Source organism: Coregonus clupeaformis, chromosome 4 (assembly GCF_020615455.1).
Source record: "Coregonus clupeaformis isolate EN_2021a chromosome 4, ASM2061545v1, whole genome shotgun sequence".
NCBI classification, from domain to species: Eukaryota; Metazoa; Chordata; class Actinopteri; order Salmoniformes; family Salmonidae; genus Coregonus; species Coregonus clupeaformis.
This window is the reverse complement of record NC_059195.1, coordinates 13,237,951-13,298,898: the sequence shown is the minus strand read 5'-3', so window position 1 is coordinate 13,298,898 and position 60,948 is coordinate 13,237,951. Positions and strand designations below refer to the sequence as shown.

The 60,948-nt window shown below is 43.4% G+C and overlaps 1 protein-coding gene across 1 annotated transcript; it reads right to left on the bottom strand.

Moving 5' to 3' along the window:
• Nucleotides 1–3,949: 3,949 nt before the first annotated feature.
• Nucleotides 3,950–57,197, bottom strand: LOC121553124 (rho GTPase-activating protein 6-like). The gene is given in 13 exon segments (XM_041866103.1): nucleotides 3,950–5,722; nucleotides 7,453–7,562; nucleotides 7,565–7,635; nucleotides 13,405–13,502; nucleotides 16,443–16,622; nucleotides 17,642–17,790; nucleotides 19,987–20,137; nucleotides 20,253–20,308; nucleotides 22,136–22,331; nucleotides 28,368–28,636; nucleotides 29,927–29,998; nucleotides 32,407–32,566; nucleotides 56,519–57,197. Coding segments are annotated over 13 exon segments (2,112 nt in total). The 5' UTR covers nucleotides 56,975–57,197; the 3' UTR covers nucleotides 3,950–5,578.
• Nucleotides 57,198–60,948: the final 3,751 nt, after the last annotated feature.

Sequence of the window (60,948 nt, the reverse complement as noted above, 5' to 3'; positions counted from 1 at the left end):
CATGTGATATGTGTCCTACTAATCTCAAGGATGACTTCAAATTAGTAATGTATGTTTTTTTGGAGGGGGGAGTGCATTTGTTTTAGGGCATTTCCTGTCCATGCTATTTAAATAAGTTTACTTATCTCAGTGCTAATACCTGAATAAAATATAAAGTAAACCAGTTTCCTAGAATATATGTTTCCTTGTGCCTTTCAAATAAAAAGGTATTGCTCAGAATCGAAAGATTGACAACAAAGTGCACCCAATTACTTTAGCATGTCTTATCTTTAAAAGCTTTGGTAATAATCTGAAGTCAAGTTTTAAAAAATGTCGGTCCTCTAAGAAGATTTTGAATTGGTCTAGGCTAAGAGGCTTAATGCAATCAGTGTTAATCCATTAATCGGAAACAAAGTTTTTCTCTAACATAAAGTTCATAACCCTAACCAAGGGTGTTTACTTCCTCAAATGGGTGTTTCTTGTGACTGTTTAATGCTAATGAGTGTTTTAGTAGAATACTAGTAGAGATAGCTAGTGTCAGAAGTTATTCTAGTAGGGATAGCAGCTAATAATAGCAGTACTAAAGTAAAGCAGCATGTAACATTATCTTAGGGTTGTTCAATGTTTCCATTGGAAGTGGTCACTCATGTTCAATAATATACTTTGAAACAGCTCAGTAGTTGATCACATTGTTAACAAAACATGTGACAGATCTACAGGAACTGGTTGTGGAGAGCAGACATCATCTCCAGCTCTGGAATAAGTTCTAATGGATGTTCTGTTGTTCCTGGATGTCCACCCACAGTCTCAGCTACGACCTTCCTTTGTCCTCTCTGCAGCTGCTGCTGCCAATAAACAGGTAGGATGGACCCTGTGAACGAATCAGACTCCTCTCATCCCAGCCAGCGGATCAGCTTGCATTTGTCAGTACAACCCTGATAAGAGGTGAAATCAAATATTTTAGATTTGTCAATTGGCTCTACAGTCCATTGCACCCATCTCCTCAGAGCAGTGTTGTTTTCCTATGATGCTTTTCTATCCCAGACCTGGTCTGTTACTTCTTAGAGAGAGGATGGATTTGCATGTGTGGTGGTGGTGGTGGTGGTGGTGGTGGTGGAGGAAGGCCTGTTTCACTCTCTGGTGCAGATGGATAGTGGAAGTGGAAGTAAACAGCAGTGTGGTTGGTTGGATTGGTTGGATTCCCTATAAAATGCATACAGACATCCTGCTCTGTCACTCTGGCCTGGTCAGAGAGTGTGACGAGCTCTTTGGTGGCCAGAGTGGAACAGCAAAGCCTTAACACAGCTGTGGAGGCAGATATGGCCCACAAAGTTTAACCACATTTCTCAGTGTTGAGTAAATCCCCTGGCTTTGCCTAACAAGGAGTAGACTGCTTTATTATGACAACAGAAGCCAGATGTCCTATTTTGGCAGTTGTTCCAATGAAGAGCAGGGTGACGACTGGACATTATACTAAGCAGCACATCTTTAACACACCCACTTGGAGATTTTGTTGAATAATGAACAAAGGCCTAGTGATCTTTTACTTATACCAAGCTTTAAAAATGTATTACTCGCTACACTGTCTGCATTGAGAGACTGAGCAGAGACTAGGGTTGCAAAGGGAGGGTATATTACTAGAAACTATCTAAGCTTACCAGTAAACTACCAGAATGTTGGTATCTTTCAAGGATTTTATGTAATCTATCACAAGACATCTAGTGGCTCCTTTGGGTACTTCAGACTATCACAGGTTTCTGTAATAGTCTCTGGCCCTCTGTGTGGCCTTATGACATGTAAAATATATGAAATAACTGAATAAGATGATTTTAAAATAAAAGATAGAATGACAAAGCTTGTAAACCATTATCCTAAATATAAATCATCAACTTAGTGAATACCTTTGGTGTTTAAACCCCCTAAGGTCAATGTCCGTGCCCCCATGGAAATCGAATTAGCATAATAAAGACTTGTCTGAAGGTTCCTCGGTACCAGTTAAAAAATGAATGGAAGTACTGTATATATGGAGACTGTTTATTTAAAAAATATAGGGTAAAATCGATGTAAAAAACTAAAACTAAAATAAGTTTCCTGATCTTTCTTATATCTCTTAGATATAGGACAGACACTTCAGAACAAACTTCCAATAACAATCGGTTGTTCCATGTAGTGAATCTGTCATTCTATGCATTTGTATGGGCTAATAGCAGTAAGGCCAACATTTCTTTTCAAATCATTTTTGGGGATTCTTTTAAAAATACTTCAACAGGTCTTAAAATTTAAAATCAAATAGCTAAATGATCCTTGGTATGACCTTCTTAAAACAATTAGTAGAACCCCCCCTGCTTAGACAGGGCTTAGACTGTTTAGTGCCAAAAAATAAGTGGTTAAATATATGTAAAAGAAAAAATGTTTCCAGATCTTCTTATATCTCTCAGATATAGGAAAGACACTTCAGAACAAACTTCCTTTGATAATTTTTTGGGACTACGTTGTTCCATGTAGTGAATCTGTTATTCAATGCATTTATAATATGCCATTTAGCAGACGCTTTTATCCAAAGCAACTTACAGTCATGCGTGCATACATTTTTGTGTATGGGTGGTCCCGGGGATCGAACCCACTACCTTGGCGTTACAAGCACCGTGCTCTACCAGCTGAGCTACAGAGGACCATTTGTAAGGGCTAATAGCAGTAAGACCCAGATGTTTTTTTCATCAAATAATTTTTGTATATTTATATATTTGATACTTCAAGGGGTCTTAAAATTCAAAATCAAATAGCTAAATGATCCTTGGTACGACCTTCTTAAAACAATTCCATATAGCCTAGTAGAACCCCCTCCCCCGGCTTAGACAGGGCTTGGACTCTGATGGATTTCAGTATGAAATATCCTTTATATATGTTTTTGTACAAACTTTTATTTGTTTTACTATGTCAATATGTATTTGTTGTCAATGTGTTGGTGTCAAACGTGGCAGTTGTGGAAAAAAAGTCAATAGTTGGAAGATTTGCTGAGTTAATTGAAAATAATGCCATTTTTGATTAGATGCTTTTTTTTTCATTAACTAGGCTATTTTCTCGTGAACCATATGGTCTATCTACTAGAAACTCATGGACATTATGGACACAGATATAATAAATGAATACTATATATTAATATATTTTACATTTTTAAAGTAATTTTATGGTAAAGTTAGAATAATGTTATTATTGAGAAATAGTTTAAATACATAAAATGTTCCTAAACATCCCTATTGTAATAACAAATTCAATAGATATGCAATGCAGGAAAACACAATCATCGAGAACAGGACATTCCGCTTGGTCATGGTTCCCTCTTGTGGCCGTTCAATCAAATTATTTCAATCTAGGTCACAATAACATCAACAAATACTCAGAGTTAATGAAAAAAAGTTACTGTAGGTCTATTGGCAAAAGGACCATATAGGATTGGGCATGATAACTCACCCCACTTAAAGTCAGCCATAAAAAGATTAGCAAGTAATCAGGAAGCGAGTTTGCCTGTGGTCCAGTCTAGGGAGAGGAGAGGTGAACTCCCTTTGGCTATGTCTGGGACTCTCCGGTCCACTTCCTGGTTTGTGAGAGGGGTCTCTCAGAGGCCAGACAGATCCGGCTCCTGCACTTCATTACTGTGTTGAAATGTGCCAGAATTAAATCTTTATGGAGTCTGCGGCGAAGCTGCCAAAAGAGACACCTTCCGCTCCAGTTCATTAGAGTGTGAACCACTCACATTGTTCCTGACTTCCCTTTACACAGAATGGGCACATAAGAAGTAAGAGTGAGAATAAATCATTGTAGTAGTTGTAGTAGTTGGAGCATACTGACAGAACTCTGTGAAGTAGAAATTAAAAGGGATTTTAAAGACAGTAAGGGGTTATTTCCACATAACCTTCTGCGTCATTTTCAGTGTCTATGTATAGTTTTACAGAGGATGATAACAAGATGATAAGATTACTAATATCACATTTATTCCATCACGGAAGTCATAGGAAAATGCACATACAGTAATACAATCAGGCTGAAGAAGGGTTCGAGTTGGCAATAATACAGTATTAAAGCAGCTTGATTAGAATAAAAACATTTCAATACTGATGTTGCACAAGGTACAAAAGCATTATTATTAGCATTAGCATCGTAATGTTAAGTCAAGGTGAACATGAAAAAGTCTTATTAGCATGGCTAGCAATCTCAGAGACAATACTGTAGTTGTTACTAAGGCATAATGTTTGGTCAGGACAAACAAACAATATTTGCAGTAAATGTTCAAACACCAACGAAAAACTCAGTGAAAGTCATTACCATATTTATATCTTAGTACAGTACCTTAATTTACCCTCAAAAAGCTACAAAAATAATAGGGGAGCAGAATAAAACTAACTAACTTGGTACATTTCATGACAGTGGCATTCAAGAACAAACTGAGTGATGCATTTCTCCTTTTCTATACTCCATATTGTGGAATTACATTCATAATGTTCTGTATCTTCCAGTTTCATTTTTCCCATCAAATAATGTAAACAGGTGGATGGCAGTTACTGTTGTATTTGGATGCGTGAATGAATGAATGAATTACTATTAGAATCAGTTGCAGAAGGCCACAAACATTAAAATGAGTTTTACAAAGCTAGTAACCAAAACAGCAAAGTTAAGTTCAATATCAAAAACACAAACAATCAATGTTCATTTGTTTGGCAATAGCTCCACCAAGATACAAATAACACAAAGACACTTGTAGCATCGAACATCATTTGATGTCATGTTTCACTAAGAAAGTAGTATTTGATTTTGGTTATAACATATCTGCATTATATCTCACAGTGTGATGTTACAATATAAAAAATAAACATTGCATGTATGCTATTAGTACTAATACTTTTAGGATACATTCAGATTCATTCTCACACCATTGTTCAGAGTAATATATATATATTTTTTAAATCAGATGTCAGTGATGCTAATTTGTGTCCCTGTTATAGTGGCAAAAGGTTGGAGTCAGACTTCTGAAATATGAAAACTGTCAAGAGTGAAATAACAACATTAACAAACTGACATGCTGGTACTCACAGACAATTGGCACATCTCAGTAAGTTTAACTTACAACTTAGAAAAGGACGAAGTAGTGAGTGTGTGTATACATCACACCAGTGTCTCTGGTAGAATGTCTGTATTGTCTGCTGATAGGAGCTGCCCTATCTGCCACCTCTCCTTCTGCCACTCTGGGCTGCCTGACACTTTCCCTTCCAGAGGACCAGAGTAGGGGGTCGTAGGGGCCACAGTCTGGGGCCCTGGGCTGCTGCTGCGCTGGGGAGGCCGTTGTGGATTCTGGAGAGGCAGAGGGAAGGTGTGGAGTGAGTTCCTCTGAGAGGACCAGGGTAGGAAGGGGGAGGCCTTCCGTCCACCCTGCAGCCAGGCCTGCCTCTGAGGGAGGGACTGGCAGGCTGTCCCATTCCGCCCCTTAGTGCAATGTCCTCTGAGTTGCAGCACCCCGGTTGGCCCGGTGGTTGGAAATGTAATAACAGGTCTGTACCCTCCAATCTCTGCCCTCTCTTCGTCAGAGGGCTGCTGCTGCAGAGAGTCACTGGGGGGTGTGGCCTGCACTCAGGCACAACAATTGAGGTGTAAGTTTTTCTGACAGGCTGTTTGCTGTTGTTAACTTAGTGACCGTCGAATCCCTCCAATGAGCCACAAGAGCTGCATTCTGAAACGTCTCTATGGGAACCTGGGGGAAACCATTTACACATAATCAAAGTCTTATCTCCACATACAGTGCCTTGCAAAAGTATTCATCCCCCTTGGCGTTTTTCCAATTTTGTTGCATTACAACCTGTAATTTAAATGGATTTTTATTTGGATTTCATGTAATGGACATAAACAAAATAGTCCAAATTGGTGAAGTGAAATGAAAAAAATAACTTGTTAAAAAAAAATCAAAAAAATAAATAACGGAAAAGTGGTGCGTGCATATGTATTCACCCCCTTTGCTATGAAGCCCCTAAATAAGATATGGTGCAACCAATTACCTTCAGAAGACACATAATTAGTTAAATAAAGTCCACCTGTGTGCAATCTAAGTGTCACATGATCTGTCACATGATCTCAGTATATATACACCTGTTCTGAAAGGCCCCAGAGTCTGCAACACCACTAAGTAAGGGGCACCACCAAGCAAGCGCCACCTTGAAGACCAAGGAGCTCTCCAAACAGGTCAGGGACAAAGTTGTGGAGAAGTACAGATCAGGGTTGGGTTATAAAACAATATCCGAAACTTTGAACATCCCACGGAGCACCATTAAATCCATTATAAAAAAATTGAAAGAATATGGCATCACAACAAACCTGCCAAGAGAGGGCCGCCCACCAAAACCCACGGACCAGGCAAGGAGGGCATTAATCAGAGGCAACAAAGAGACCAAAGATAACCCTGAAGGAGCTGCAAAGCTCCATAGCGGAGATTGGAGTATCAGTCCATAGGACCACTTTAAGCCATATACTCCACAGAGCTGGGCTTTATGGAAGAGTGGCCAGAAAAAAAGCCATTACTTAAAGAAAAAAATAAGCAAACACGTTTGGTGTTCGCCAAAAGGTATGTGGGAGACCCCCCAAACATATCGAAGAAGGTACTCTGGTCAGATGAGACTAAAATTGAGCTTTTTGGCCATCAAGGAAAACGCTATGTCTGGCGCAAACCCAACACCTCTCATCACCCCGAGAACATCTTATTTCTTGTTTGTTTCACCCCAAAAATTACTTTGCATCTTCAAAGTGGTAGGCATGTTGTGTAAATCAAATTATACAAACCCCCAAAAAATCTATTTTAATTCCAGGTTAAGGCAACAAAACAGGAAAAATGCCAAGGGGGGTGAATACTTTCGCAAGCCACTGTAGTCTACATGTAATTTATTCTAGGTTGCAGGGTTTCAAAGAACAATACATTATGTTCAAAGACAATGAACGCACCAGTGATATTTTACATTTTAGTCATTTAGCAGACGCTCTTATCCAGAGCGACTTACAGTTAGTGAGTGCATACATTTTTCATACTGGCCCCCCGTGGGAAACGAACCCACAACCCTGGCGTTGCAAGCGCCATGCTCTACCAACTGAGCTACAGGACAGCCTGATATGATGATCCATAAACCCTTTCCTTAGAGAGGAATGCCAGGCAACCCAGAAATGTTCATCAGGTGTGTCTAATGTAGACATAATAAATACTTTTCATATTAAGCAGCAATATACAATACGGTGTATGAAATGGTCAACAAATCGACCATTGGGCAGCTCCGCACCTCTCTGATTCAGACGGGTTCGGTTAAATGCGGAAGACACATTTAAGTATAATTCATTCAGTTGTACATCTGACTAGGTATATCCCCCTTTCCCTTTCCTTTCCCCTTTGCCTGTGGATGGTGAGTGGTAGCTGTCGCTGGGACAACCTTTGACGTGGCCTACCAGTGTGTACTGCTCAGGGACTCTGAAGAGCCTTTCAGAGAGTTGGCCCTGGGAGAGCAGGCGCTCTGACAGCACTGGAAAGTTGTTGTCATAGGGGGACACATCCCCACCTTGTTGGAGTCACTGGAGCAGCGCCTCTCACTCAGAGAGAAGGGTTCCTCAATCATCAGCAGGCCTGGACCACTATTGGGAAGAGGAGAGAGACATTATGAAGAAGAAAACCTGATCAGGAAAAACTCTGCGCCCTAGTTACAAAGTATGCCATAATCTACAGATAAGGGGAATAAATTGGTAGCACCACATAATAAAGCATTTAAAATGGATGAGTAAATATTTTATTCATAATTTATTAATCATTACTCCCACATTTATAAATTTTAGTAACCTATTTATTAAGACAATTATAAACAACTTTTAAAGTATTTCATAATGATTCATGAGATCATTCATAAGATGTTTAATATAGGTCCTTATAAATAAAATATTTTTGTGTGGTCTCATCTAAAGTGTGGGCTATTTATACTTTATAAATACTTCATGAATGTTTGTTGTGACCAGTGTAATTTCTCACAAAAAGATGCACATGCCATTGGTAGACATTCCAGCACTACCTGATGCTCCTTAAGGTCTCAAAATGGCCCCTAGAACATACAGTATCAATGGTTAAACAATAAGCACACAATAAAGAGGATGTTTAAGAAAATATATTGAACATTTTATTAAAAACAGTCACACCGTTGTAATAGTTTGATGTATAACTTCAGACACACTCTATGCTGAGTAAAATAATGTTTTTAGTCTGAAATGCTAACATAAGCGTTTCTCTGCAGTGACTTTTCTACCAAAACCAAAGTGTGGATTGCATTCACTCCTTAGAGCGGTGTAATCTCTGTTAACCCAAAACTAAAATCTTACATCATTTGGTCAGCTGCGTGATTAGGTTCAGGGTCCATTCGTGTTAGAAATTGGGAGTTCTGGTTTGCAAAGTCTCCACCCTCGCAAAAGGAACAATACACATAAATCCAAAAAATAAGAATTATGAAATTAAGAAATATCAGAACAAGCAATGTCAGACTCTGGAATATAAATATATATATACATATATATGTATATAATGCTGTTTATAGACTATGGGAAGTATATTAATAGGAAATGTGTGTACAGCAGTAGTTATACAGTGGGGGAAAAAAGTATTTAGTCAGCCACCAATTGTGCAAGTTCTCCCACTTAAAAAGATGAGAGAGGCCTGTAATTTTCATCATAGGTACACGTCAACTATGACAGACAAATTGAGATTATTTTTTCCAGAAAATCACATTGTAGGATTTTTAATGAATTTATTTGCAAATTATGGTGGAAAATATGTATTTGGTCACCTACAAACAAGCAAGATATTTGGCTCTCACAGACCTGTAACTTCTTCTTTAAGAGGCTCCTCTGTCCTCCACTCGTTACCTGTATTAATGGCACCTGTTTGAACTTGTTATCAGTGTAAAAGACACCTGTCCACAACCTCAAACAGTCACACTCCAAACTCCACTATGGCCAAGACCAAAGAGCTGTCAAAGGACACCAGAAACAAAATTGTAGACCTGCACCAGGCTGGGAAGACTGAATCTGCAATAGGTAAGCAGCTTGGTTTGAAGAAATCAACTGTGGGCGCAATTATTAGGAAATGGAAGACATACAAGACCACTGATAATCTCCCTCGATCTGGGGCTCCACGCAAGATCTCACCCCGTGCGGTCAAAATGATCACAAGAACGGTGAGCAAAAATCCCAGAACCACACGGGGGACCTAGTGAATGACCTGCAGAGAGCTGGGACCAAAGTAACAAAGCCTACCATCAGTAACACACTACGCCGCCAGGGACTCAAATCCTGCAGTGCCAGACGTGTCCCCCTGCTTAAGCCAGTACATGTCCAGGCCCGTCTGAAGTTTGCTAGAGTGCATTTGGATGATCCAGAAGAGGATTGGGAGAATGTCATATGGTCAGATGAAACCAAAATATAACTTTTTGGTAAAAACTCATACGAGTGGGTCCAATTGGACAATTGGCCGGTGACAATTTCATTTATCGGCTTTTGTATTTTTTTTACGGCCAAAAGCCTCCTATTACTGGCTAACATAAACCCTGGTACGTATGTATGGTCACTGTGGGGACGACATCGTCGATGCACTTATTAATGAAGCTGGTGACTGATGTGGTAAACTCCTTAATGTTATCTGATGAATCCCGGAACATATTCCAGTCTGTGCTAGCGAAACAGTCCTGTAGCTTAGCATCCGCTTCATGGGACCACTTCTGTATTGAGCGTGTCACTGATACTTCCTGTTTTAGTTTTTGCTTGTAATCAGGTTGAGTAAGGTCTTAGTGCCAGCATCGGTTTGTGGTGGTAAATACGAAAAATATAGACAACTACGAAAAATATAGATAAAAACTATATTAGTAAATAGTATGTTATGCATCTTATAATGCGTTAGTCTAACTCAGGTAAGCAAAAACGTGAGACTTCATTAACATTAGAGATCACGTACCAGCTGTTGTTAACAAAGAGACACACCCCTCCCCCCTTCGTCTTAACCGAGTCTGCCGTCCGGTCTTGACGATGCATAGAAGAACCAGCAAGACTTATATCCATGTTCTCATTCAGTGACGACTCGGAAAAACATATAATATTATAGTTTTTCAGATCCCGTTGATAGGATAGTCTCAAACGGAGCTAATCCAGTTTGTTCTTGTACCTTCACCAACAGAACAGAGGGCAATGGCGGTCTATTTGCTCGCTGATGTAGTCTCCTCAGGATGCCAGCTCGCCTGCCTCTCTTTCGCAGCCACTTCTTCTTTCGAGTCTAGGGGATTAGGGCCTGATCCGGAGTAAGCAGAATGTCCAGAGCTGCAGACTTGTTGAAGTAGACATTTTCGTCCAAATCAAGGTTAATGATCGCTGTTCTGATGTCCAGAAGATATTTTCGGTCATGTTCAATCATTAAACGTTAACAGCTAGACCAGGATGTATACCAGCCTGAGGTTTCAAAAGTCATAGCTATTAGCTAACTATCACCATAAGGGTTAGGCTACATTGATTCTTGCTTACTATTTTTAGGAATCATATCACATATAAACAGACACCTAATGAGATATCTAGCTATGTAGCTAGTTATCTAGCTAGCTAGCTAATTATTATATGGGTATCATACATTTTACTAGTAAAATAGCAATCCTGCAGCAGCCCTCTCTTAGTTGTTTTAGCTACAAATCGAATCTGACACTAGCCAGTTCACTTGAGCTTTTAGCTAATACCAATGACAAATGCTCTTTAAGTATTTTATTTTGTACAGTTACTGTATCAAAGACAACATTAAAATCAAAAAGACAAGACAAGAGATGAGCTAAATCAAGTAGGCTAGCTAGCTAGCTACCTTGACTTGTTTTTGGCTGACTGTCTACTCGGCTTGTTATCAGAAGTTCATTTCACAGACTCCTCTCATCAATCGGAAAACATACACTAAAATTGACATATTATAATTACCAACATAAAAACAAATTGTATACAGTTTCTTACCTTAATATTGTTATCCTGATCTCAATTACAAAGTTGTGAGAAACCTTTCAGGACCAGTGGAGGCGAGGCACCTCTCGGTGGCAGCATTCATTCACTTTCAGTCCCGCACTAAAACTCACAATTTGCTCATGCCTGCCAATGACACACTGGCGTCAGTCGTTAATAGGGCAATTCAAGATGGCTCTACACATACCTCTAATAAACTCTTTTCAATATAAAACAAAAAAAAATAGAGATGTTTCTATGTTAAATGCACATGTTTAGTATTAGTGGATGAAATAAATGTCTTTGCTTAGCTTTACTTCCTAAAGTGTTTCCATTCCCCTTTAAGGGTTGCCCTATTGCCTGGGGCAAGTGAACTGAGCAGTCGGGAAATTAGCCTGCTCTAAAGCTGCCCCAGGTGTTTAAAAAAAACTGAAAACAACAAACCTGTAAGGAATTCCAATAGATGTAGCCTAAAACTGATCTTTATGGTCCATTCCCATTGTTTAAGTGAAATACGGACAATTTATGACAGTTGGACAAGTATCTCTGTGGTTGTCCTATTAGGCAGGGTATTTTCTAAACTGAAAACAACCTAACTGCAAATAATTCGAGATGGGGTGTCTCAAAATAAGTTTATGTTTTTACCTGCTACACTGGAAGTGTAACTTTTGGTCTGGGCGAGCTGAGCGCAAGCCACTTTATCCTATCACTCCGGCCGAGATACACTATATAGCAGTAACTTGCCTAGCCACGCTAGCTTCACCCTCATGTGGGTGCTAACAAGCTAGCAAGCATGCTAGGTAGTGCTACGTATCACCAGCCATTGTAAACCAAGCCAGTAGGGGTTAGAAGCTACAGTATGTTTGTCAACCAATCCAGTAGGGGTTGGAAGCTCCAGTATGTTGAGCTTCGATTGGTTACTCGCGCCACGATATTGCTGAAGATTTGCATAAAGTTAAGCTTTGCCCAACTTTAGTCCCACCCTGTTCAGCTCCCTTGCCCATGCTCGCATCGCCCAATGGTCCCTTCCACTCTGCTCTAACCTGCTTTCCTTCCATTGAAAATGAATAGGAAGCCATTGTTTCACCACGCGATGCCTTCTCTAGTGTATACGTGTGAGCTGCGTGTCGAAGTCTTGAAAATAGAACCAGAGCGTAATTTCACGCTCGAGCAACAGAAGCCCAGGTTTCGTGGAAATTAATCGGAGCGTCTCACGCTTGGCTAAAGTAACGCGTAACGATGTAGCAGGCCTTTTATTTCTGTTAAGAGAAAATGTGAACGTGATCAAATTTGGTTTATATTCAAACTCCGGTTGGCTAGGCTACCGAGGCCTTTTTTCATCCAAAAATATTGACTAGAACTATTCAAATCAACAAATAGGGATGACATATTGTAGGCTAGTAACTTTTTAATTACAGATGTATGCCTACACAAGGATGGAACATAAGGTGTAAAAATAAAATGGGAAAATAGTTGTTTACATGCTGTAACTTGTCGGTCTCTTAATTCAACAACAGGGAGGAAGCCGAAAAATCAGTTAGGCTATAAATACATAAAGTTACCACTTAGTTTTTGCTGGCCAGATGGGACAGGGCCATATACATTAAAACCAGTAGATAGTGATAGCGCTGACATCATCCACGTATTCCTATGAAAAACTCCCGATGGCGCATGAAGCCGGAAGTATTTGTATTTGAAGCTCGCCATATTGCTGAATGGATCTGAATGGCACCAAGGATCATGGTGAAATTCGTCATAACTAGCAATGGATCATGGTCGATGTAGTATTTTTCCTGCTGCCTAAGAGAGTCAACCGGGAACCTCCTTGTAGCCTGCCGGCCCGTGATTGGTCTGTGTCAGCACGTGGTCCTGTGTGATGACAAATGTCAGAATGGATCACTATTTAATTAAATATCTCAATTTGTTGCGAACTTTAAAACAATTCACCGTGGGGATCGAACTTGATCATAACGTCTAAATGTTTTTATGCCGATAGTAATTTACATAGGCTTTCTAGGGCAGACCGGGGCCTTTGGCACCGCTAGGTTACTACACAGTAGCCATCAAGCAGAGCTCATGACTTTGCACTGCTTTCTATAGACATGTGCCATTCCCGACCCACGATTTCCCTGAATCTGATTGGTCAACACACACACACACACATACACACACACACAGCACTCTGATGAGAAGGACATAGTGCGAGAGTTGATGAAGAGGCAAGGCAAGTCAGTCTAAAAAACTGTAGGTCTACTTTGTCTCTGTTTTCAACACTTTTCTTTAACATGTTTTATTAAACCAAATCAAAAGTGCTGGGAAAAATGCCTGCTCGCCATACGTTTGCCGGTAGCCCTGCAGCAGCACTTCCATGTCTAAGCACACAAAAGGTCAAACACTCACGAGTACTGAGAAGCCTTCCTCCGCAGCAGGTAATCCACCACATCAGGATCTGTCTCCAGCAGACTAATTAGAACCTCATTCTGCAGGTCAGGTGGCACCTGGGAGGGCCAGAAACACACAATCCTTAACTGGACATCTGAGCTGAACTGAGTTGGTACATTTATCTCATTCTGTGTTAGCTTAAACTGGATATGTAACTCCCTCAAGAAATAATCAGCTGCTCAGATGTAGGCAAACTGTTGAGCCAGATATTGACACAATAATGTACAGTGCATTCGGAAAGTATTCAGACCCCTTGACTTTTTCCACATTTTGTTATGTTACATCCTTATTCTAAAATTGATAAAAATAAATAAAAATACTCATCAATCAATACACAATATCCCATAATAACGAAGTGAATTTTTATTTTTTTATTTTGTGTGCAAATTTATAAAAAATACAAAACTGAAATACCTAATTCACATTAGTTTTCAGGCCCTTTGCTAAGAGACTTTAATAATATTCCTTAAGAGTCTATCCCCATGAGTCTATCTAAGAAACATAATAACAAAATCCCCATCAAATTCTGTCAGTTTAAACTAGAGATATCAGTTGTTGCATGGGCTGTGTCTCAATCCAACGCATCCACCTATGTCGGCCTTCCGCATCTGCGGTGGAAGGTGGCTGAGCTACAACGGTGTTTGTCAGACTATGAGACATCCCTAAAATTGGTCGTCTCACAAAAATGTCTGTAGCGTCCGAACGGTTTGGTCTACAAACTAATAACACCACTCTATGGAATGATGAGACTCTCACGAACATGATGATGTTTTGCTCTACAACCCCCACAAGTGTCATGGGACCCGACTTAAGGTAACCCATACAAATGAATGGATGTATGGAGGTAGTTTTGAGACAATAAACAAAAACATTTCCTGAGCTTTCTTATATCTTCTAGATATACACGTCAAAACCTTATTCCTTAAGATTTTTGGGGGGACTTTTTTTGCCATTTATGTACACTACCAGTCAAAAGTTTGGACATACCTACTCATTCAAGTGTTTTTCTTTATTTTTAAAATGTTCTAGGGGCGGCAGGTAGCTGAGTGGTTAAGAGCGTTGTGCCAGTAACCGAAAGGTCGCTGGTTCTAATCCCCGAGCCGACTAGGTGAAAAATCTGTCGATGTGCAAGGCACTTAACCCTAATTGCTCCTGTAAGTCGCGCTGGATAAGAGCGTCTGCTAAATGACTAATTTATTTATTATTCTACATTGTAGAATAATAGTGAAGACATCAAAAATATGAAATAACACATATGGAATCATGTAGTAGCCAAAAAAGTGTTAAACAAATTATAATATATTTTAGATTATAGATTCTTCAAAGTAGCCACCCTTTGCCTTGATGACAGCTTTGCACACTCTTGGCATTCTCTCAACCAGCTTCACCTGGAATGCTTTTCCAACAGTCTTGAAGGAGTTCCCACATATGCTGAGCACATGTTGGCTGCTTTTCCTTCACTCTGCGGTCCAACTCATCCCAAACCATCTCAATTGGGTTGAGGTTGGGTGATTGTGGAGGCCAGGTCATCTGATGCAGCACTCCATCACTCTCATTCTTGGTCAAATAGCCCTTACACAGCCTGGAGGTGTGTTGGGTCATTGTCCTGTTGAAAAACAAATGATAGTCCCACTAAGCGCAAACCAGATGGGATGGCGTATCGATGCAGAATGCTGTGGTAGCCATGCTGGTTAAGTGTGCCTTGAATTCTAAATAAATTGCTGACAGTGTAACCAGAAAAGCACCCCCACACCATCACACCTCCTCCTCCATGTTTCACGGTGGGAACTACACATAAGGAGATCATCCGTTCACCTACTCTGCGTCTCACAAAGACACGGCTGTTGGAACCAAAAATCTAAAATTTGGACTCATCAGACCAAAGGACAGATTTCCACCGGTCTAATGTCCATTGCTCGTGTTTCTTGGCCCAAGCAAGTTACTTCTTCTTATTGGTGTCCTTTAGTAGTGGTTTCTTTGCAGCAATTCACCATGAAGGCCTGATTCACACAGTCTCCTCTGAACAGTTGATGTTGAGATGTGTCTGTTAGTTGAACTCTATGAAGCATTTATTTGGACTGCAGTTTCTGAGGCTGGTAACTCTAATGAACTTATTCTCTGCAGCAGAGGTAACTCTGGGTCTTCCTTTCCTGTGGTGGTCCTCATGAGAGCCAGTTTCATCACAGCGCTTGATGGTTTTTGCGAATGGACTTGAAGAAACTTTCAAAGTTCTTGACATTTTCCATATTGACTGATTTTCATGTCTTAAAGTAATGATGGACTGTAATTTCTCTTTGCTTATTTGAGCTGTTCTTGACATAATATGGACTTGGTCTTTTACCACCCCCAACTTGTCACAACACAACTGATTGGCTCAAATGCATTAACAAGTAAAGAAATTCCACAAATTAACTTTTAAGAAGGCACACCTGTTAATTGAAATGCATTCCAGGTGACTACCTCATGAAGCTGGTTGAGAGAATGCCAAGAGTGTGCAAAGCTGTCATCAAATATATTTTGATTTGTTTAACACTTTTTTGGTTACTACATGATTACATATGTATTATTTCATAGTTTTGATGTCTTCACTATTATTCTACAATGTATAAGATAGTCAAAATAAAGAAAAACCCTGGAATGAGTAGGTGTGCCCAAACTTTTTACTGGTACTGTATGTGTTATTATATGCATTTCTATGGGTAGTAAAGGCAAAATTCAATATTTTATCAAATAATGTTTTAATAAATAAAAACATCCATGTCCTTCTTGAAAATGTATAAATGTCATGTTTACATTTAATTAGATGGAGCCACTCTATTAAGCTTGATAATTCCCCTAAAAACTATTATTCTTGGAAAGGGGAGCAGTGAGTAAGTGAGTTCAATTGTTTATCAGCTGTGCCAAGTTTTTACTCTGTCCTCTATCTAGTGTGATAAAAGCTTATATATCCGTCCATTGGCGCCATGTTCTAGTGTTTTCCATAAGTGATAGCTTACCATGAAGAGGGTCTCGTATGTGCTGATCATCCTCTGTACCACGCCTATGATGGCTGTACTCTCCTCGGCACGGGCAAAACTCTGGACAGCAAACTCCTTGTCCGAACTCTTCTGCTTGTGTAGAAGGTTGGGCCCAAAGACAGTGGCCAGGTTGAGCGATGTCATCTTGTTCCCTGTGATCTAAAGACAGCAGTTGGACAATGCTGAATTTGACACTAAAACACACAAAGATGCGCACACCCGCACACACACACACACACCTTTCTGGGAAGCTCTCCTGACTGTGCTGGCATACCTGAGCTCCTTCTGCTCGGCAGGATTAAAGCTGTTATGCATCGTCACGAAATACCCAGTAATAACAGGATGAAGAAGCCTGAATTTATTTAATTATGGCTGTCTGACCAGCAGCCCCACAGCCCCACAGCCCCACAGCCCCACAGCCCCACAGCCCCACAGCCTCAAAACTCACAGGCCTTGGTGCGTGATTACAAGGAATTTTCCTCCGACCTTTTGCAGTTACAGGAAACATTTCAGGATTATGCTGAAAGTTACACTGATGGACGTTGATTGGAAAGATTATTCAAGGTGACGCTGAATAAAAACCTCAGACGACTTTTAAGTCTTTCTTTAAGTTCAATGAAGAATAAACACAGTCTTATAAGTGATGATTGTGGTAGCAAAGGAACACAATTCATGCACATGACTGACTTGAAGGCTTCTCCTGTCTCACCCAAATGTGTAGACATATTCACAAAACGATAGGAGTGTGGGAATGAATGTGCACTTAACCCGCCCTTATCAATATAAATAAAGCCATGTCTGTCAATCAGAATGAGAATGTCAATGGATCCTAAACATGTACTACACTCTTTAGTTTCGGATGGCAGAAGTACAACTACTGCATGTTATTAACCATGTATTCCGTTCTGTAATGTAAAATGCTGCCAGTATTTCAATAGATGAGTATGACCTTGTCATGGATCTCAAATACCCAACATTGGATGCACTACTAGAACATTCATCCATGAAAGTTGATCCCAGACAAAGGGAGAAAAGGACAGTAAACTTAAGCCATTTTATTAGACTACTGATCTTCCATCCAGTGTTCCTTTCCTGTCCTGCCCTGTTCTGTCCTCCGTTCCTGCCCTGTCCTGCTCTGTCCTCCTGTCCTATCCTGTCCTGCCCGTACCTGCCCTTACCTCCTGTCCGTCCTTGTCCTGGCTGTCTTCGGCATGGGCGGCCACCGTGGCCAGGAACTCCAGGAGGCGTTGCAGGGTGTCACTGTTGCAGGTTGGGAGCAGGTACATCAGCAGCTGCATGGTGCTCTCCTGGTCTGAATGGTCCAGTACTGCAGAGGAGGACACAATAAACATCATCACAACTCCCTCTAATCCTTACAGCTACAGACCAATTTGTACTCACTTTACAATAGATATTGTATAGGAATTAGCTGTATGAATTATGCGCTTTCTTAATAACAAACTACCGTAGTGTAGGAGTTCCTGTACACCCTTCACACATGGAGTTGATGAATGGTATGAGAAGTGTTGTGCTGAGAGTGTGGCAAAGCATTTGAGTTATATACTGTGGTGGATGTAGTGTACATGAATGTGGGATATGGGGCCAGTGTGGGCTGTTCAAGTTTTAATGTCACGTGCACAAGCACAGTGAAATGCCTTTCTTCCAAGCTTCAAACCCAACAATGTAGTAATCAATATCAATGTAGCACTAAAAATAACATAAGGTAGAACAAAAACACACAATAAATAAAAACAAGAAATTAGAAGAATATGAGAAAGTAAGAAGCTAAACTACCGGTCAAAAGTTTTAGAACACCTACTCATTCAACGGTTTTTCTATAATTTGACTATTTTCTACATTGTAGAATAATAGTGAAGACATCAAAACTATGAAATAACACATATGGAATCATGTATTAACCAAAGAAGTGTTAAACAAATCAAAATATATTTGAGATTCTTCAAATAGCCACCCTTTGCCTTGATGACAGCTTTGCACACTCTTCGCATTCTCTCAACCAGCTTCACCTGGAATGCTTTTCCAACAGTCTTGATGGTTTGGCCCGACTCATCCCAAACCATCTCAATTTGGTTGAGGTCGGGGGATTGTGGAGGCCAGGTCATCTGATGCAGCACTCCATCACTCTCCTTCTTGGTAAAATAGCCCTTACACAGCCTGGAGGTGTGTTGGGTCATTGTCCTGTTGAAAAACAAATGATAGTCCCACTAAGCCCAAACCAGATTGGATGGCGCATCGCTGCAGAATGCTGTGGTAGCCATGCTGGTTAAGTATGCCTTGAATTCTAAATAAATCACAGACAGTGTCACCAGCAAAGCACCCCCACACCATAACACATCCTCCTCCATGTTTCACGGTGGGAAATACACATGCAGAGATCATCCGTTCACCCACACTGTGTCTCACAAAGACACGGGGGTTGGAACAAAAATCTCCAATTTGGACTCCAGACCAAAGGACAGATTTCCACCGGTTTAATGTCCATTGCTCGTGTTTCTTGGCCCAAGCAAGTCTCTTCTACTTATTGGTGTCCTTTAGTAGTGGTTTCTTTACAGCAATTCGACCATGAAGGCCTGATTCACACAGTCTCCTCTGAACAGTTGATGTTGAGATGTGTCTGTTACTTGAACTCTGTGAAGCATTTATTTTGGCTGCAATTTCTGAGGCTGGTAACTCTAATGAACTTATCCTCTGCAGCAGAGGTAACTCTGGGTCTTCCATTCCTGTGGCGGTCCTCATGAGAGCCAGTTTCATCATAGCGCTTCATGGTTCTTGCGACTGCACTTGAAGAAACGGACCTTCATGTCTTAAAGTAATGATGGACTGTCGTTTCTCTTTGCTTATTTGAGCTGTTCTTGCCATAATATGGACTTGGTCTTTTACCAAATAGGGCTATCTTCTGTATACCACCCCTACCTTGTCACAACACAACTGATTGGCTGAAACGCATTAAGAAGGAAATACATTCCACAAATTAACTTTTAACAAGGCACACCTGTTAATTGAAATACATTCCAGGTGACTACCTTATGAAGCTGGTTGAGAGAATGCCAAGAGTGTGCAAAGCTGTCATCAAGGCAAAGGGTGGCTATTTGAAGAATCTCAAATATAAAATATAGTTTGATTTGTGTAACACTTTTTTTGGTTACTACATGATTCCATATGTGTTATTTCATAGTTTTGATGTCTTCACTATTATTCTACAATGTAGAAAATAGTCAAAATAAAGAAAAACCCTTGAATGAGTACGTGTTCTAAAACTTTTGACCGGTAGTGTATATACAGGGTGTGTGTGTGTGTGTGTCGAGTCAGTATAAATGTGTGTGCATGTTATGTGTGTTGGAGTGTCAGTGTGCTTGCATGTGTAGGTTCCTGTGAGTGTGCTTAGAGAAATAAAATACAAGGTTCACACATTATGTTGATGAAGGCTATGTGAAATGTGGTGGTGAGATTGTGTGTTATTTTGGTATGAGGTTTATAGCAAGGGTTTGTGTGTGTTCCTCACACATGGTGTTGATGAAGGCGGTGTAGAGCTCCCTGGTCAGTAGGGGATCAGGCATGTCCCTCAGGAACTCCTTGAGCAGCGCGGCCACATCATGGACACTGTGCTCCTCATCCAGTTGGACCTCTACACGCTGGTCACATTCCTCTCTCAGCTGAAGACAACAACACGACACAACACAACATCCACCACAGTTTAACACTAGAAACATACTAGGAATTTCATAGTGTGTTTGATGCGCACCTCAGCTTTTTCCAGTGAAACCTTACCTGCTGTACCCTCTTCTTTGAGCTCCCTACACGGAAAATGCCAACTGTCTGTAGACCTAAATTAAATGGAGAAATTGAGGACAAATTTGTTGTAACAACAGGGAAAACGTGTAGATAAATCCAGTCACAATTAAATCCTCTGCAAATCATATCGTCCGTTGACTTCAGTGAATGATTTACAGTGGGGAAAAAAAGTATTTAGTCAGCCACCAATTGTGCAAGTTCTCCCACTTAAAAAGATGAGAGAGGCCTGTAATTTTCATCATAGGTACACGTCAACTATGACAGACAAATTGAGAAAAAAAAATCCAGAAAATCACATTGTAGGATTTTTAATGAATTTATTTGCAAATTATGGTGGAAAATAAGTATTTGGTTACCTACAAATAAGCAAGATTTCTGGCTCTCACAGACCTGTAACTTCTTCTTTAAGAGGCTCCTCTGTCCTCCACTCGTTACCTGTATTAATGGCACCTGTTTGAACTTGTTATCAGTATAAAAGACACCTGTCCACAACCTCAAACAGTCACACTCCAAACTCCACTATGGCCAAGACCAAAGAGCTGTCAAAGGACACCAGAAACAAAATTGTTGACCTGCACCAGGCTGGGAAGACTGAATCTGCAATAGGTAAGCAGCTTGGTTTGAAGAAATCAACTGTGGGAGCAATTATTAGGAAATGGAAGACATACAAGATCACTGATAATCTCCCTCGATCTAGGGCTCCACGCAAGATCTCACCCCGTGGGGTCAAAATGATCACAAGAACGGTGAGCAAAAATCCCAGAACCACACGGGGGGACCTAGTGAATGACCTGCAGAGAGCTGGGACCAAAGTAACAAAGCCTACCATCAGTAACACACTACGCCGCCAGGGACGTAGTGCCAGACGTGTCCCCCTGCTTAAGCCAGTACATGTCCAGGCCCGTCTGAAGTTTGCTAGAGTCCATTTGGATGATCCAGAAGAGGATTGGGAGAATGTCATATGGTCAGATGAAACCAAAATAGAACTTTTTGGTAAAAACTCAACTCGTCGTGTTTGGAGGACAAAGAATGCTGAGTTGCATCCAAAGAACACCATACCTACTGTGAAGCATGGGGGTGGAAACATCATGCTTTGGGTCTGTTTTTCTGCAAAGGGACCAGAACGACTGATCCGTGTAAAGGAAAGAATGAATGGGGCCATGTATCGTGAGATTTTGAGTGAAAACCTCCTTCCATCAGCAAGGGCATTGAAGATGAAACATGGCTGGGTCTTTCAGCATGACAATGATCCCAAACACACCGCCCGGGCAACGAAGGAGTGGCTTCGTAAGAAGCATTTCAAGGTCCTGGAGTGGCCTAGCCAGTCTCCAGATCTCAACCCCATAGAAAATCTTTGGAGGGAGTTGAAAGTCCGTGTTGCCCAGCGACAGCCCCAAAACAACACTGCTCTAGAGGAGATCTTCATGGAGGAATGGGCCAAAATACCAGCAACAGTGTGTGAAAACCTTGTGAAGACTTACAGAAAATGTTTGACCTGTGTCATTGCCAACAAAGGGTATATAACAAAGTATTGAGAAACTTTTGTTATTGACCAAATACTTATTTTCCACCATAATTAGCAAATAAATTCATTAAAAATCCTACAATGTGATTTTCTGGATATTTTTTTCTCATTTTGTCTGTCATAGTTGATGTGTACCTATGATGAACATTACAGGCCTCTCTCATCTTTTTAAGTGGGAGGACTTGCACAATTGGTGGCTGACTAAATACTTTATTTCCCCACTGTACATGAAAGTCTGAGTTGCCTGCACTTATCTCAACTCTGAATTGGAGCACAATATGCGTAAGACTTCAAAAATGTAAGCATTTTTGAAGAATGACAGCAGTGTGTGTACCATGTTTCTCTAGGTGCAGGCAGCAGCTCTCCACTACCCTGGGCACCTGTCGAAAGATGTGGTTGAGGCTGAGATTCTTGTCCCTCTGCTTCTTCTTGTTGCTTGGCGTCTCGGCTGGCAGGGACAGCTGCAGGGCCTCCAGCAGACGAGACTGGTTGTCATCCAGGTCAGTGATGCAATCCACAGACACTCCTCCCTGCCAGATACACACAGACACAGGGTTGTGTGAGTCAGGGGTTGGAACCGGTTGAGGGAACAGAACAGAAAATCTTGTCAATCAAAGACAAAATGACAGATGCTGTGTGTAGGCTACCTGCCCCTCCCCCTCCCTCTGAAGCATGCATAGTCTACTGTAGCTATTGATGTTACAGGCCTGATTCAGAAATTAGGGAGAGAGATTTTTAATTAGAGAACAATTATTAACTTTTTCAAAGCTAGCTAAGGATTCTATAGTTATCACGTTTCACATTGGATTTATTAACTACAAAAGGTAAGATGTGTTTTTATTTTAATTCTGGTGCTGCTCTGCACACACAAGCTTGTTAGTTAGCTAGCTTATTAGCTAGCTCTGATCTAGCTCTCGAAAACTCTAGGTGGCATTATGTGTAATGTAATGGAACTAAGAGTCATGATCAAGGGCTAGCTCTGGTACAACATTAGTTAAACCAACTCTCTGAAGTTCAACGACATTCAAAGTTCCTTCAGAGAAGCCGCTCCTCCGTAGGTATAATTCTGTGGGCTTAATTCAGACAATGCATGTCAAGCTAAATAAATAAAAAAAGCAAAACAGATTTGAACCGGTTCAGAACTTTATTTTGCTGGTCCGGACAGTGGAACGGAACAAAGAAATGTATGGTTCTGTTCAGAATGAAACGATTGGAAAATAATTTTGGTTACAACCCATGGAGTGAGAACAGTACAGCCATATGGAGAGGTTATGGATAGCACACGGCGGCTAGCATAGCATCAAGTGCATGGCGTAGAACAATGGTTTATATACAGTAGAAAGCATATTGTCGCGCCCTGGCTCTGGGGACTCTTAAATGTTGAGCCAGGGTGTGGATTTGCTATGTTTAGTTTTCTATGTTTTTGTTCTAGATCATTTGATCTATGTTGGCCAGGGTGGTTCCCAATCAGAGGCAGCTGTAGCTCGTTGTCTCTGATTGGGGTCAATACTTAGGCAGCCTGTTTTGCACTAGTCTTTGTGGGATCTTGATACGTAAAGGCTTGTTGTGTTATAACCTCAGGACATCACGTATCGTTTGTTTGTTGTTTTTGACGTTAAGTACGTTAAATAAAAGTATGTACGCTTAACACGCTGCGCCTTGGTCCGTGTCTTCAGTCAACGATCGTGACAGAAGAACCCACCATAAGAGAACCAAGCAGCGTGCCCAGGAGGAGAAGATGGCGATGTCGCAGGTGGGCAAATGGTGGTCTTGGGAGGAGATATTCGCGGGGAAAGGGCCATGGGCAAAGGTGAATGCCCAGGGAGGAGAGGAGACTGTGGAGGCGAGCTACAGAGAGGAGCAGCGGCAACGCAGAGGGTACCGGCCGGGGAGGAAGCCCGAGAGACAGCCCCAATATATTTTTTTGGGGGGGGCTAAAAGGGTGGTTGGCGGAGCCACGTACTGTGCCGCGAGTGTTCCGGCACAGTCCTGTACGTCCTGTGCTAGCACCACGCACGTGTCGTGCTAAGGTGGGCATGCAGCCAGGACGGGGTGTGCCGGCTCAACGCTCGTGGCCTCCAGTACCCCTCCTCGGTCCCGTATATCCTGCGCCAGTGCCAAGTGCTGTAGCGCCAGTACGAGTGCACAGTCCTGTACGTCCTGTGCTGATGCCTAACACATATTGTGTGGAAATAGGCATTCAGCCAGGACGGGTTGTGTCAGCTCTCCCCTCCAGTCCGGCCCGGCCCGTTACGGCTCCCCGCACCAAGCCAATGGTACGTGTTCCCAGTCCAGCCCGGCCTGTTGCTGCTCCCCGCACTTAGCCAGTGGTGCGCGTCGCCAGCCCGGTCCGGCCTGTTCCTGTCCCTCGCACCAAGCCAGTGGTGCGCGTCGCCAGCCCGGTCCGGCCTGTTCCTGTCCCTCGCACCAAGCCAGTGGTGCGCGTCGCCAGCCCGGTCCGGCCTGTGCCTGTCCCTCGCACCAAGCCAGTGGTGCGCATCGCCAGCCCGGTCCGGCCTGTGCCTGTCCCTCGCACCAAGCCAGTGGTGTGCATCGCCAGCCCGGTCCGGCCTGTTCCTGTCCCTCGCACCAAGCCAGTGGTGCGCATCGCCAGCCCGGTCCGGGCTGGCGATGAGGGACAGGTCCGGCCTGTTCCTGTCCCTCTTCCTGCTCCCCGCACCAAGCCAGTGGTGCGTGTCATCAGCCCGGTCCGGCCTGTTCCTGCTCCCCGCACCAAGCCAGTGGTGCGCGTCGCCAGCCCGGTCCGGCCTGTTCCTGTCCCTCGCACCAAGCCTGTGGTGCGCGTCGCCAGCCCGGTCCGGCCTGTGCCTGTACCTCACACCAAGCCAGTGGTGTGCGTCGCCATCCCGTTCCGGCCTGTTCCTGTCCCTCGCACCAAGCCAGTGGTGCGCGTCGTCAGCCCGGTCCGGCCCGTTCCTGCTCCCCGCACCAAGCCAGTGGTGCGTGTGTCCAGTCCGGCACGGCCCGTGCCTGTTCCACCGGTGCCTGGTCCGGCACAGGTCAGCTGCTCCACTCCGGAGCCAGAGCAATCCGCTCCACCGGGGTCCGGTCCAACTCCAGTCAGCGGATCCACTCCGGAGCCAGAGCAATCCGCTCCACCCGTGTCCAGTCCAGGGGGTACTGTCACACCCTGGCTCTGGGGACTCTTAAATGTTGAGCCAAGGTGTGGATTTGCTATGTTTAGTTTTTCTATGCTTTTGTTCTAGATCGTTTGATCTATGTTGGCCAGGGTGGTTCCCAATCAGAGGCAGCTGTAGCTCGTTGTCTCTGATTGGGGACCATACTTAGGCAGCCTGTTTTGCACTAGTCTTTGTGGGATCTTGATCCGTAAAGGTTTGTTGTGTTATAACCTCAGGACTTCACGTATCGTTTGTTTGTTGTTTTTGTCGTTAAGTACGTTAAATAAAAGTATGTACGCTTATCACGCTGCGCCTTGGTCCGTGTCTTCAGTCAATGATCGTGACACATATAGTGGAGTGAAGTGGGAGCATGGCCAACAGTATTGCTACCTTTGCCCCTCAGGTTGTAAGCAATTGAATTGAGAATGCCTCATAAATTCCAATCAAATTCTTGAATTTGAATTGAATTTGAATTGAAGTAGTGAACAGGATACAAAATTGCAATTAAAATGTTATTAAAGTACAGTGTGGGAAAAAAGTATTTGATCCCCTGCTGATTTTGTACGTTCGCCCACTGACAAAGAAATGATCAGTCTATAATTTTAATGGTAGGTTTATTTGAACAGTTAGAGACAGAATAACAACAACAAAATCCAGAAAAACGCATGTCAAAAATGTTATAAATTGATTTGCATTTTAATGAGGGAATAAATATTTGACCCCCTCTCAATCAGAAAGATGTCTGGCTCCCAGGTGTCTTTTCTGCAGGTAACGAGCTGAGATTAGGATCACACTCTTAAAGGGAGTGCTCCTAATCTCAGCTTGTTACCTGTATAAAAGACACCTGTCCACAGAAGCAATCAATCAATCAGATTCCAAACTCTCCACCATGGCCAAGACCAAAGAGCTCTCCAAGGATGTCAGGGACAAGATTGTAGACCTACACAAGGCTGGAATGGGCTACAAGACCATCGCCAAGCAGCTTGGTGAGAAGGTGACAACAGTTGGTGCGATTATTCGCAAATGGAAGAAACACAAAATAACTGTCAATCTCCCTCGGCCTGGGGCTCCATGTAAGATCTCACCTCGTGGAGTTGCAATGATCATGATAGAGGTGAGGAATCAGCCCAGAACACCACGAGAGGATCTTGTCAATGATCTCAAGGCAGCTGGGACCATAGTCACCAAGAAAACAATTGGTAACACACTACGCCGTGAAGGACTGAAATCCTGCAGCGCCCGCAAGGTCTCCCTGCTCAAGAAAGCACATATACAGGCCCGTCTGAAGTTTGCCAATGAACATCTGAATGATTCAGAGGAGAACTGGGTGAAAGTGTTGTGGTCAGATGAGACCAAAATCGAGCTCTTTGGCATCAACTCAAGTTCGGCGTGTTTGGAGGAGGAGGAATGCTGCCTATGACCCCAAGAACACCATCCCCACCGTCAAACATGGTGTTTTTCTGCTAAGGGGACAGGACAACTTCACTGCATCAAAGGGACGATGGACGGGGCCATGTACCATCAAATCTTGGGTGAGAACCTCCTTCCCTCAGCCAGGGCATTGAAAATGGGTCGTGGATGGGTATTCCAGCATGACAATGACCCAAAACTCACGGCCAAGGCAACAAAGGAGTGGCTCAAGAAGAAGCACATTAAGGTCCTGGAGTGGCCTAGCAAGTCTCCAGACCTTAATCCCATACAAAATCTGTGGAGGGAGCTGAAGGTTCGAGTTGCCCAACGTCAGCCTCGAAACCTGGTGTCCAACTACAAGAAACATCTGACCTCTGTGATTGCCAACAAGGGTTTTGCCACCAAGTACTAAGTCATGTTTTGCAGAGGGGTCAAATACTTATTTCCCTCATTAAAATGCAAATCAATTGATAACATTTTTGACATGCGTTTTTCTGGATTTTTTTGTTGCTATTCTGTCTCTCACTGATCAAATAAACCTACCATTAAAATTATAGACTGATCATGTCTTTGTCAGTGGGCAAACGTACAAAATCAGCACGGGATCAAATACTTTTTTCCCTCACTGTAAATAGAATTGAATTCAGTGAAATTCAACTAAATTCAATTGCCTGTTCTATTCTATATTAGGTGCAGTATATCCAAATATAGATTCAGTGTACAAAACATTAGGAACACCTGCTCTTTCCACGACATAGACTGACCAGGTGAATCCAGGTTAAAGCTATGATCCCTTATTGATGTCACCTGTTGAATCCACTTCAATCAGTGTAGATGAAGGGGAGGAGACAGGTTAAAGAAGGATTTTTAAGCCTTGAGACAATTGAGACATGGATTGTGTATGTGTGCCATTCAGAGGGTGAATGCAAAACGAAATATTTATGTGCCTTTGAACGTGGTATGGTAGAAGGTGCCAGGCGCACCAGTTTGAGTGTGTCAAGAACTGTAACGCTGCTGGGTTCTTCACTCTCAACAGTTTCCCGTGTGTATAAAGAACGGTCCACCACCCAAATACATCCAGCCAACTTCACACAACTGTGGAAAGCATTGGAGTCAACATGGGCCAGCATCCCTATTGAATGCTATCGACACCTTGTAGTCCATGCCCCAACGAATTGAGACTGTTCTGAGGGCAAAAGCGGGTTCAACTCACTATTAGGAAGGTGTTCCTAATGTTTTGTAAATAAAACATCAAACATGTCGTTAAATACATGCATATCAAATATTGTTGAAACAATTTTTTATCATGAAATAAAAAGTTATTATATTACAAGTTATGGTTATTATATTTAATGAATCACTTAAATGTAGTTCAATATGGGGAAAACACAACATTTCCCAGAATGCATTAGTTTAACCCTGAAGTTGACCCTGAGGACTTCAAAAAGAAGCCAAACAAATTAAATGGTTGGTGGAAATATAATTGGCTATTCCAAGCACTAAGGTTAAAATAGTGTATGAACATTGTTTCCAGAGAAAAGTTATATATTCTTTGTTATCTGGAAGTGTGACCTGTCACGTTCAAGGAAACTCTCATGTTCTATGACTGAGTGGAATTTCTTTGAATTGCACTGCATTAAAATGTACTTCCTGTTAATCAAACAAAAATTCAAATTCTACATCATGTGGGGTGTGGCCAATTCAATTCGTATTTCAACTCATGGGTTGAATGGGACTGAATTCCAAAATTCTGAATTGAGCCCAACCCTGCTAGCCAGCTATCTAAACTTGTACTAATTGCAGAAAATTTACTTTAAAACCTACTAATATTTCTGTCCTTCGTCAACAGTGGGCCACTAAAATGTTTTGCGAGGTAGGGGGGCACCGCAACCAAATCTTTCTTAGGGCCTCCAAAAGGCTAGGGCCGACCCTGCATATCTGGGTGTGTATACAACAGAATACATTCAGGCTCCTGATGTTGGTTTGTGAGAACAGCCCCCCACATGTAAAACCTACCCTTCTGCATGTGCGTGGTGCTGCCTCGGGCGTGTTGGGCGAAGGGGACTCATTGGGCGTCTCGGAGGTGGAGCTGAGGGAGGAGTTGCTGCTTGACATCTCCTTGTCCTTAGTGCTCCTCCGGGAGGTGAGGTGCAGCAGGGAGGACACCAGGTCACTGGCATCAAGGTGCTCCTCGCACTGGGTCTGGAGCTCCTGACGCTGCTTCTGGGCATGGTCGTTAGAGATCACCTGCGACAGCGGTATGCCGAAGGCCTGGGGCATAGACTCTGTGGTGCGGGGGAGGGAAAGAAAAAGGAAAGTTAATCTTCATCATTAGCTTAAATTCTATGAAAAATCCATACACTTGCTTCAAAGTATTTTATTTTATTTTACCCTTATTTTACCAGGTAAGTTGACTGAGAACACATTCTCATTTACAGCAACGACCTGAGGAATAGTTACAGAGGAGAAGAGGAGGGATGAATGAGCCAATTGGAAGGGGAAAACAAAGTAGCATCTACCGTAATTGTACTTGCCGTAAAGCCTGCACGGCTATAAACCATGCCTCCTTTTTTGCCTCCTTTAAATATCCCATAGGCACTCTACTTGAAAACTCGTATAATAACAACTCTATAGGTTCTTAGGGAAATATAGTGTTTAACCTAAACAATATCCCCACTATGTATACACTATCCTGTCAGGGGACGCATATTTGGGGATTTGTCTCTTTAAACACAGGGAGAGAAAAGGAAAAGAGAGTGGGGGTGGGACAGGGTTGGCAATGCCCGAGGATAGGCTGTGATGACTGAGCCACCTCTCAAGATTGTTTTTGTTATTTCCTTGACCGCCTAGCCGACAGAGAGATCTCACATTCCTGTAAATGAACATTATTGTAGGGGGCGGGGCAGGGCAGCAGTCGGCAGTGCAGTTGTTGAAGCAGCCCCATCCCTTTCAGGAGGAGGCTTCTACTGTATATTTTCCCTGAGAGCTCGGCAGGTAGAAACAGCTGAGAATGCCTGCTCCAGTGAGCTCCAGTGAAATGGATCAAAGAGTCCGTTTTCCACTGTCAACGGCTGGCCAGGCCAATGTGTGAGAAAACAGAGCCCAGCTGGACAACAACAAGGCACAGACGTCAGTTCAATGTCTACTTTTATTTACATTTGTGAATTCACATAACGTGAACATAACATTTACATAACATGAATTCAATGTGAAATCAACAAAAAATGTCACTCTGTCATTGGATATACAATTCCTTTACGTCGATGACTTTTTGCAAATCCAATCAGTTTTCCATATTTAAATTACATGGAAACAATGATGATTCAAAGCGTTTTTTCCCAGTGGGAAAGGTCTACAGGACTCAGTGTCTATCCCACAGCCTTGAACTAAAAGGAGACATGTTTATCTTCACTGGGTCGGAAAGACTGACATCAATATTATCACTGACTGCATGTAAGACACTCTTATCTCAATATGGTTTAGTGATGAAGAGCCATTGCGAATCCCCCAGTACTGTCATTGTATGGTATGGCAAAGTGTAAAAAATAAATTAATGTAGCCAAGTTCCACAGCACCTTTTTCTTTACTCTTCTCTTTGGCCAATGAATCCAACTTCCTCCTGAGTGACTTCTTATGCTTTTGACCATCTAAGAAAAGAAAGAACACAGATGTTACACAAGACTTCTTAACATTCTACCAGATATCACCATACTTGTAACATGTCACTTCATGACTCAATATTGCATTTCCATATACCAATGTTCTCATCACAATCTGAAAGTGGCCTCAAAATCTCCTTAAACAGACAACCCAAGCATAAATCATGTTATATTTAAAATGTGGAATGTGAATTTATAGTCTTCTTTCAATAGCACTATTGAGGTCATATGTGACTTTCCACACAAAACGTGCCTGCATATACTGTCCTGTCTTACCTAACTCAATCCATATGTAGACAGGGTGATTTTAAAGTCTGCTACTTTTTCAGATGACATTTAATCTGTTTTTCCTACAGTTAATTTTTCTTGCTAGTCTTTTCTAGAGGTTTCATGCTGGAGTTATTGTGAGGGACTGTTGATGGCAGTGTATGTCTAGAGGGTGTCAGTCCCATGTTAGCCTAAGACAGTTAAGCCAGGAGCACATGAGGGAATGTGATCCATGACTAGGGTTGCAAAGCTACTGGTAATTTATCAAAGTTACCAGAATATTCAGTAATTCTGGTAATTAACAGAAAATCTATGGCAATCTATCATAACTTTGGCAATTTATACTTTAATAACTGTAAAAATAAAATAAAAATATAGTATTCATTTATTATATCTGCGTCCAAATTGTCCATGAGTTTCTAGTAGATAGACCATAGGTTCAAGAGAAAATAGCCTAATTAATGAAAAAAGCATCTTTTCAACCATGCAAATATTTTCAATTAACTCTTCCAACTATTGTATTTTTTCACAACTGCCATCAGTTTGACACCAAAACATTGACAACAAATACATATTGACATAGTAAAATATATTTAAGTTTGTAAAAACAAATAATATATTTTTTGTTATATTTCATGCTGAAACCTTTATTAAACACCAATGGTATTCACTAAGTTGATGGTTTAAATTGTTCATTCTATTTATTTTATTTTATAATCATCTTATTCAATTATTTCATAAGGCCACATGTGATAAGGCCACACAGAGGACTATAACAGACACCTGGGATCATCTCAAGTACCCAAATGAGCCACTAGATGTATTGTGATACATTACATACAGATGTAGGATCTTAATTTGAGCCAGTTTGCTACAGAAGGAAGATAATCCTGCAGCAACACCTCAGGGCACAACGCCTCTCCCCTATGTGACCTACTCATTGTGTGTATGTACTGACATGTATATGTAACTGATAGATGCACACACACTACATGTTAACGTTTTTAAATATATGTAAATTGTAAAGTATTTAGTCTGTAATGTCTTTTTCGTTATGTGTCAGACCCTAGTAAGACTAGCTGTCACCATTGGCACGTCTAATAGGATCCTAATAAATCAAATCAAATTATAAGTAATGGACATTTTTTGTAGGGTTGATATATTTTTCATTAGGGCAAATCAAGTCTGACATTTTAAAGTGGAAATGACAAACTTTAGAAGCCTTTTTAACCCTTGACCTAATATTTACGTGCCACCGTGGAAATGTAATTAACATAATACAAAAATCTGCTTCAAAATCTGTCTGTTTAAACTAGAGTTATCTGGTTCTTTGCATGGGCTGCGTCTCAATCCACCACATCCGTTGATATCGCCCTTTCGCATCTGCGGTGAAAGGTGGCAGAGCTAGAACGGTGTTTGTCAGACCATGAGACATCCCGAAAATCGGTCTTCTCACGAAAACGTTTGTAGAGTCCGAACGGTTTGGCCTACACACTAATATGACCCCTCTGTGGAAAGCTGAGACTCTCACGAACACCAGTTTAAACTGAATACACTACAGGTTTGCATTTCCTGCTGTGCAGGAAAATTCTCAGCAACAAAAGAGTGATCAAAATGAGATCGTATATCTGTAAAATCCTTGAAAGATACCAAAATTCTGGTAGATTACTGGTATTCGAAATTTTCCAGTAATCTACCCTCCCTTTGCAACCCTATCCGTGTGAGAGCCTGGCTGACAAGAAACAGACCAGGAGGTGAAGACAGACAACCTCACACCACGGCAAGACAATTGAAAAATATATACCTCTAGCTATATACAGTACTTTCAAATGACTGTCTTCTATACAAAAAGTCATTGAATACACGGTTAGAATAAATTGGGTAAAAAATGGTTTTACAAATTGATGTCTTATACCAACACTAAACACGCAGGATGAACTAGAAATTATACATTACATTCTGTTTTGGTGTTAGTGTCTGTTGAGTAATATTTAGACATGTTGTAACAAGAACTTCTCGCCAAGGGCCTGGGAACAAATAGCTTTGCTCATCGAATGGGAGTCTGAAGGGAGGGATCAGGAGATAGTGGCTGACTGGTTTATGGCCTCCAGGTCTAAGTAGTAGAGTACCTTTGGGGATGGTGATCTGGCAGCTCAGGTCGTAGTCCTGGAGCAGCCTGCTTAAGGCCACTTCCTGCAGGTGAACTCTCTCCAACTCTGAGAGGCTCTGGAGGGGCACCGGCTTCAGGCGCACGCTCCGCCCTGACATGCTGTTCCACGTGAAGTCATCCTGTTGTGATGAGACAGGACACACATGTCAGAGAGGGAGAGAGAGAGACACACACACACACACACGCCAGAGATATCTATCACTACTGTCGCTGTGGAGGTTCTTGACTGGTCATGCTCTTTCAAAAAAGTAAAGCACTCGTAAACCAACAGACACTTCTGCCTCACCTGACAGCTGAATGCCTCAAGCACAACAATCATCTGACACTTCCCATTACTAAAGATGAGATCCTCCAAAGAGTCAACAAAACAGTTGGATTTAGGCTAGTATACAGTGGGGAAAAAAAGTATTTAGTCAGCCACCAATTGTGCAAGTTCTCCCACTTAAAAAGATGAGAGAGGCCTGTAATTTTCATCAAAGGTACACGTCAACTATGACAGACAAATTGAGAAAAAAAATCCAGAAAATCACATTGTAGGATTTTTTATGAATTTATTTGCAAATTATGGTGGAAAATAAGTATTTGGTCACCTACAAACAAGCAAGATTTCTGGCTCTCACAGACCTGTAACTTCTTCTTTAAGAGGCTCCTCTGTCCTCCACTCGTTACCTGTATTAATGGCACCTGTTTGAACTTGTTATTAGTATAAAAGACACCTGTCCACAACCTCAAACAGTCACACTCCAAATTCCACTATGGCCAAGACCAAAGAGCTGTCAAAGGACACCAGAAACAAAATTGTAGACCTGCACCATGCTGGGAAGACTGAATCTGCAATAGGTAAGCAGCTTGGTTTGAAGAAATCAACTGTGGGAGCAATAATTAAGAAATGGAAGACATACAAGACCACTGATAATCTCCCTCGATCTGGGGCTCCACGCAAGATCTCACCCCGTGGGGTCAAAATGATCACAAGAACGGTGAGCAAAAATCCCAGAACAACAAAGCCTACCATCAGTAACACACTACGCCGCCAGGGACTCAAATCCTGCAGTGCCAGACGTGTCCCCCTGCTTAAGCCAGTACATGTCCAGGCCCGTCTGAAGGTTTGCTAGAGTGCATTTGGATGATCCAGAAGAGGATTGGGAGAATGTCATATGGTCAGATGAAACCAAAATATAACTTTTTGGTAAACAAAGAGGACAAAGAATGGAGGACAAAGAAGGAGGACAAAGAATGCTGAGTTGCATCCAAAGAACACCATACCTACTGTGAAGCATGGGGGTGGAAACATCATGCTTTGGGGCTGTTTTTCTGCAAAGGGACCAGGACGACTGATCCGTGTAAAGGAAAGAATGAATGGGGCAATGTATTGTGAGATTTTGAGTGAAAACCTCCTTCCATCAGCAAGGGCATTGAAGATGAAACGTGGCTGGGTCTTTCAGCATGACAATGATCCCAAACACACCGCCCGGGCAACGAAGGAGTGGCTTCGTAAGAAGCATTTCAAGGTCCTGGAGTGGCCTAGCCAGTCTCCAGATCTCAACCCCATAGAAAATCTTTGGAGGGAGTTGAAAGTCCGTGTTGCCCAGCGACAGCCTCAAAACATCACTGCTCTAGAGGAGATCTGCATGGAGTAATGGGCCAAAATACCAGCAACAGTGTGTGAAAACCTTGTGAAGACTTACAGAAAATGTTTGACCTGTGTCATTGCCAACAAAGGGTATATAACAAAGTATTGAGAAACTTTTGTTATTGACCAAATACTTATTTTCCACCATAATTTGCAAATAAATTCATAAAAAATCCTACAATGTGATTTTCTGGAGAAAAAAAATCTCATTTTGTCTGTCATAGTTTACGTGTACCTATGATGAAAATTACAGGCCTCTCTCATCTTTTTAAGTGGGAGAACTTGGACAATTGGTGGCTGACTAAATACTTTTTCCCCCACTGTATCTTGTTGCAGGGGAACTTTCCTGCAATGGAAATGTAAAACTTGTAGTGTTTTTGAAGTTTAAAAGGCTTCTGAAGTTTGTAATTTCCACTTAGAAATGTAAGACTTAACTTTCCCATACGAAAAATGTATCAATCCCTACAAAAAATGTCCATTAATTTTAATCCACATAATAATTCACATTTCCTGTTGCTGCAGGATTATTTTCCTGCTGTAGCACCTGGCTCAAATTAAGGTCCTACATATGTTTGTATAAATCCTTTCCATTGTGTATTCTCTCTCTAAGAAAGGCAGTAATGATGCCAGTAATAATGTGAGGAGAAGTGAGAATGTTTTATTGAGTAAGTTAGCGTCCAAATAATGAAACAGATCACTGTGCTAGGATAGTATTGCCAATTCTGTGCTTTTTGAAGAGATTGTAATGCCATAGCAAACTCATCCCCACGGTAATTGCAACCACATAGAGCTGACTGAGGGACAAGACTATTGCAATAGTCATCCTAAAATATATACATTTGTGGATAGTATAATGAGCATAGGCTTAATAATCTAAGCATGTGAGCTTTTTTTGTAGTGTATTGAGACATATTAAATGCATTTTAAATCAGTTGTTATTTAATTTGAGTGTACCACCATGCAAAATTACATAGGCATCTCCCTCTTTGGATTCCATGGGGTTCATCAATGATTGAACCAGCTTGTTGATTATTTGCATTCTACACTCTGGGCTCTATTTTCGGCTTGCCAGCGCAATTGTCAAACGCATTCTCATTTGCAATTTCGACCTGTTAAAGCCAGAGCTCTTCTATTTTCAAACCCTAACGCCAGGATTGGTAATTTACCTGTCTTTTATGAGCTTGCTTTTTTTATTTTATTATATTTATTTAATTTCACCTTTATTTAACCAGGTAAACCAGTTGAGAACAGGTTCTCATTTACAACTGCGACCTGGCCAAGATAAAGCAAAGCAGTGCAATAAAAACAACACAGAGTTACATATGGGGTAAAAAAACATAAAGTCAAAAATACAACAGAAAATATATATACAGTGTGTGCAAATGTAGCAAGTTATGGAGGTAAGGCAATAAATAGGCTATAGTGCAGAATAATTACAATAGTATTAACACTGGAATGCTAGATGTGCAAGAGATTATGTGCAAATAGAGATACTGGGGTGCAAAAGAGCAAAATAAATAACAATATAGGGATGAGGTAGTTGGGTGGGCTAATTTCAGATGGGCTGTGTACAGGTGCAATGATCGGTAAGGTGCTTGCGCTGAGGTGGGAGGAGTGGCAATATCTGAGGTGTGTCCTTAAAAACGTGAGCCGAGCTGCCAATTTCAGTAAGCGCTGGTGGGGATATTTAAGATCAACCAAAAGCTGGTCTTAGCGTTACAGTCATTCTTATCGCTTTTTCTCATCGATTTCGATGAAAACCTATGGCCAAATGCTCAAGACAGGCATGATGCAAACTAGTGCCTGCTAAACATTGTTTCTTTCAAACCCTGATTCGTCCGTCGGACTGCCAGATGGTGAAGCATGATTCATCACTCCAGAGAATGCGTTTCCACTGCTCCAGAGTCCAACTGCGGCGAGCTTTACACCACTCTAGTCTAAGCTTGGCATTGCGCATGGTGATCTTAGGCTTGTGTGTGGCTGCTCAGCCATGGAAAGCCATTTCATGAAGCTCCTGACAAACAGTTATTGTGTTAATGTTGCTTCCAGAGGCAGTTTGGAACTCGGTAGTGAGTGTTTTAACCGAGGACAAACCATTTTTACGCGCTACACGCTTCAGCACTCGGCGGTCCCATTCTGTGCGCTTCTATGGCCTACCATTTCGCGGCTGAGCCGTTGTTGCTCCTAGATGTTTCCACTTTACAATAACAGCACTTACAGTTAACCGGGGCAGCTCTAGCAGGGCAGAAATGTGACAAACAGACTTGTTGGAAAGGTGGCATCCTATGACGATCCTATGACGTTGAAAGTCACTGAGCTCTTCAGTAAGGCCATTCTACTGCCAATGTTTGTCTATGGAGATTGCATGGTGGTGTGCTCGACTTTATACACCTGTCAGCAACGGGTGTGGCTGAAATAGCCAAATCCACTAATTTGAAGGGGTGCCACATTATTTTTTATATACATTGCCTTCGGAAAGTATTCAGACCCCTTGACTTTTTCCACATTTTGTTACATTACAGCCGTATTCTAAAATGGAATAAAAAATAAATCCTCAGCAATCTACACACAATACCTTATAACAACATAGCAAAAACCGGATTTTAGAAATGTTTGCTAATTTATTCAATATTAAAACAGAAATACCTTATTTACATAAATATTCAGACCCTTTGCTATGAGACTCGAAATTGAGCTCAGGTGCATCCTGTTTCTATTGATCATCCTTGATATGTTTCTACAACTTGACTGGAGTCCACCTATGGTAAATTCAATTGATTGGACATGATTTGAAAAGGCACACACCTGTCTATATAAGGTCCCACAGTTGACAGTGCATGTCAGAGCAAAAACCAAGTCATGAGGTCAAAGGAATTGTCTGCACAGCTCCGAGACAGGATTGTGTCAAGGCACAGATCTGAGGAAGGATACCAAAACATTGCTGCAGCATTGAAGGTCCCCAAGAACACAGTGGTCTCCATCATTGTTTAATGGAAGAAGTTTGGAACCACCAAGACTCTTCCTAGAGCTGGCCGCCCGGCCAAACTGAGCATTCGGAGGAGAAGGGCCTTGGTCAGGGAGGTGACCAAGAACCCGATGGTCACTCTGACAGAGCACTAAAGTTCCTCTGTGGAGATGGGAGAATCTTCCAGAAGGACAACCATCTCTGCAGCACTCCACCAATCAGGCCATTATGGTAGAGTGGCCAGACGGAAGCCACTCCTCAGTAAAAGGCACATGACAGTCCGCTTGGAGTTTGCCAAAAGGCACCTAAAGACTTTCTCTGGTCTGATGAAACCAAGGATGAACTCTTTGGCCTGAATGCCAAGCGTCACATCTGGAGGAAACCTGGCACCATCCCTACGGTGAAGCATGGTGGTGGCAGCATCATGCTGTGGGGATGTTTTTCAGTGGCAGGGACTGGGAGACGAGTCAGGATCGAGGCAAAGATCAACGGAGCAAAGTACAAAGAGATCCTTGATGAAAACCTGCTCCAGAGCGCTCAGGACCTCAGACTGGGGTGAAGTTTAACCTTCCAACAGGACAACGACCCTAAGCACACAGCCAAGACAACACAGGAGTGGCTTCGGGACAAGTCTCTGAATGTCCTTGAGTGGCCCAGCCAGAGCCTGGATTTGAACCCGATTGAACATCTCTGAAGAGAACTGAAAATAGCTGTGCAGCATCGCTCCCCATCCAACCTGGCAGAACTTGAGAGGATCTGCAGAGAGGAATGGGAGAAACTCTCCAAATACAGGTGTGCCAAGCTTGTAGCGTCATACCAAAGAAGACTTGAGGCTGTAATCGCTGCCAAAGATGCTTCAACAACGTACTGAGTAAAGGGTCTGAATACTTCTGTAAATGTGATATTTCCGTTTTTTTATTTTGATAAATTAGACAGAATTTCAAAAAAACAGTTTTTGCTTTGTCATTATGGGATATTGTGTGTAGATCGATGAGGAAAAAAACGTTTTAATACATTTTAGAATACGGCTGTAACCTAACAAAATGTGGAAAAAGTCAAGGGGTCTGAATACTTTCTGAAGGCATATATATTTATACTCCAGACTTTATATATTTCTAAATAATATTTCTTAATTTCTTAATTATATTATTTCATTTTAGATTTGTGTGTATTGTCATGTATTGTTAAATATTACTGCACTGTTGGAGCTAGGAACACAAACATTTTGTTACACCCACAATAACATCTGCTAATATTTGTATGCGACCAATAAAATGTGATTTGATAATATAAACAAGAGAAAAGAGAATGGAATATACAGTGTGCTCCAGAACTATTGGGACGGTGACAAATGTTTTGTTATTTTAGCTCTGTACTCCAGCACTTTGGATTTGAAATGATATAATGACTATGAGGTGCAAGTGCAGACTGTCAGCTTTAATTTGAGGGTATTTGTACATAGTCCCCCCATTTTAGGGGACCAAAAATATTGGACAAATTCACTTATATGTGTATTAAAGTAGTCAAAGTTTTTTTTTATTTGGTCCCATATTCCTAGCACATAATGATTACATCAAGCTTGTGACTACAAACTTGTTGGATGCATTTGGTGTTTGTTTTTGTTGTGTTTCAGATTATGCTAACCTCCCCTGTTATTGTAATGGTGAGAGCTTAACATGTCTTGGGGGTATGATATTCGTGAAGTACTCAGGCAATTGAATGATCAGACATTCTATAAGAGACTCACTACAAACCCCACAAAACAGCTTTTTGCTGTAATCGAACAGACTGTGACCGAGGTCATGAACAATGGTGATATCACCAAAAGAGAACACAGATTATTGTAAAAAAATACTGTTTAATTATCTAAATCCCCAAAGGGACAGGACAAATTTTCTTTGCGATATCAGACCAGGTTTGGTAGAAGGCATGAAGATCTCTGCTCGGCTTCAAATGCCCTGATTGATAAATATACCCCTATGTATTGTGACACTTTTGTTTACCAAAGACTCCACAATTAGACTTTAGTTAAACCAAAAACATAACGACTCCACACAACGTTATTGTCCAAATAATCCATGCACACCTCAGACGTTTTTTGCCCAGGTGGATTTTCATTCGTGGTACCTTAAAGTGTTTGAAATAGCCTAATCGGTCTGTGTCAGAGTGTGTAAAATAGTAAGGTAGTAATTGTTATTATTATTATTATTACTGCTACTACTGCATAAGGCTATAAAACTGCCACAGCAAGTTGATCCCTGCAATGCAAGGATGTATTATTATTCCATCCATTACGCATGGTTCTCCCTCTCAAGCGCTCCTTCTCGAGGATGCTTTCAAATCAATATTTTTGGCTTCACCTTATATTCAAATTAATAGGTTGTCATGCTATTGAAAATCGGATCGCTTCCTAATGTTTCAGTAAACCATTAGCCAACACTTCAAAGATGAAAGCGTCATCATGAAGGTTTACTATCTCTTCACTTTTTTCAGTGATTAAATGTATTTTTTCCTGTTATTGTGAACTGTAGGCTGTAAGAAGTTAAACTTTTCAAATGAAGGACTATCACAAACCTCCTTTTGTAGGTGATTCTGGTAGGCTAATAAAAGTAAGTTGTTCGCAGCATAAACCAGCCAATTATATCTGAAGTTCATTCAGCACTCTCATAGGCTACATCTCTGCCAGAGCGCGTGAGATAACTAGTCCTACCGGTAAGTGCGGTCTAAGCAATTCCCATATGATATCATGTTACCGCCCTATATTAATTATATTGATGGAAAACCGTTGTTTACCTCTTGTGTGGAACACATTTAATTCAACATTTAATTCTAGCTCACAATCAAGGAAGGCTGTGTGTTTCCTCCAGCAGTGGTGAAGTGTAGGCCTATGACTATGTAGCCTTGTTACACTGTCCTACTGGTGTCATGACTTTCTCCGAAGCTGCCTCCTCTCCTTGTTCGGGCAGGCTTCAGCGGTTGTCGTCACCTGCCTTCTAGCCACTGCCGCTCCTCATCTCATCATTCCATTTGTTTTGTCTTGTTTATTACACACACCTGGTTCATATCCCCTCATCAGTACCTATATAAGTGTTCCCTCTGCCCCCTTGTCTTTGTGTGTGATTGTTTATTGTGGAGGATAGTGAAGCTCGGTGGAGCTCGGTGGAGCTCCGTGTATTTTGTATCGCTGGGATATTTTCCCGTGTGCCTTGTTTTTGACGCATTACTGCGTAACTTTGTATTTGTGGAATAAAGCCTGTTATTCTGTGATTTACCCTCCTGCGCCTGACTCCTTCAACATCCCCTCATCACAACTGGACTCTGTGCCGGTCCCTACTTCAATGTAATAGATTATAGAGAAATAGCATCCACACAGGGGTGGTTTCATCTCAATGTATTTTTAAATTGTATATTATAGCTATATTCACACTAAAATTCCCTTATGTAATTGTACATGTTTTTTCTGTCTTTATAATAATAAAGACAGGAATAATACAGGAATAATATTTAATGTGTAGAGCGCATTTCCCACACTCAATGCACATGTGAAACTTGTTGGTGCTTGCTTCTGTGCGCAAATCATTTGACCGCTGCAGTTTGAGATGATTTATTCCCTTTTATTTAAGCTCAGTTGGTAGAGCATGGTGCTTGAAACGCCAGGGTTGTGGGTTCGATTCCCACTGGGGCCAGTATGAAAAATGTATGCACTCACTAACTGTAAGTCGCTCTGGATAAGAGCGTCTGCTAAATGACTAAAATGTAAATGTAAAATTATGAAAAAAAGCTTATACTGGCCTTTATTATTTACAATTTATTTATTCTATTTTATCTTAATTAAATTGATTGGTATTAAGAAAAACTAAAATACATTTGACAGTAGCCTATGTATTGTCTACTTAAAACACCCGTTAATACATTTGAAGTCCTTCAAAATAGAAACGACACATTCTAATGTTAAAAGGTAGAATATAAACTAGATATAGGCTACTGTGGGTGGCGTAGGCTAAATAATGACAACTGAATAGGCCTAATTAAAAGAAAAATGCTAGGCAGAGCATGCCCAGAGCTTGTTGTTAAGCAGTACCAGAGCAAAATTGGAGCTGGAAAGAAGGCAGACACCATTTTTTAAATCTGCTCGAATTACACTCTGCTCCTCGCTCCACACTCGCCTACTTAAATGCTCTGGCATTCAAAAGCAGCCCTGCTTTAGGCTGTCAAAGAACTGTCAATGAATATTCATATCAATGGATGGATCAGTGAATGAATGGCTGCTGCAACAATTACATGGTCTGACAAGCTGTATAACAAATTAGGCTTAATTAGACAAATAACAATTAAGTAATTCAAACAAGATAATAAGTCGTTTAAACGACTTCAAATGACTCAAGAAGATTTGCCAGCTGGTGATTGTCAAGCAAATAACTGCCGGTCTCACGGTAATTTACCGTAATTAACATAAACACATTTAGCATCTCCTGGCTTCCAAGCATAGCCTACTGTCACGGATTCTGCAGAGGCTGCCCCTCCTCCTTGCTCGGGCAGGCTTCGGCGTTCGTCGTCACCGGAATACTAGCTACTGCCGATCTATGTTCTATGTTTCTATGTTCTACCTGTTGTCTGATTGTTACACACCTGTTTCCCATTATGTGATTACTCCTTCCCTATTTAACCCGGTGGCCCCCGATGTGTTTTGTGCGTGTTTGTTTTTCGTTTCGTGTGTCGTTGGCGAGCGGGTTTGTTCCTCCCTGTGTGGAGGTATCTTGTATTGATTTCTTTACTTATTCAGTAAAGTACATTTCATAGAGTTCTGTGTCCTGCGCCTGACTTCGATCCACCGCATTACACTGACACTCGTGACAGAAACATGCACCAAAGATGGAGTCAGCAGGTACAGCCAGTCAGTCCGGATCGATGAAGGAACGCGTTCAACGACAGGAGAGCATGATCCAGGCTCTCGGCACCGCTATGGAGAGGGTGGTGAATGCTATGGACCGATGGGAGAGAGGTGGCTTTCCTACACCTCCTCCAACCACTCAACCACCCATACCACTGTCCACCCCTTCGCCACCTGGGTCCAGTGGGATTCGGCTCTCGCTCCCGAGGGCATATGACGGTACACCAGCCGGGTGTCAGGGTTTCCTTCTCCAGGGAGAGCTCTACCTGGCAACCATTCACCCGGCGCCCTCGGGATACGAGAGTGTGTCCGCCCTCATCTCGTGTCTGTCGGGGAAGGCGCTTGAGTGGGCCAACGCCGAGTGGGGAGGAATTAACGCTACATCTGTCCGCTACGAGGATTTTACCCGCCGCTTCCGGGCGGTATTCGATCATCCACCGGAGGGGAGAGCGGCGGGTGAGTGTCTATTCCACCTAAGACAGGAGAGGTGGAGCGCCCAGGATTTTGTGCTGGAGTTCAGGACTCTGGCAGCCAGCGCAGGATGGAATGAGAGGGCCCTGATCAACCACTATCGTTGCAGCCTAAGAGAGGACGTTCGGCGGGAACTGGCCTGCAGGGATACCAACCTCAACCTGGACCAACTGGTGGAGATGTCCATCAGGCTGGATAACCTGTTGGAGACCCGCGGACGTTCTGATCAGGGTCCATTCATGCCATCTCCCAGCACCTCCGACCCTACCCCCATGGAGCTCGGAGGTGCTGCGCTTAGGGAGACCAGGAGAGGGGCCGTCCCCTGCACCAACTGTGGCCGCAGAGGACACACTGCGGGTCGGTGTTGGGGAGGGTCCCCAGGGAGTCGAGGCAGTAGGCAGAGCACTGGTCGACCATCTCAGGTGAGTAAGCACCCGACACACCCAGAGCTCCCTGTTGGTCAGCTGTGTATAGAGGTTGTTTTCCCAGAGTTTTCTCCTCATTCCCAGCATAAGGCGCTAGTAGATTCAGGCGCAGCTGGGAATTTCATTGATCATCAGTATTCACTTAGTTTAGGGATTCCCACTGTTCGTGTTGATGTGCCCTTCCCTGTCCACGCATTAGATAGTCACATGTTAGGGTCAGGCCTAATCAGGGAGGTTACCGCACCACTCTTAATGAGGACGCAGGGGGGTCATGAGGAGAAGATTAGTCTCTATCTGATTGATTCTCCTGCGTATCCTGTGGTGTTGGGACTTCCCTGGTTAACCACTCATGACCCCACTATTTCCTGGCAACAGAGGGCTCTCAAGGGATGGTCCAGTCAGTGCTCAGGGAGGTGTGTAGGGGTTTCCTTAGGGGCTACTACGGTGGAGAGCCCAAACCAGGTCTCCACAATGCACATTCCTTCCGAGTATGCTGATTTGGCTCTCACCTTCAGTTAAAAGAGGGCGACTAAATTACCACCCCATCGTCCGGGGGATTGTGCAATAAATCTCCAGGTAGGCGCTGCACTTCCCCGGAGTCACGTGTACACTCTGTCACAGGAGGAGAAGGCTGCTATGGAAACTTATGTCTCCGAATCTCTGAGACAGGGATACATTCGGCCTTCCACTTCACTTGTTTCCTCAAGTTTCTTTTTCGTGAAGAAGAAGGATGGTGGGTTACGCCCGTGCATTGATTACCGTGGTCTTAATCAGATCACCATCAAGTACAGCTATCCATTACCTCTGATAGCTTGTATGACGGAGTCATTGCACGGGGCGCGCTTCTTCACGAAATTGGATCTCAGGAGCGCGTACAACCTGGTGCGTATCGGGAAGGGAGATGAGTGGAAGACGGCTTTCAGTACTACCTCAGGACACTATGAGTACCTCGTCATGCCATACGGGTTGATGAATGCTCCATCAGTCTTCCAATCCTTTGTCGATGAGATTTTCAGGGATCTGCACGGACAGGGTGTAGTGGTATATATTGATGACATTCTCATATACTCCACCGAGCATGTGTCCCTGGTGCGTAAAGTGCTTGGATGACTGTTGAAGCATGACCTGTACGCCAAGGCGGAGAAATGCCTGTTCTTCCAGAAGTCCATCTCCTTCCTAGGGCACCACATGTACGCGTCTGGGGTGAGGATGGAGAGTGACCGCATTTCGGCCATGCGTAATTGGGCGACTCCAACCACCGTGATGGAGGTGCAGCAATTTTTGGGGTTTGCCAATTACTACCGGAGGTTTAACCGGGGCTTTGGTCAGGTAGCGGCTCCCATTACCTCGTTGCTGAAGGGGGGACCGATGCGTCTGCGGTGGTCAGCTGAGGCGGACAGGGCATTCAGTCATCTGAAAAACCTGTTTACCTCGGCTCCAGTGCTGGCTCATCCGGATCCCTCCTTGGCTTTCACAGTTGAGGTGGACACATCGGAGGCTGGGATAGGTGCTGTACTTTCCCAGCACTCGGGCACGCCACCCAAGCTCCGCCCCTGTGCGTTCTTTTCGAAGAAGCTCAGCCCGGCGGAGCGCAACTATGATGTCACCAACATGCTGTCGGGTGAGGTTGTGTCTCTCTCTGGAGGGAGGTAAGCTTGGCTTATATGGCTTATATACATAGTTTAAGCTTTGTCGAGTAAAGCTTAAACTATGTATTTAGATTGTAGTTAGGTATTGTAGGTAGTTATCGTGGGTTGTTGTTTGTAATTATTGTAGGTAAGTATTGTATTCGGCTGAGCCCGGTGAAGCACGAAGCTAGCTAACCCACTACCTGGACTAGCTAGCGGGTAGCTACTGGTAACTATTAGCAACTGTGTATAGTTGTTTCACGCCTGAGAGTACCTGTAATTACGCCAGCTAGCTGCCTACAATAATTACATACAATAATGCCTACCATTCAGCTGTTTTTCTAAACTCATTGTCTGAAGCATTAACGTTAGGTAGTAAGTGGCTACTGTGCTCGAAATGTAGCTAGCTTGTTGCTACCTGGATAGCTACTAAACAATAGCTGGAACAACCTAGCGAACAGACGCGAACTGGCTGAGTCAATTCCGTGGCTAGCTTTGCACTTGGCTAGCTAACAGTAGCTGCTAGGGGTAAGTTATAACCTACATTTGTGCTTTGTTTTTACATACTGGTAGCCAGAGTCGTTCAAGGGAATTCGGGACATGGGTGACTAGTTAACGTTAGCTTGGCTCTCTCTGTGTGTTTGTGCCGTGGGAGGAGGGGTTTCTTTGTTGGCAGAAAGCAATGGCTAGCTAGTATGCTAACTATTCTAGCTAACTAACTGGCTGAATAAGTTGACGACGGACTCGCTCAAGCTGTCGGGACTAACCCACAACGTTAGACACGGACACAAATGATATGCTTGGCGTGTTGACACACTGGTGGTTTGTTGTGGCCGAGGATTGGTGCTAAACCATGTTGTTGGAGTCCGGCATGCTAGTTGGCTGTGGCGTCATATGACTAGGTGCCCTGAACGGTTTTCACAGAAGAATACTGTACCAAGTTAGCTAGCTGAATAAACTAAGTTAGTCTATTCCTAGAAAACGTTGAACCGCTGTAGTTTACAACAACTATAGTTTCTGAGGTGGAAGTTGGGAGAGTTATATTTGGGTGTTTCAGTGAAACGTAAGTGAGGGAGGCCCCGCTCTCTCGCTTTCCCAGATGTTTAGTTCATTTCATACCGATCTCCTTTACATTATTGTAGCCATTTTCTGTAGCCTGTAAACTATGCCTCTGTCTATCCCTGTTCTCTCCTCTCTGCACAGGCTATCCAAACGCCTCACACCACGTGGCTGCTGCCTCTCTAACCTGGTGGTCCCTGCACGCACGACCCACGTGGAGTTCCAGGTCTCCGGCAGCCTCTGGAACTGCCGTTCTGCAGCCAACAAGGCAGAGTTCCCTCCAGTCCCCTCGACTTCTTGGCGCTGACGGAAACATGGATTACCATGTGTTCTCGCATACCCGAGAGCATCTGGTCAGCGGGGTGGGGGCACAGGAATCCTCATCTCTCCCAAGTGGACATTCTCTCTTTTTCCCCTGACCCATCTGTCTATCTCCTCATTTGATTTCCATGCTGTCACAGTCACTTGCCCATTCAAGCTTAACTACCTTGTCATTTATCGCCCTCCAGGTTCCCTTAGAGAGTTCATCAATGAGCTTGACGCCTTGATAAGTTCCTTTCCTGAGGATGGCTCACCCCTCACAGTTCTGGGTGACTTCAACCTCCCTACGTCTACCTTTGACTCATTTCTCTCTGCCTCCTTCTTTCCACTCCTCTCCTCTTTTGACCTCACCCTCTCACCGTCCCCCCCTACTCACAAGGCAGGCAATACGCTTGACCTCATCTTTACTAGATGCTGTTCTTCTACTAATCTCACTGCAACTCCCCTCCATGTCTCCAACCACTACTTTGTATCCTTTTCTCTCTCGCTCTCCTCCAACACTACTCACTCTTCCCCTACTCAGATGGTAATGCGCCGTCGCAACCTTCGCTCTCTATCTCCCGCTATGCTCTCCTCTTCCATCCTATCATCTCTTCCCTCTGCTCAATCCTTCTCTCTCCAATCTCCTGATTCTGCCTCCTCAACCCTCCTCTCCTCCCTTTCTGCATCCTTTGACTCTCTATGTCCCCTATCCTCCCGGCCGGCTCAGTCCTCCCCTCCTGCTCCGTGGCTTGACGACTCATTGTGAGCTCACAGAACAGGGCTCCAGGCAGCCGAGCGGAAATTGAGGAAAACTAGACTCCCTGCGGACCTGGCATATTTTCACTCCCTCCTCTCTACATATTCTTCATCGGTTTCTGCTGCTAAAGCCACTTTCTACCACTCTAAATTCCAAGCATCTGCCTCTAACCCTAGGAAGCTCTTTGCCACCTTCTCCTCCCTGCTGAATCCTCCTCCCCCTCCCCCCTCCCCCCTCTCTGTGGATGACTTCGTCAACCATTTTGAAAAGAAGGTTGACGACATCTGATCCTCGTCTGTTAAGTCAAATGACACTGCTGGTCCTGCTCACACTGCCCTACCCTATGCTTTGACTTCTTTCTCCCCTCTCTCTCCAGTTGAAATCTTGCGACTTGTGATGGACGGCCGCCCAACAACGTGCCCGCTTGACCCTATCCCCTCCTCTCTTCTCCAGACCATCTCCGGTGACCTTCTCCCTTACCTCACCTCGCTCATCAACTCATCCTTGACCGCTGGCTATGTCCCATCCATCTTCAAGAGAGCGAGAGTTGCACCCCTTCTCAAAAAACCAACACTCGATCCCTCTGATGTCAACAACTACAGACCAGTGTCCCTTCTTTCTTTTCTCTCCAAAACTCTTGAGCGTGCCGTCTTTAGCTAACTCTCTTGCTATCTCTCTCAGAATGACCTTCTTGATCCAAACCAGTCAGGTTTCAAGACTGGTCATTCAACTGAGACTGCTCTTCTCTGTGTCACGGAGGCTCTCCGCACTGCTAAAGCTAACTCTCTCTCCTCTGCTCTTGTCCTTCTAGACCTGTCTGCTGCCTTTGATACTGTGAACCATCAGATCCTCCTCTCCACCCTCTCCGAGTTGGGCATCTCCGGCGCGGCTCACTCTTGGATTGCGTCCTACCTGACCGGTCGCTCCTACCAAGTGGCGTGGCGAGAATCTGTCTCCGCACCACGTGCTCTCACCACTGGTGTCCCCGAGGGCTCAGTTCTAGGCCCTCTCCTATTCTCGCTATACACCAAGTCGCTCTGACATATCCTCACATGGCCTCTCCTATCATTGCTACGCAGACGACACACAACTAATCTTCTCCTTTCCCCCTTCTGATAACCAGGTGGCGAATCGCATCTCTGCATGTCTGGCAGACATATCAGTGTGGATGACGGATCACCACCTCAAGCTGAACCTCGGCAAGACGGAGCTGCTCTTCCTCCCAGGGAAGGACTGCCCGTTCCATGATCTCGCCATCACGGTTGACAACTCCGTTGTGTCCTCCTCCCAGAGTGCGAAGAGCCTTGGCGTGACCCTGGACAACACCCTGTCGTTCTCCGCTAACATCAAGGCTGTGACCCGATCCTCTAGGTTCATGCTCTACAACACAGGAAGCGGCACAGGTCCTAATCCAGGCACTTGTCATCTTCCGTCTGGATTACTGCAACTCGCTGTTGGCTGGGGTCCCTGCCTGTGCCATTAAACCCCTACAACTCATCCAGAATGCCGCAGCCCGTCTGGTGTTCAACCTTCCCAAGTTCTCTCACGTCACCCCGCTCCTCCGCACACTCCACTGGCTTCCAGTTGACGCTCGCATCTGCTACAAGACCATGGTGCTTGCCTACGGAGCTGTGAGGGGAACGGCACCTCCGAACCTTCAGGCTCTGATCAGTCCCTACACCCAAACGAGGGCATTGCGTTCATCCACCTCTGGCCTGCTGGCCCCCCTACCTCTGCGGAAGCACAGTTCCCGCTCAGCCCAGTCAAAACTGTTCGCTGCTCTGGCACCCCAATGGTGGAACAAGCTCCCTCACGATGCCAGGACAGCGGAGTCACTCACCACCTTCCGGAGACACTTGAAACCCCACCTCTTTAAGGAATACCTGGGATAGGATAAAGTAATTATTCTACCCCCCCTTACCCCACCCCACCCCCAAAAATATTAAAAAGAAAAAGATAAAAAGATTTTAAAAAGACAAAAATATAAGACAAAAATAAAAAAATAACTAATAATAAAAAAAAACATATTGTAAAGTGGTTATCTCACTGGCTATATGGTGAATGCACCAATTTGTAAGTCGCTCTGGATATGAGCGTCTGCTAAATGACGTAAATGTAAAATGTAATGTGGGGGACCGGGAGCTGTTGGCTGTGGTCCAAGCCCTGAAAGCGTGGAGACATTGGCTTGAGGGGGCTAAACACCCTTTTCTCATTTTGACTGACCACCGCAATCTGGAGTACATCCGGGCGGCGAGGATATTAAACCCTCGCCAGGCAAGGTGGTCCATGTTTCTCGCCCGTTTTGTTTTCACCCTTTCGTACAGGCCGACTGTATGACACGGAGGAGAGTTCCGTGGAGCCCACTCCCATACTTCCGGCGTCGTGTCTGGTGGTGTGGGAGGTGGACGCAGACATCGAGCGGGCGTTGCGTAACGAACCCACTCCTCCCCAGTGTCCAGAGGGTCATATGTACGTCCCGCTGGAGGTCCGTGATCGTTTGATCTATTGGGCTCACACGTCACCCTCCTCTGGTCATCCTGGTATCGGTCGGACAGTGCATTGTCTTAGTGGGAAGTACTGGTGGCCCACCTTAGCTAAGGACGTGAGGGTTTATGTTTCCTCCTGTCCGTTGTGCGCCCAGTGTAAGGCTCCTAGACACCTGCCCAGAGGGAAATTGCAACCCCTACCCGTTCCACAACGACCGTGGTCCCACCTATCGGTGGACTTCGTGTTGGATCTTCCCCCCTCACAAGGGAACACCACGATCCTGGTCGTTGTGGATCGGTTTTCTAAGTCCTGCTGCCTCATTCCTCTGCCCGGTCTCCCTACGGCCCTACAGACTGCTGAGGCCCTATTTACACACGTCTTCCGGCACTATGGGGTACCTGAGGATACAGTGTCTGATCGGGGTTCCCAGTTCACCTCGAGAGTCTGGAGGGCGTTCATGGAACGTCTGGGAGTCTCGTCAGCCTGACCTCAGGGTTTCACCCCGAAAGCAACAGGCAGGTGGAGAGTCAACCAGGAGGTGGGTAGGTTTCTGTGGTCGTCTTTTTGATTATCTGTTTTGAGTTTTGTACTAAGATTTGGAAAATGTACCACATACTTGTGAGAATTGCACCAAAGCGATAAAAAACAACAAATGTATTTTCCCTATTTTGTTTAATGTGATTAAAAACCAAGAATGCTCTCCTCTCAATTAAGAATTTTTTTGTCCTGCCCAATGCGTTCACCAAGTAGTCAACACAATTAAGGGTTAGGCTCTTGAGACCACTTTGAAATAAATCTTAAGCGCCTAAGCTTTATTAAAATATCAAGTTTGGGAGCAGCAAAACAGTGAGCAGACATCCCCTTTATATCTATGTAGGCTATTGTACATTGTTTTAGCCAGCCCCTGTTATTATTTTGGTTTTGGATGTGCGTAAAACCCCCTCCATGTAGGCTATATGCCCATCATGGAACGAGAGATGAGATGATCCAGTGACACTCATATTTAGAAACATTTAAGTATTAAGCCATCCCCGGACCTATAGCTCTACCGCCAGTGCTAAGATTTACCATTGCATTAGGTTTGTTAAAATAGAGCCCTCTATAGGTAAACTATATACACTGATGCGTAGGGCATTGAACATCCACTTAAGAGACAACATTTAGTGTGCATGCATGTTACATCTACTGTAGGTGAAGTGGACATTACATAAGCCAAATAATGTACCTTACAGAAACAGAATATCTGTGGACATTGTAACACGACTCTTAGATCTGGGTCTGAACCTTTAACAACCCCATGGAAAGCTTCACATACTGCTGTTACTTTGTCCTAAACATTGACCAGAGGCTAGTGCAGCATGAGTTACAGGACATATTGTACATATCATAAAAGGAGAGAAAGAGGGAACTGCAGGCTCTTAGTAGGGGGCTGAGGTGCAGTGTTTCATACAGCGAGGAAAACAATGTCAAACTGACTTCACTTTTGTTATTGAGTCAGTCCACAGTCTCTTAGATACAGCAGGAACAAACGACCATGGTCGCATTTTATGGCACCTTGGACCTAACACGTGACTGTGGTTACTGACCTGAACTGAGATAATATAATAATATGCCATTTAGCAGACACTTTTATCCAAAGCGACTTACAGTCATGTGCGCTACATTTTTACGTATGGGTGGTCCCGGGGATCGAACCCACTACCCTGGCGTTACAAGCACCATGCTCTACCAATTGAGCTACAGAGTTAGTCTTGTCTTAAAGTTAGTGAGTCTTGTCAGTTTACGGACGCACCTCCATACTGACCACGGTCATGTGAATCTGTAGGATCTCACACCAAGGTGCCCTCATCTTAACTGAACTGGCTAAACTGTAGTCTGGATTGGCCTCTGCTGTTCTACCACATTCTTGGTAGCACTGGCACCTGACCCACACTCCCAAAAGCTTTCAACTATTATTATATAGCATCGGAGAAGGGGGAAAATGAAAAAGTATATGCACAAATCTGATTAAACATTGGTCATGAACATCTGTGCTTCATAACACTATAATGCAAACTACATAGCTAAGCCAGTAATCAAATATTGAATCATTACCATTGATGAGTCAGTATTCAACAACTTTTAATCCAGAAGACAAACCTTATTGATTCATCATGTAGATTTCATTTTGAATCAGTGTTTTAAGGTAACACAATATTTACTTCATGTTACCTAGATATAACACAAGGAAATATACATAATGCCCACTAATCAACTTCAATGTGGTGTTGTAAACACAGGCAGCTGATTTTCAGAGCATGAGCACCATGCAAGATCTCCAGTCCCAATGGCATAATAAATCGTATTAAGTATTCCGCTGTCATAGACCTACTCCCCCTGCTATTAATCAGCCTCAGTCGGATTTATAGTGATTACATTTCTGAGGGGTCTGGCTTTGGGTTCAGAGCCCTTGCTGATGACTGTGGTATGAAGAAACCAGAAGCCTGGTCTTCATTAAAACCCTATCATAATGTCACCCTTTCAATACATCTTTGTAATACTAAGTAAACAGTACACCCGTGGATACATTCTTAGGGTTGTGCTGCTACTGGGACTTGATGTGCACAGAAATCCCTCCATTTATCATTCACCTTAAAGGATTGCCACTGAAATAGTGAGCTGCTCTGGCTTCTCATGTCTGTTGGACACTCTAAATAATACTGTAAAAGGCATCTTCAGCATAAAACAACCTACAAGAACTGAACAGCCTTCTGCTTTTGTTAAGTCTGAACTACCCTTAGTGACATACAGTGCCTTGCAAAATTATTCATCCCCCTTGGCGTTTTTCCTATTTTGTTGCATTACAACCTGTAATTTATTTGGATTTCATGTAATGGACATACACAAAATAGTCCAAATTGGTGAAGTGTAATGAAAAAAAATACTTGTTTCAAAAAGTTCAAAAAAATAAATAACGGAAAAGTGGTGCCTGCATATGTATTCACCCCATTTGCTATGAAGCCCCTAAATAAGATCTGGTACAACCAATTACCTTCAGAAGTCACATAATTAGTTAAATAAAGTCCACCTGTGTGCAATCTAAGTGTCACATGATCTGTCACATGATCGCAGTATATACACACCTGTTCTGAAAGGCCCCAGAGTCTGCAACACCACTAAGCAAGGGGCACCACCAAGCAAGTGGCACCATGAAGACCAAGGAGCTCTCCAAACAGGTCAGGAACAAAGTTGTGGAGAAGTACAGATCAGGGTTGGGTTATAACAAAATATCTGAAACTTTGAACATCCCACAGAGCACCGTTAAATCCATTATTAAAAAATGGAAAGAATATGGCACCACAATAAACCTGCCAAGAGAGGGCCGCCCACCAAAACTCACGGACCAGGCAAGGAGGGCATTAATCAGAGAGGCAACAAAGAGACCAAAGATAACCCTAAAGGAGCTGCAAAGCTCCACAGCGGAGATTGGAGTATCTGTCCATAGGACCACTTTAAGCTGTACACTCCACAGAGCTGGGCTTTACGGAAGAGTGGCCAGAAAAAAGCCATTGCATAAGAAAAAAATAAGAAAACATGTTTGGTGTTCTACAAAAGGCATGTGGGAGACTCCCCAAACATATGGAAGAAGGTACTCTGGTCAGATGAGACTAAAATTTAGCTTTTTGGCCATCAAGGAAAACGCTATGTCTGGTGCAAACCCAACACCTCTCATCACCCTGAGAACATCATCCCCACAGAGAAGCATGGTGGTGGCAGCATCATGCTGTGGGGACGTTTTTAATCGGCAGGGACTGGGAAACTTGTCAGAATTTAAGGAATGATGGATGGCGCTAAATACAGGGAATTTCTAGAGAGAAACCTGGGACGGAGGTTCACCTTCCAGCAGGACAATGACCCTAAGCATACTGCTAAAGCAACACTCGAGTGGTTTAAGGGGAAACATTTAAATGTCTTGGAATGGCCTAGTCAAAGCCCAGACCTCAATCCAATTGAGAATCTGTGGTATGACTTAAAGATTGCTGTACACCAGCGGAACCCATCCAACTTGAAGGAGATGGAGTAGTTTCGCCTTGAAGAATGGGCAAAAATTCCAGTGGCTAGATGTGCCAAGCTTATAGAGACATACCCCAAGAGACTTGCAGCTGTAATTGCTGCAAAAGGTGGCTCTACAAAGTATTGAATAGTTATGCACGCTCAATTTGTCTGTTTTTTTGTGTTATTTCTTGTTTGTTTCACAATAAAAAATATTTTGCATCTTCAAAGTGGTAGGCATGTTGTGTAAATCAAATGATACAAACCCCCCAAAAAACAATTTTAATTCCAGGTTGTAAGGCAACAAAATAGGAAAAATGCCAAGGGGGTGAATACTTTCGCAAGCCACTGTAAGGGTTTGTGTCTGACAAGAGCTCCAGAGGAGTGTGACATTATGACATGACATCAGTAAAGCCTCTATCCTTGGCTAAGACCATGTTACACATGGCAGAGCAATTCACCTGCTAAATGTATCTTAGCTGCAGCAGCAGCAGCAACAACTACTGTATTGTCAGACACTTTCATGATCATAAAGCACTGATGTGTCTTGGGAACAGGTGAGTAGAAGCTAGACTCATTACCAGTACAGATCTGTACTGCACATTCTGCACATTCTTACAACATTGACTATTTAAATCCAGGGTCAAAAGGTGACCAACTCAGAGCAGGACATGCCACTACACTCTTAGAGAAAAGGGTTCCAAAAGGGTTCTTAGTCTATCCCCATAGGAGAACCCTTACCCAGGTAGAATCCTTTTTAGTTCCACCCTTACGGAAAAAACACATGATTTCACATGATATTTCCATGTTTTGCACATGTGAGATCATGTGAAACCATGTGTTTTTGGAACGTTTCAAATGTGACATTTCACATGAAGTTTCACATGTGGATTAAAATGTTCACATCAGATTTCACAGGTGATGCCCTGCAAACAAAAATGAGTCACAGCTTTATTATCTTCCTGCTATGCCACCATGTCTGTGTCCATAACTGATTTCACTTGTATTCCTACACTTTGGATTTCAAAGTAAATCTCACCTTTGTTAAAAATACACTCAAGAAAAACTTTTATGTTTATCATAGTGATAACACTAAAACTAAAATTAAATAATATGCCCCACCAACATTAGACAATTTTACAGAAAACCCTCAAATTGCTGAAATAAGTCAATTAAATAAATGATGAGAGAATAGTTAGAATAACTGATACCTAAAATAGCAGTGCAGATGGCACTATTTTGCTAAGTAGTGCAGAGATGTATTATAGGTAATGAATGTTTAGGACAATGCTACAGACTTTGTGGCACAGCAGAAAGATCAGAAAGTATTCAGACCCCTTGACTTCATCCACATTTTGTTATGTTACAGCCTTATTCTAAAATGGATTAAATGAAACAAATCTTCATCAATCTATACACAATACCCCATAATGACGAAGTGAAAACAGGTTATAAGAAATGTTTGCAAATTTTTAAAAACCAAGCCATGAGGTCGAAGGAATTGTCCGTAGAGCTCCGAGACAGGATTGTGTCGAGGCACAGATCTGGGGAAGGGTACCAGCAAATGTCTGCAGCATTGAAAGTCCCCAAAAACACAATGGCCTCCATCATTCTTAAATGGAAGAAGTTTGGAACCACCAAGACCCTTCCTAGAGCTGGCCGCCCGGCTAAACTGAGCAATCGGGGGAGAAGGGCTTTGGTCAGGGAGGGGACCAAGAACCCGATGGTCACTCTGACAGAGCTCCAGAGTTCCTCTGTGGAGCTGGGAGAACCTTCCAGAAGGACAACCATCTCTGCCGCACTCCACCAATCAGGCCTTTATGGTAGAGTGGCCAGACGGAAGCCACTCCTCAGTAAAAGGCACATGACAGCCCGCTTGGAGTTTGCCAAAAGGCACCTAAAGACTCTCAGACCATGAGAAACAAGATTCTCTGGTCTGATGAAATCAAGATTGAACTCTTTGGCCTGAATGCCAAGCATCACGTCTGAAGGAAACCTGGCACCATCCCTATGGTGAAGCATGGTGGTGGCAGCAGCATGCTTTGGGGATGTTTTGCAGCGGCGGGACTGGGAGACTTGTCAGGATTGAGGGAAAGATGAATGGAGCAAAGTACAAAGACATCCTTGATGAAAACCTGCTCCAGAGCGCTCAGGACCTCAGACTGGGGCGAAGGTTCAGCTTCCAACAGGACAACAACCCAGCCAAGACAAGACAAGACAAGACAACACAACACAACACAACACAGGAGTGGCTTCGGGACAAGTCTCTGAATGTCCTTGAGTGGCCCAGGCAGAGCCCGGACTTGAACCCAATCAAACATCTCTGGAGAGGGAAAGGGGGATACCTAGTCAATTGTACAACTGAATGCATTCAACTGAAATGTGTCTTCCGCATTTAGCCCAACCCCTCTGAATCAGAGCGGTGTGGGGGGCTGCCTTAATCAACATCCACGTCATCATCGCCCAGGGAACAGTGGGTTAACTGCCTTGCTCAGGGGCAGACCGACAGATTTGTTTTACCTTGTCAGCTCGGGGATTCAATCCAGCAACCTTTCAGTTACTGGCCCAACACTCCTACCCGCCAGGCTACCTGCTGCCCCAAGAATAGCTGTAGCATCATACCCAAGAAGACTCTATGCTGTAATCGCTGCCAAAGACGCTGCAACAAGGTACTGAGTAAAGGGTCTGAATACTTATGTAAATGTGATATTTCAGTATTTAATTCTTAATAAATTTGCAACAATTTCTAAAAAACAGTTTTAGCTTTGTAATTATGGAGTGTTGTGTTTAGATTGATGAGGGGAAAAAACTATTTAATACATTTTAGAATAAGCCTGTAACATAACAAAATGTGGAAAAAGTAAAGGGGTCTGAATACTTTCTGAATGCACTGTCTGACTCTGCTTTAAACAATAGGCTATAACTACAGCTACTATAGGCTATACAGCTATAGGCTACAGGTTTTTCATATGGCACATCCACCTTCTTCAGACAGCAGTTTTGCGGTGACATCATACTGTCTGTCTATTGCTCAATTGTGAGTGTTTCAGACATGACACTTACAAATATGCAATTGAAAGTTAAAATGGACATTTCCCAGGAAAACAGGTGTAAATATTACTCATGACTCTATACATGTTTTTGCACATTGTAATTGACTGCTACACTGTAAAACTAGGTGGTCATGTCACCATACTACTACAAATGCTACTACTTCCACCACCACCTTCAATCATAATCATAATCATCATCATCATCAGCTTTACTAAATAACTTAATTAAGCTTCATTCCTGTGCTTATCACTGTGTAATACAACCTGTTGTGTACATCATGGACAGTCTATCACAATCATCATCATCATCATCATCATCATCATCAACAACAACATCAATAAAACTGTAATTTTAACACTTGCTTACTTCAGATTTCCATGCAGCATATGATTGAGGGATGGGTGGTGGAGATGGCTTCCTTTGAAGCCACTTTCTAGGTGAAAATAAAGTGCTTGAGCTTCCGGTTGGAGTATTGGGGCTTCTTTTGGTGGCTTTTGAATCATTGTCGAAATGGTCAGAAGTATCCAAATATATTGACAGGCTTGAGGATGCTGACTGACAGTGTTTTACTCCCGCTGTAAGGTGCGCATCTAGTTTGGAGAGGCTTTCGTTTGAGGCTCGGAGGTACCCACCATGATTTGCACCTAAATAAGGCGACTTTTGATCATCTGCTTGACCAGATGTCCCATCCGTTTCGGTCCCATAGCGTTTTATCAAAGCTGGGTCCAAACTTCTAGTCTTTCTCAGTCTCCGTTTGGACATTGTTTTGGATGTTGGCGAGGAGCACGAGAAAACGCTGCTCAGCAACCCTTGCGCGGACATTTCAGTACTCTTAACGTTTCACAGAGTAGCCTAGGCTACTATATCGAGTTCATTAAAGCGATCAGAGATTATATGATTACCTTGAATAAACATAATCACATGCCTTCCGTTATCACAGTGGTAAGGTTGGCTACCTGTGGCGCGCCATATGACCCTGATATTCAACCAAGAAACCACACAGACAGAAGTCATTCGCTCAGCTATAGTTCTTGTTTGTTAGTTCTTCTTTTTCATAATTTACAGGAACAGGGATGGTGGTACAGTTTCGCAACAGTGGCCTCTTGCGCGTCATCAAGCTTCGCCCCTCTGAGTAATCAGAAATACATGCATGCGTCTGACTCCTCGCATGGGAACCGCTCTACTCCCAGTCCCGCCACCGTCATACATCAGGGAGCCTTCAGGATGGTCCTAATTAAATGTGATTTCACATCCATAAAATATAATGGAATATAATAGTATAAGATGTTGTTTTGTGGGGTACACTGAAAAAAACCAAGGTTCTTCCTCAGCTCTTAAGGTTCCTTGGATAACTATTTCATAGCATACAGCAAATTGGCCAGTGTTAAAGGCCCAGTGCAGTCAAAAACGTGATTTTCCTGTTTATATACATTTCCACATTGTTGGAATAATACTGTGGAATTGTGAAAATTATGATAATGCCCTTTTAGTGTAACAGCTGTTTGAAAAGACCGCCTGAAATTTCAGCCTGTTTTGGTGGGATTGAGTTTTGGCCTGACTGGTGACATCACCAGGCGGTAAATTAGTTGATAGACCAATAATAGAGTTCCAAACCTCTCTGCCAATAACAGTTAGTTTTCAGTTTTCCCCTCCCCACTCAGACTACTCACAAAAAAGTTTTTGCTTGAGACTACAGTTGGTCCCCCATTTGCTGCTATAACAGCTTCTACTCTTCTGGGAAGGCGTTGCACTAGTTGGAACATTGCTGTGGGGACTTGCTTCCATTCAGCCACAAGAGCATTAGTGAGGTCGGGCACTGATGTTGGGTGATTAGGCCTGGCTCGCAGTCTGTGTTCCAATTCATCCCAAAGATGTTCGATGGAGTTGAGGTCAGGGCTCTGTGTAGGCCAGTCAAGTACTTCCACATCGATCTCGACAAACCATTTATGTGAGGAAAGGGCCTTCCCCAAACTGTTGCCACAAAGTTGGAAGCACAGAATTGTCTAGAATGTCATTGTACGCTGTAGCGTTAAGATTTCCCTTCACTGGAACTAAGGGGCCTAGCTCGAACCATAAAAAAACAGCCCCAGACCATTATTCATCCGCCACCAAACTTTACAGTTAGCACTATGCATTGGGGCAGGTAGTGTTCTCCTGGCATCCGCCAAACCCAGATTCGTCCATCGGACTGCCAGATGGTGAACACGTTTCCACTGCTCCAGAGTCCAATGGCGGCGAGCTTTACACCACTCCAGCCAACACTTAGCATTGCGCATGGTGATCGTAGGCTTGTGTGCAGCTCCCGACTAACAGTTCTTGTGCTGACGTTGCTTCCAGAGGCAGTTCGGAACTCGGTAGTGAGTGTTACAACCGAGGACAGATGATTTTTATGCGCTATGTTCTTCCGCACTCGGCGGTCCTGTTCTGTGAGCTTGTGTGGCCTACCACTTCGCGGCTGAGCCGTTGCTGCTCTTAGATGTGTCCACTTCACAATAACAGCACTTACAGTTGACCGGGGAAGCTCTAGCAGGGCAGAAATGTGACGAACTGATTTGTTGGAAAGGTGGCATCCTATGATGGTGCCACGTTGAAAGTCACTGAGCTATTCAGTACGGGGCATTCTACTATCAATGTTTGTCTATGGAGATTGCATGGCTGTGTGCTCGATTTCATACAGCTGTCAGCAATGGATGTGGCTGAAATAGCCGAATCCAGTCATTTAAAGGGGTGTCCATATACTTATATTTTTATAGTGTCTTTTTGTTTCTTTTTAACCTTTTTTATTTTTTGTGATCACAGTAAGGTATTAATATTATTAACAAGAAATGATTTGATATTGAGATAAAAACAGCTGCATTGGGCCTTTAAAGATGCACTATGCAGAAATCTCTCCGCCATTTCATGGTGGCTAAAATTGGAATAATTCATCTAATTTTAGTTTATGTGACAAAACAAGCAAGTATAGTGTTGAGAATCATTGTATCATCTAAACCGCTGTGAAATATATTTTCCATTACCAAAACTATTGTATTTTCAGCTGTTTGAAGCTGGTGTACAAAACCACAAGTAAAAGACACAAAAATGTAACTTAACAACAGGAAGCATAGAAATAGCACACATAGAACAGATCTACCGCTTCTTAGTCTTGCTTTCAATGAGAATGACAGATCTATAACTCACATTTCTATGTGAATTTGGTCGGTCACTGTCACGGATTCTGCCGAGGCTGCTCCTCCTCCTTGCTCGGGCAGGCTTCGGCGTTCGTCGTCCCCGGAGTACTAGCTACTGCCGATCGATGTTTCGTTGTTTGTCTTGTTTTGTCTTGAGTAGTTACACCTGTTGTCTATTATGTTTGATTGTATAGCCTATAATTACCCTTGTCTCACGTTTGGTATTTGTGTGTTATTGTTTTGTGTCTAGTCGGTATCGGCATTGCTGTATTTTCCATACTACGTTTATGGTGTTTTTCCCTCCAGGTTCGGAGGTTTTGTTTTGTGCTTTACATTCAGTAAAGTAAGTCTGCTAGTATCTCTGTGTCCTGCGCTTGACTTCACTCGCCGCATACACATCGCACCTTGACAGAATAACACACCTCACCATGGAGTCAGCAGGATCAGCGGTACCAACGGGATCATTGGAGGAGCGCGTAAGCAGCCAAGACGCCATGATCCAGAGACTGGGCACCGCCATGCAGGATGTTATGAACACTTTGAGCCGATGGGAGAGAGGAGGTTTGCCCACAACTCCTCCAACAATACCACCACCCTCAGCCATACCCATCGTTCCATCTCCGGAGTCCAGTGGGATTCGGCTCTCGCTCCCGAGGGCTTATGATGACACCGCGGCCGGGTGTCAGGGTTTCCTGCTCCAATTAGAACTCTACCTGGCAACCATTCACCCGGCGCCCTTGGGATACGAGAGCATTTCCGCCCTCATCTCCTGTCTGTCCGGCAAGGCACTGGAGTGGGCCAATGCCGAATGGAGGGGAATAGACGCCGCTACAGTCAGTTATGCAGAGTTCTCCCGCCGCTTCAGGGCGGTTTTCGATCATCCCCCAGAGGGGAAAGCGGCGGGGGAGCGTCTGTTCCACCTCAGACAGGGGAAGAGGAGCGCGCAAGAATTCGCACTGGATTTCCGGACTCTGGCGGCCAATGCGGGATGGAATGAGAGGGCCCTCATCGACCACTATAGGTGCAGCCTACGGGAGGACATTCGCCGAGAGTTGGCCTGCAGGTACACCAACCTAAGCTTCGATCAGTTGGTGGACATGTCGATTCGTCTTGATACCCTGTTGGCTACCCGCAGACGTCCGGAGCTGGGGCCGTCCATTCCATCCCCCAGCACCTCCGAGCCGAGCCCTATGGAGCTCGGGGGTGCTGGTGCTAGAGAGAGGAGGAGAGAGACCAGGAGAGAGGCCGTCCCCTGCACCAACTGTGGCCGCAGAGGACACACTGCGGTTCGGTGCTGGGGAGGGTCTCCTAGGGATCGAGGCAGCAGGTCACGCACTGATGAGTCATTCCAGGTGAGTAAGCGCCCAACTCACCCAGAGCTCTCTGTTGTCCACATGTGTATCCAAGTTGTATTTCCCGAGGTTTCTTCTCACTCCCAGCATAAGGCGCTAGTCGATTCAGGCGCAGCTGGGAATTTTATTGATCGCAGTTTCTGTTATAAGTTAGGGATTCCCCTCATACCAGTTGATGTGCCCTTCCCTATCCATGCCCTAGACAGCCGCCTTTGGGGTCGGGATTGATTAGGGAGGTCACAGCACCACTTAAGATGAAGACACAGGGGGGTCA